Genomic DNA, 72,089 nt, shown 5'->3' with positions numbered 1-72,089 from the left:
TCGTACTCACTGTTGTGGGTCGGTCGGAAGTTTATACACACTACACAACGGAAATGAGATTGGAACGAAAATTTTAAACGGTACGACGAACAAAATGAGGCGACAATGGTTCATTTGGGCAGACTTTCGACCATCGTGTCACTGCACACACTGACCCGACTTTTGAACGAGTGGTCGTATGTCAGCTGATTGAGCCGATTATTGGACGAAAACTGTGTAGTGTGTACCCAGCTTTAGTGCTCTTAGTATTAATGCTGTTATATTAGTACTGCTTATATGGCATCTATTGGTGTTGCTTATATTTTTTCCATCGTTCCTGCGCTAGTAATACTGCAAGTTAAGGTCATTACTAATGTCAGGTGTAGTCCTGACAGTTAACACGATCGTTCTCTTGTTTGTGTGAAATTGACTCTAATCACGCTGCAAACCCCATAATATACTGGTTTATTTTAAAAAACATTGAGGACCCAGTACGTTCAGTACGACACAACCTCCGACGTACGTTTTGCTATGCTTTTTCAAGAAGTACTGAGCACCATAACTGGACCATGGACCTGGCCGTCCACATGATGTAATAGAAACCATAATTCATCAACCCAGGCCAACTTCTTACATTGCTCCATGGTTCAGTTCTGCCAGCCATGTGCCTATTTTTAGGTGCTTTAGGCAGTGGACAGAGGACAGCATGGGCACTCTAACCGGTCCGTGGATACACAGCCCCATATACCGTAAGCTGTGATGCACTGTGTGTTCTAACACCTTTCTATCACAGCCAGCATTATCTTTTTCAGCAATTTGTGCTACAGTAGCACTTCTGTGGGACTGGACAAGACGGACTAGCCTTCGCTCCCCACGCACATCAATGAGCCTTGGGCGCCCAAGACCCTGTCGCCGGTTCACCAGTTGTCCTTTCTTCATCATCATCATCAGCTATTTATATAGACCACTTTTGGTAGGTACTAACCACTGCTTACCAGGAACACCCCATGAGACTAGCCTTTTTGGATATGCTCTAACCCTTCACTATTTCGCCCTTGTCAAAGTCGCTAAGATCCTTACACTTGCCCATTTTTCCTGCTTACAACTCATCAACTTCTAGGACTAAGTGTTCACTTACTGCCTACTATATCCCACCCCTTGACAGGTGCCAATAAAATTAGATAATTGATGCTATGCACGTGTCAGAGGTTTTTGTTATGGCTGATCGGTGAATATAGTTACTCTGTCTTTAGAATGGTCAGGTTTCTAATATGTTATTATGTCTTAACAGTCAGATTAGATACTCCTGAACCAATGGATTTATTGCTAGTTGATTAAAGTAAGGCTGTGCTTGCTATAAAGCAACATCTATCCCTTGCCTCAGGCGGTATGTTTAACAAAAACTGGAGAATGAGTGCCCTTTTCAGAGTACATTGCAATCTCCCAGTGTCCCCCAGTGACATGAGGTGGGCTGTATCACTTGGATAGATTGCTTCTAAGCTCAGATATTTACCCCCACCTTCAAAAACTACAGCAACAACCCAGTCCCAGCACTTGCTCCAGTAATAGCATGAACATCTGGGAGGCGGCCTGAAACTGGTGAATTAACAGCCCACCTTCTGGAGTTTCATTGACAATGTGTCAGGGAGGAGGGCTGGCAAGGCTTAGGCTGTGGGTGCCAGGTTCAGTGATGAACGCTTATAGCCTGGTTTGTATAAATTGCCCTGGGATATTAGGCTGCTAACATGTGCCGGGCAGCTGAGAGATAGGGAAGAAGGCTGGAGTGGCAGTACTCAGAACGCCTCTGGACACAATATATACTTTCTGTCACTTGACTCAAAGAAATAATTCCTGGCACCAAATGACAATATCATAAAACTTTGGATCACACATAACAATAAAGTAATTCAGCATATATAAATATAAATAAATAATAAGCTCCTTTATTGTAAATACAAAGGGAGTGCATGAGCATACTGCCTTGGGGATGAAAAGATCTGCAGACATTCTTTGTACAATTCTTAAGAATCAGAAATGTTAAAATATCTCATACGTCAATGCGATACTAAAAGAAAACTATAACTGATAAGATTAGATATTTATGTTCATTACCCTTTAACTATTACTCTTAAACCTCTAGTTCTGTGGTTTTGGAGATGGGAAGTGACACTATGGAGTCTTGGATCTTATGAAGGCAAATGTTGGCCTCTAGACCTATATGGTTTTCCTTAGGCAATGTAGAGAGAGACACATAATATAAACAAATAAATGACGGATCATGAAGATAATGTGCTTGGGAAATGTATAATGCACTGTTGTTATCATGGAATATGACAATAGTAGCAACAGGAAAATTTACAAAATATCCCCATTAGTTTCAATTTAAGGAGTATATGACCCAATAGCGTAAAGCGCTGTGGAATCTGTTGGCGCTATATAAATAAATGTTGATGATGATGATGATATTAATCATTTGTCCATTTTACACCAAGATTGTAAAAAGATGTTACTACTGGTATTACAGAGTTTTTTTTTAATTATTATTATTATTATTATATAATTTATTTGTTAGGCGCCACAAGGTATCCGCAGCGCCGCACACATTACTAACAGTAGACTATACAGGGTGAAACCATACAGAACAATGAACAAAAAGTACCAATACTTCAGAAACTACGGCTAGTCATATGCAATAAAGAAGGAGCGGAAGAACAGGTATGGAGACAGGAGGGGAGGGGGCCCTGCTCATACAAGCTTACATCCTAAGGGAGGGTAAACAGACCAGGCACAAGAGGAGCCAGTTGAGGCAAAAGGAGAGAAGGGAGGACGAGCAAAGGGAGAAGATGGGGGTTAAGTAGATGGTTGGTAGGCTTTGAGGAAGAGGTGAGTTTTGAGTGCACGTTTGAAGGAGCACAGAGTAGGAGAGAGACGGATGGAATGAGGGAGGTCGTTCCAGAGAAGGGGGGCTGCATGGGAAAAGTCTTGGATTCTGGAGTGGGAAGAGGTGATAAGGGTGGAGGAGAGGCGGCGGTCGTTGACCGAGTGCAGGGAGCGGGCAGAAGTGTGAATGGAGAGGAGGTTAGAGATATAAGGGGCAGTAGAGTTGGAGAGAGCCTTGTAAGTGGTGGTGAGGAGTTTGAAAAGGATTCTGTAGGGGAAGGGGAGCCAGTGTAAGGCAAGGCAGAGAGGGAAGGCAGAGGAGGAGCGGCGTGAGAGGAAGATGAGTCTTGCGGCCGCATTGAGTATAGAGCGGAGGGGGGAGAGACAGGAATGGGGGAGGCCAGTGAGGAGGAGGTTACAATAATCAAGGTGGGAGATGATGAGTGCATGGATGATAGTTTTGGTGACATCCTGAGAGAGAAAAGGACGGATGCGGGCGATGTTACGTAGTTGGAAGCGACAGGCTTGGGCAAGGGAATGAATGTGGGGGACAAAAGAGAGAGAGGAGTCGAGGGTGACACCCAGGCAGCGAAGTTGGGTGACAAAGGAGATGGTGGTGTTGTTGACGACAATAGAGAGGTCATCGCGGGATGGGAGTCTGGGCGGAGGAAAGACAATGAGTTCAGTTTTAGAGATATTGATTTTGAGAAAGCGCTCGGACATCCAGGAAGAGATGGCAGAGAGGCAGTCGGACACCCGAACGAGGAGGGTGGAGGAAAGATCAGGAGAGGAGATATATAGTTGAATGTTGTCAGGATAAAGGTGATACTGAAGACCGAAGGAGGAGATGAGAGCACCAAGGGAGGAAGTGTAGAGCGAAAAGAGTAGAGGGCCAAGAACAGAGCCCTGCGGGACTCCTACGGGGAGAGGGTAGGGGGAGGAGGAAGAACCAGATGTGGATACAGAGAAGGAGCAATTAGCGAGGTATGAGGCAAACCAGGCATGGACCGAACCAGAGAGGCCGAGAGAGAGAAGAGTTTGCAGCATGAGGGGGTGGTCCACAGTGTCAAAGGCTGCAGAGAGTTCAAGGAGGATGATTACGGAGAAGTGACCCTTGGATTTGGCTGATAGGAGATCATTAGTAACCTTGGCCAGGGCAGTTTTGGTAGAATGGAGGGGGCGGTAGCCAGATTGGAGAGGGTCAAGGAGGGAATTATCCGCGAGGTGCCTGGTTAGGCGGCTGCAGACAATCCGCTCAAGTAATTTGGAGGCATAGGGGAGAAGAGAGATAGGGCGATAATTAGCAAGAGAGGTGGGGTCAAGATTGGGTTTTTTGAGGATAGGAGAGATAAGAGCGTGTTTAAAAGAGGAGGGTACTACACCAGAGGAGAGTGATAGGTTGAAAAGGTGTGCTAGTTAAGAGCAGGCCGTTGGAGAGAGAAAGCGAAGGAAGTGGGAGGGGATGGGATCGAGAGGGCAGGTAGAGGGTGGAGAGGAAAGAATAAGGGAGCGAACTTCTTCACCAGTTGTAGGGCTGAAGGAGCACCAGATTTTGTTGATGGGGGGAGGTGAAGCGATGAGGGTGGCGGGAGAAGGGGAGGAGGAGATGTTTAGTCTGATGGCTTCAATTTTGGAAGAGAAGAAAGTGGCGAAGTCAGAAGCGGAGAGGGAAGGCGGGACAGAGGGGGAGAGGAGGGAGCTGAAGGTGGCAAAGAGGCGGCGGGGATTGGAGGACTGAGAAGAAATGAGGGACTAAAAGAAGGATTGTTTAGCGAGGGAGAGGGTAGAGGAGAAAGAAGAGAGTATGAATTTAAAGTGGAGGAAGTCAGCCAGGGAGCGAGATTTCCTCCAGAGGCGTTCAGCAGTGCGAGAGCATCTTTGGAGGAAGCGGGTGAGTTTTGAGTGCCAGGGTTGGGGAATAATGCGGCGTCGGCGGATAGAAGAGGCCGGGGCAACAGCGTCCAGGGCAGTGGTGAGGGAGTGATTGTAGAGAGAGGAGGCCTGGTGGGGACAGGCCAGGGAGGGAAGGGGTGAAAGGAGAGTTTCGAGAGAGGAGGAGAAGGAGGTGGGGTCAATAGCATCCAGGTTACGTCTAGTGAGGGTGGCTTTGGGAAAGGCAGGAGCAGGGGAGGAGGACAGAGTGAAGGAGAGGAGGTGGTGGTCAGATAGTGGGAAGGGAGAGTTGGAGAAGTCACAGAAGAGATCACAGAGATGAGAGAAGACAAGGTCAAGGGAGTGACCAAGACAGTGGGTGGGGCAAGAGGTCCACTGAGTAAGGTCTAGGGAGGAGGAAAAGGCGAGAAGTTTAATGGTGGCGGGGTCAGAACAGTTGTCAATAGGGATATTAAAGTCGCCAAGTATGATGGAGGGAAGGTCAGAGGAAATGTAGTGGGGGAGCCAGGCAGTGAAGTTGTCAAGGAAAAGGGAAGAGGAGCCTGGGGGACGGTAGATGACGGAGACACGGAGGTGGATGGGGGAGAAGAGACGGATGGAGTGTACTTCAAAGGAGAAGGAGAGGGAAGGTAAAGTAGGAATGACATGAAAAGTGCAGTTAGGGGGTAGGAGGAGGCCCACTCCGCCTCCTGGACGCTCGTCTGGTCTGGTGGAGTGGGTGAAGGAGAGGCCCCCGTAGGAGAGAGCGGCGGGTGAAACGGTATCAGAAGAAGTAAGCCAGGTTTCAGTGATGGCAAGAAGATTTAGAGAGTTGGAGATGAAGAGGTCATGGATGGAGGAAAGTTTGTTGCAGATTTAATACAAACTTATATTGACAGCTCCATCTGTTGTAATTATCCTCTGAAGGATCATTTAAATATGCTACTTCTCTCTCAAGTATACTTTCTTCAAGATCTACAATTTGAGTCTGCAGGAACTTATGATATTTAGATATGACAGATATGCGGACACCTTTAGGATATGCCTTAAAACAATCCTACATATTCCAGGGTTGTGGGGGCAATATGCACATTATAGCATTTAGTAGTTTCCTGTAGAAGTATCTCATTAATTCTGAGGAGTGATAGACATATGGTATTAAGTCTCCAGGTGACTAAACCTCTGGACAGGCAGGTGAAAAGTAAAATAAAAGTAGCATAGCAACAATTCAAAAATATTTATTTGCATGTATTCAACAGAATGAACCATGGACTAGTAGGCATTATTGGTTTCTGTACAAATTTGTTACACCTGAATTAGGTGAGCGGCACATTTATTAATTTTATATCACAAAAGACAATACACACTATTTTGTTTCTTTTTCTCTTTTTTTGGTCCATTCTCATGCTGTTTCCATTTATATGAAAGGATAAAATAAACCTTCTAAATCCCTGAATGCTGTGAATTTGGACTGTATCACTTGCAATCAGTATTCCTTAATGGCGTGGCACTGGTGTTCTTTATGTATATTTTGGCAAAACACAGTCTGAAAAGTAGTGATGATTTAGTCTTGTTATTATTATTTTAAAATCATGCACAATATGAGTCTATGACATAATTTTTTTTTAATATTGCTTTGTGTGTTACATCCAAATCCAACTTAACCATGTTAGTTACTTAACATGTTACTTAACCTCAGTAAGCATCATCTGCACATTGTACACAAACACGTTCAGTAACATTCAGTTCACTTAACAATGCACCTAGTATTCATACAATTCAAGTCTTTTGTTCCATTTAGTTCTGTGGACACGTAAAATAAGGTCACTAATTTAAGATCATGTGAATAGAAGAGCGGACAACCTGCTCTCAATGTGGACCATAGTGCATACTTCAAAATGTTGTAAGTATGGAAACAACAACATGAAATTACAGAAATTCTTTCTAAGATTTTGGACACCATATTGGAATTATCAGTTACGGAAATGGCTACATCCGAAAAATTAAATAGTATTGGCAAAATTGGGAGAACGAAAAGCCCCTTGAAATTGCCAACACCAGTACTAAGCTATGACAGGCTGGTGCTAATACAGCAGTGAAATTCTCAGCATTTTTAAGGGTGGGGGATCCCTTTTTTTACATTTATTTAGAACTGAACATGCAAGGTCCATGCTGTTGATGATCATCAGCAGCACACATCTTGTAACAGGGGGGAAGCAAGCAAAACAGATATGCATCCTATCTGCACCTGCTTCTACTCATCATTGTACTAAGCTGCGTAAACATGGCCTAACTGCACATGGGATCCGCCAGTCAGTCCCTTCCCTCCCCCGTTACACCTCTCTAGATGAAGAGAGGCACAACAGGGAGAGTTCATATTTGTCAAGCCATTAAACACTCTTTAAGTGTTAAAAACACTTTTAGCAGACTGAAACTTAATTGTATTTATGGTGTATGCGCAGTAAGGAAAAGTGCATTTTGTTCTTCTGTATCAGACCTACATAAAACTCTACATGAGCCCCCTAGCATGGTACAGTAACTTCTCTATACATTAGAATACCACAGCTGAATATTCAAGGGAAATATTTTAATATAGAGTTATATAGTTCTAGAGATGCTAGGTACACTCGAAGACTGTTTAAAGGCTTGGCAACTATCAAATCATGACGTAACTAAGATATAGAAAATAAAAAATATTCATGTAGAAACACATACTATCCATTGAAAGGGCTTGTATATGGTAAAAAAAAAAAAACTTAATGAGCAGGCTTTCAATAATTGCACAAGTCGTGTTGTTTACCAGCAAAGTTGGCAAAAATGTACAATATCACTTATTTGGATTTCTTTAACATTTGTCAACTTCATGCACATATGGCTGTGTTGAAAAATATAGTCATGTAGCGCTGTGTAGGTTATTGTGTATATATGGAGTTTAACATATATATGGGGTTTCAATAGAAATGTCAAAAACTAAAATGGCCAGTATCAATCTTTATTCATACAATTATATGAAGATCCTACACAAATGCACTTTCTTTTTCCAGTTGAGCAATCAAGTTTATGAGGCCACACTGATTACACCATTATTGTAACGGACAGTTAGCATACAAGTCACATGACTACAAGCAAAACATAGTAACAAAACAACAACTTATTAGCACAAATCAGACAAGCACAAATACAAGTACAAATTCATAAGTAAAAGTAAGCATGGTAAAATAATCATCAAACAAGTCAAAGTTAAGCACAAAACCAAGTACATTTCAGGTAGACCTGAGCATTACGGTGGAGAGGGGTAGAGAAGAGAGAGAGAGAGGGAGAGAGAGAGGGAGAGCGTGAGCTACTGGTTGTGCGGGAAAAAAAAGGTAAAGATAACATTTACACGGGCATATAAAAATAGAGTTATAATGAGGCTTTACACACAAGAGTTAGTAGAGGAAATTTTGCTTCTTTAATGTGGGAGTATTGTACCATTTTTCTGTATATCACATTAGGTTTAAATTTGACACATGAACAGACTTAAAAGGTTTCAGAAAATAAAACATATGTGAAGGCCTATGCTTTTAAGAATGCAACATTGCAATCAGGTAATAACACTGGTCCACAAAAATAAACTTTTTTCTTTCACAAGAACTAAAAAAACTGAATCTAAATGTATTTTTCGTGCTGAAGTTGAGTATGCATTCAGTTTATCCAACAGGCAGGGTTTTTTGTGACATACGTTTAAAGTGATATAAAATTAGTACTTGCGTAATTGCGTCTAAACAATAAATATACAGCTCATTCCGGCTGACCTAAAAAGTTGTAGATGATGATTTTTGGGCATATTTTGCCTTTGGGATGTCTCTCTTCATGGTCCAGCGATAGTCAGCCAGCATACTGGAACTACATTTGCCTTGGCACCGCTTTTCCATCATTGAAATCTGCTGATGGAAACGCTCACTATGTTCATCACTGACAGCCCCAAGATTTTCTGGGAAGAAGTCTAGGAGGGAGTCCAAGAAGTGAAGTTTTAAAAACATGCCATAGCTTTGTATGAATTCGCTAGATTAATCACTATATCACGATAGCTTTCTGCTTTATGATTTCAAAAGAAAACATAAACAGATAGGCTGTTTTTTCCAGTGGCTTTAACAGTTCCTGAAAATTTTCATCATCCTTTACTGATCTTATTTGTGGCCCTATAAAATTCCTTCTTTCAGTTTTCCGTCACTTACATTTGGAAATTGTGATTTCAAATGCATAAATGGAGCAGAATTAAAGGTAGATATGCTTTTTCAGGATCCAGAAAAAGGGTACATAACACAGTTTTGTGCCCAGGAATAAGAGATTCAATTTTAGGTCATTGCTTTCTTATGTAGTGACACCTCCTATCCCTGCTGTCCTATTCACAAAGGAAACAGCAGAATTTAGTGTACCCAAGTTGCAAACCAAGCAATAAAGTAATGACATTCAAATCTCCACATATATTCCAGTTTTTTTCATACTGGAATTTTCCTAACAGCAAATTCATATTTTCATACGTTTCTTTCATATCAGCGGCATGCGCTACAAGTATTGCTAGAAATGTATTGCCGCTATGCAGAAGCACAGCCTTCAAACTAACTTTTGATGAGTCTATGAACAATCGCCACTCATCTGTCCAGTGTTAATGTCCATGAGCCTCCACATATTATTTGTATGCCCCTGTCTGTCTGTTTGTGTGTCTATGACAGGCCATAAAGAACACTAGAATATGAAGAAAGAAAAGTAACTGCCACAAACGCACTGTGCCTGATGGAAAAATTCTAATTACATATTTGAATTCAGAATTTAAAACTGCACTAGTCACTATTCAGTTTTCTTGTGAAAAAAAAACTTGTAGACCAGTGTAATCAACCAAGTCTTTACTGATTGATAAAAATAAAAAAAAATCATAAAAGTCATTGTTGTCTTGTTCCTAATGCTTATCTACCGGCCAGCCCAAAAAAAATAAAAAAAATTACCAGTACAGCAACCGGCACCCTCCTCCATTTGCACCGAGTGTCGGGTGTGACGTCACGTGTGGAGTGGTGTAGAGAGAAGCCAGAAGAAAAGAAGACAGAAGGGGAAAAAGAAAACAGAAGAAAGAAGTGCAAATAAAAGGAAAGAAAAGGAACAGAGGATGAAAAGGGCACAGTGTTATTATGCAGCGCATCGGTGTTGTTATACAGGGGCACATGTGATTGTGAAGGGGCATAGTGTGATTGTGACAGGGAACAGTGTTTTTTTTCAGGGACACAGTGTGATTATGCAGGGGCACAGTGTGATTGTGCTGGGGCACAGTGTGATTGTGATGGGGCACAGTGTGATTGTGATGGGCCACATGTGATTGTGATGGGGCACAGTGTGATTGTGAAAGGGCACAGTGTTATTATACAGGGGCACAGTGTTATTATGCAGGGCGACAGTGTGATTGTGAAGGCGCACAGATGTTATGATGAAGGGGCACATGTGATTATGAAGGGGGACGTATTATTTTGCAGGGGCACAGTGTTATTTTGCAGGGGCACATGTGATTGTGAAGGGGCACAGTGTTATGATAAAGGGGCACATGTGATTAAGCAGGGGCACAGTGTGATTATGCAGGGGCATATGCAATTGTGAAGGGACATAAATCTCCAGGTCCAGATGGCATACACCCAAGGGTCCTTATGGAGTTAAACTCTGAAATAGCTAGACCGCTATTCTTAATTTTCAGAGACTCAATCCCATCAGGCTCAGTACCAGGGGATTAGCGAATAGCAGATGTGGTGCCGTTGTTTAAAAAGGGGACGAGATCACAACCAGAGAATTATAGACCTGTAAACCTGACATCAATAGGGGGGAAACTACTGGAAAGTATTTTAAGGGATAGTTTTCAGGATTACTTGGTACGCCATAAAATTATTAGTGGAAATCAACATGGATTTGTGAGGGATAGGTCATGTCAAACTAATCTAATTAGTTTCTACGAGGAAGTTAGTGGGAACTTAGACAAGGGCAGGACAGTAGATGTGGTCTACTTAGATTTTGCAAAGGCCTTTGATACAGTACCACACAAGAGGTTGGTTTACAAAATAAGGGAACTGGGTCTTGGAATCAACATTTGTACTTGGATCGAAAACTGGATAGAGAATAGGGAACAGAGAGTTGTGATAAATGGAACATTTTCTAATTGGTTAAAAGTCTTAATTGGAGTACCTCAAGGTTCCGTGCTGGGGCCACTCCTTTTTAATATATTTATTAATGACCTTGGTGATGGTTTAGAGAGTAAAGTTTCTATTTTTGCAGATGACACTAAACTCTGTAAGGTAATAAAATCAGAGCAAGATGTAGCTTGAGGGACTTAAATAAACTAGAGGATTGGGCGGCCAAATGGAATATGAGGTTTAACACAGATAAATGTAAGGTTATGCATTTAGGGATCAAAAGCAAGAAGGCAATCTATAAATTAAATGGAATTAATTTAGGAGAATCTATAATGGAAAAGGATTTGGGAGTGCTCATAGACAGTAGACTTAGCAATAGTGCTCAATGTCAAGCAGCAGCTGCAAGGGCAAACAAAGTATTAGCATGCATAAAAAGGGGCATAGATGCAAGGGAAGACAGTGTAATTTTGCCACTGTATAAATCATTGGTAAGACCTCATCGTGAATATGCAGGACAGTTCTGGGCACCACTCTATAAAAAAGATAATTTGGAACTAGAAAGGGTTCAGAGAAGGGCGACGAAATTGATAAAGGGTATGGAGTCATTAAGTTATGAGGAAAGGTTAGCCAGTTTAGGCATGTTTACTTTAGAAAAGAGGCGTCTAAGGGGAGATATGATTACTATGTACAAATACATTAGGGGTCAATACAGAGAGCTTTCATGGGAAATTTTTACCCCAAGGACCATACACAGGACACGTGGTCATCCCCTAAGGTTAGAGGAGAGGAAATTTCACAACCAGCAAAGGAAGGGGTTCTTTACAGTTAGGGCAGTCAAGATATGGAATTGATTGCCAGGGAAGGTTGTGATGGCAGATTCAATAGATATGTTTAAGAAAGGGTTTGACAAATTTTTAGCGGAAAGGTGTATCCAGGGATACGACCGTTAATTAAAATGTAGGATAGTAGTGGATATAGGGTAAAAATAGGACTGCAAGATTGAGTCTTGGGGGATTTTCACAATTGAAACAGATTGGCGGTTGCTTACTCTGGATCAATTTCAAATATAAGTGCAGGATCGCAGGAGATCCAAAATAGGTTGAACTTGATGGACTTGTGTCTTTTTTCAACCTCATCAACTATGTTACTATGTTACTATGAATGGGCACAATGTTATGAAGGGGCACAGTGTTATTTGCTGAACAATGTTATTTTGCAGGGGCACATGTGATTATGCAGGGGCACAGGGTTATTATGCAGGGGCACAGTGTGATTGTGAAGGGGCACAATGTTATGATGAAGGGGCACATGTGATTATGAAGGAGCACATATTATTTTGCAGGGCACAGTGTTATTTTTCAGGGGCACATGTGATTATGAAGGGGCACATATTATTTTGCAGGGGCACAGTGTTATTTTGCAGGGGCAGAATGTGATTGTGAAGGGACACAGTGTGATTGTGAAGGGGCACAGTGTGATAATGAAGGGGCGCAGTGTGATGATAGAGGGGCGCAGTGTGATATTTTTGTACATATTGTTGTTTTATTTTGTATGATCTTATTCCTAGTACTGTAAATTGTTCTTTGACAGAAATATATTTGAAAAATTAAATCCTTGGATTTATGTCTATTATTTTTGCAAACAACGCAATAAGTATTTCTGTCCTGACCTAATTACTTATTACATTATTTTGACCTAACTACTTATAAAATGGGACTGCTCGGTAATTATTTTGGATTATGGGTGCCTTGAAAAAATTATGCAAACCCTATGGGTGCCTCCAAGTCATAAAGTTTGGGAAGCACTGGTGTAATCCAAACAACTGTTTTTTCCCTTTTTAAAACTGAAACGTGTTATTAAAATGACCAATAGATGGCAGCATTGAGTTTGCTTTCCTCACAGTCTAGGAAATGTATTTCATAAAGATTTATCAATGAACATATGCGTTCCGTGTATGGTACATTTCTAATATTATAGTCTAATGAGATAAGTTATTTTAGCGAGAAGTAAGCATTCAATAATATTGTAATATACACTTGGATTAGTGGGGGCATAGTGAAAACCCTGATTTACATTTGAGGCTGCTACATTATGTTCTTAAAGAAGCGATCCTGGCTGCAATTTTTCCTGTGCTAATTAGGCAACGTGTATTTAACAAAGAGTTGTTGGCGAAAAAACAATCATGAAATCCTATCCCAACAACGAAGCTATCAAATATCAGGCAAAAAGCAGGAAACAGAAAAATCAATCAACTGAACATGAACACACTTCTTAAACATATTAAACTGTAACCTACGAAAGATTGAAGAATTGTATGTCATGCTGTCTAGCTCAGAAGTAGTGCTACTGTACAGTAGATACACGAAGGGACATGCAAAAACATAAAAAATAATGGGAAAAGCACAGACACAATAGTACACTGACTATTGAGGATCACAAATGGATGCAAAGTGGAAAACTAAATAGCTGACTAATAAATCAAGCAAAAATGTACATGGTGTAAAAAGTAAACAGTGTAGCAAAGTGTAATTCTATTAACTACATGAGAAAGTGATTACTCCATAATGAACTAACAAAAAAATCTGTTTATTTCTATAGAACCCCCATAAATATGGAGAACTATAACTGTATGAATTATTCATTTTAGCCTTGGCATAGTTAGGGTCTGTGTTTAGTAGCAGCACAATGAAAACACAAATACGATCAAAAGGAATTAAAATATGTGTAACAATTGTGTTATGTAAGTTATGTAATATGGATGGGTTAGCATAGTCTGATGGAAAACATAGAGCCAGTTTTATTAAAGGGTGGATCTGAAGCTCTGTCTATGCTTGACAAGCCTTTGCAATTACTTGACTATTAGTAAGAAAATGCCACATGTGATCTTAAATATAGATATTTAGGAGGATGAGTTGTTGATTCCTCAATCATTTAGTAAGATCTTAGAGTGTATATGTTTCCCCACCATTTGTCCTTCGCAATGTTTTTGCAAATTTGCTTACAAACTGGTTTGCAAAGCAGTAAAAGCAGGAAGTGAAGGGTGTTCCGAGACCATAACATTTATCTTTGAGTCAACACAATAGGAGATAAACATTTTTAGGTTACAAAATATTTTCAGTAGCACAAATAAGAACTGTGCGTACACTCCTAATTCCTGCTCAGAGAGGATAACCAGAAAATGAGATCAGATTGTCAACTATCAGTCAGAATAAAGTCAAGTTTGGTAAAATAAAAAAAGTGAACTCATAACTAACAATCTGTGACCCTTTCGTGTGCATGATACCACACCTGCGCAAAATTGGCAGTACAAATAAATTGACAAGCATAGCACATAAACAATGTAATATAATGTAATGTAATGTAATATATATATATATATATATACACACATGTTTATCCCACTCTATTTATATTGCACATTGCAATACAATTAGAAAAACATAGCTATTTAAGAATCAATGAACTATGACTATTTCCCTGGACGTGTTTTTCATCTTTCCTCGGGTGACCCTGTCAGCTATTAGCAGTCACAGAGGCAGGGCTACTACCCGTCCCCTGGGTGCACAGACAAGAAGACCTCTGACTAACAACGGCACACGCCGCAGCACATTACACCGGGCACTGTACAATCTCTTTGCTTTTCATAAATAACATTAAAGTGAATGGATTCCACGCCTTCTTACTACGCCGTCTCTCAACCAAACCTACCCAGGCAGGGTGGAGAGGATCAGCGAAGACTGACAGGAAGCAACGGCCAATGAAAGGGCGGAATGTGCCTCCAACGCCTTCTCGCAGCTCCATAGTAGTAAATGGGAGGGGGCGTGGCGTTGGTGCATTGGGAGCGAGCAGGCTAGGTTGAGCCTGGCGGCAGCCTCTGTCTCCACGCAGTGTGTGTGTGGTGCTGCCGATGCGGTCACGTGTTGCTGTGAGGGAGACAGAGGCGGCGGGAGCTGGGAGAGGGGCGGGCGGTGCTCCCGGGAACTCAGACACAGACACAGCTTGTTTTGGTTTATTTCGCAAGGAGAGGTGGGGGAAGAGGGAGAGCTTGGCAGTAACTCCAGCAACTCCTGTCTCTGTCCGTGCAGAGGACCAGCTATCTATCATTGTACCTCCCGCCCTCTCCTCACTGCAGCCTCGCCGGGCAGGGTCCGGTCGTGCACCCCTGAGTGAGTGAGGGAGAGAGGGAGGGGGGACAAGTCTCCAGTTGCCAGCCGGGGGTTGGAGGAACAGGAGGGGGTGGGAGTGCAGCTACCTGCCCTCCTCTTCCCATCAGATGCCACTTCTGCAACGCGATGGGACTGAATGGGGACACACACAGGCAGTGATTCCCTCCCAGCAGTGACATTGTGCTGTTTTTGGAGGGGTGTCTGCAGCCCGGTGGGAGGATTAAGCAGAGCTCAGGCAGCAGAGTGATCAGTGATTCCCCAGACACCATTCACCGCAGTACTTGCATACATACATACATACAAACTTGAACACTGGCTCTGCAGACACACATGCAAACCAAGATGAATCTCACCGGGTGTGTACTACTCCTTGCACCGGATTACATTGGGTTTATTGCTGAGAAGCTCTGTTATTCTGTGGATTTGCTAATATAAGGAACGATTTAAGGAAAATACAACTCTGCAAAGTGGTTATTTCTCCCTGCACGGTTTTTTTTTTCTTATTGCAGTTTTTTCCCACTCAGAAGTGGTGCTGAATGATCTGTGAATTTGCATAGTGTACTTGTACTTTATTTACAAGAACTGCATCGTTTTTGTACTATTTATACATTGGTACCATGGCCAGCCCCACAGACCCTCCACCTCAAGAGAACTTCTCTGATGTCAAGAAGGTGGGCTACCTTAGGAAACCTAAGAGCATGCACAAAAGATTTTTCGTTCTCAGAGCTGCCAGCGAGTCAGGTTTAGCCCGACTGGAGTATTATGAGAATGAGAAAAAGTGGAGGCATAAGTCTGGGGCCCCAAAGAGGTCCATTCCACTTGAAAACTGCTTTAATATCAACAAGAGGGCGGATTCAAAGAACAAACATTTGGTATCTCTATACACTAAAGAAGAGTGTTTTGCTATTGCTGCTGAGTGTGAACAAGAACAAGAAGGATGGTATCAGGCATTGGTGGACCTGCATAACCGTGGTAAAACTCATCCCCATCATTATAGTGAAGGTGCTGCCAATGGGGTCCATGATGGAATAAATGGAGAAGATATTTATGGGGAAGTAACACCCCCTGGTCTTGCCTTTAAGGAAGTGTGGCAAGTGATCATGAAGCCTAAGGGTTTAGGTCAGCTTAAGAACCTTGTTGGAATCTACCGATTGTGCCTGACACACCGAACAATAAGTTTGGTTAAGCTTAACTCTGATGCAGCAGCTGTAGTATTGCAGCTCATGAACATCCGGCGATGTGGTCATTCGGAGAACTTCTTCTTCATTGAGGTTGGTCGTTCTGCAGTCACGGGTGCTGGTGAATTCTGGATGCAGGTGGATGACTCTGTGGTGGCTCAAAATATGCATGAGACCATTTTAGAAGCAATGAAGGCATTGAGTGATGAGTTTCGACCCCGCAGTAAGAGTCAATCTTCTTCTAATTGCTCCAACCCTATTTCTGTACCTCTTCGAAGGCATCACCTCAATCATCCTCCACCCAGCCAAGTGGGGCTAAACCGGAGAGCCCGCACAGAGAGTGTTACAGCCACTTCACCTGCTGGAAGCACTGCTAAACATGGATCTTCATCCTCTTTCAGGGTCCGGGCGTCAAGTGATGGAGAGGGTACGATGTCAAGGCCAGCCTCTATGGATGGTAGCCCAGTAAGCCCCAGTGCAGGCAGAGCTCAGTCACATCGGCACAAGGGCAGTTCTCGACTTCACCCACCTCTTAACCACAGTCGCTCCATTCCAATGCCTGCAACTCGCTGCTCACCCTCAGCCACCAGTCCTGTCAGTTTATCCTCTAGCAGCACCAGTGGACATGGCTCCACTTCTGACTGCTTGTGTCCTCGTAGATCCAGTGCCTCAGTTTCTGGTTCTCCTAGTGATGGTGGCTTTATTTCCTCTGATGAGTATGGATCCAGTCCTTGTGATTTCAGAAGCTCTTTCCGGAGCGTGACGCCAGATTCTCTTGGGCACACACCTCCAGCTCGAGAAGAAGACCTGAATAATTACATCAGTATGGGCAAATCCAATAGTCTCATTCAGAGAGGCACACAATCGAGATACCAGTCAAGTAGGATTGAGGAGCATACTGACCTTGACAAGGTTTTCAGGAAGAGGACTCATTCATCAGGAACTTCTCCTCCCACTGTTTCTCATCAGAAAACCCCATCGCAGTCATCAATAGAGGAATACACCGAGATGATGCCTTCTTATCCTCTGCGCCTCCCATCCTTTAGGCACTCTGCTTTTGTGCCCACTTACTCATATCCAGAAGAGTGCCTGGACCTCCACCTGGAAAATAACAGACCAAACCAAAGTGATGATGGCTACATGCCAATGTCGCCTGGGGTCGCTCCTGTGCCTACAAAAAATGGTGACTACATGCCTATGAGTCCCAAGAGTGTATCAGCCCCACAACAGATAATTAACCCAAGACGACATTCACAGGTGGACTCCAATGGCTATATGATGATGTCTCCTAGTGGTAGCTGCTCCCCAGACAACTGTAACTACAGCAAAATTTGGACTAATGGTACCAACCCAAAGCTGTCCATAGAGAGCAATGATGGCAAATTAGCTTGCAGTGACTACATTAATATGTCTCCAGCTAGTGGTTCTACTACTAGCACACCACCTGATTGCTATCTGAATTCTGTTGAAGAGCCAACCAAACCTATCTGTTCGTACTTTTCTTTGCCAAGGTCCTTTAAACATTTACACAGAAAAAATGAAGATGGCCATTTACGAATCTCTGTAAGTTCTGGCCATCCTTTGTACACTGAGGAATCCTCTTCTTCCTCTACAAGCAGTGATAGCTTGGGGGGACAGGAACCCCAGCAAAGCAGAAAAGGTGATGCTTGTCTACAAGGAAAGAGCAGTAGATTGACCAGGCCATCACGACTCTCTTTAGAAAGTAGTAGTAAGGCCAGTACATTGCCTAGGGCTCGAGAGCCTGCCTTACCTCCAGAACCAAAGAGCCCTGGAGAATATGTCAACATAGAGTTTAACGAAAAGGTCTTCCCTGGGGGCTTGGTATCTTCCATACATTCACCATCTTATGTGCAAAGTAGAGTGGTGCCGCAGAGAGAGAACTTATCTGAATACATGAATATGGATCTTAAGCACTGGAGGGCAAAACACTCTTATGCCTCATGCACAGCATCATATAAACAGTCACGTAAACCTGCCAGTAATGTGTGCTCTGCTGACGTATGTAGTAGTCGTCCACCTGTTCGAGGTAAGCAAGTTCCACGGGACTATATGAGCATGCAACTTGGTTCTCTTTGTTCAACATACAGTCAAGTACCAACAGCCAGGACCACCCCGAAGCCAATCTCTCCTTGTAAAAGTAATTATGCAGAAATGTCAATTGGTGGGGTTCCTGATAGCGTGCCTGCTGCACCCCCATCTGGTAATAAGAGCCTAACGGACACAGCCTGCTCTTCTCTTCTGGGCCAGGGCTCTGGCCCCAGCGCCTTTACCCGTGTCAGCCTAAGCCCAAATCGCAACCAGAGTGCCAAAGTTGTTAGGGCTGGTGACCCACAAGGCAGGAGGCGACACAGCTCAGAGACATTTTCCTCCACTCCTACCACAGCCCGGGTAAATGCTGGCCCTGTTTCTGGGGATGATGTAAAGAGACACAGTTCAGCATCGTTTGAGAATGTCTGGTTTAGGTCTGGAGACACAGCTAGGAGAGAGTCTCTGCAAAGTTCAGATCACCATCATAATGGCCTCAATTACATTGATCTGGATCTAGTCAAGGATTTGAGTGGCCTTGAACATTGTAACCCCCATCAACCTGGGATAACCCACCCCTCAGATGATCTGAGCTCCTATGCTAGTATCACTTTCCACAAGTTGGAAGAACGCAGGAGCCAAGCAGAAACGGAAGGTAATTACACTTCATAAATTTCATGAGATCTTTTTTTACTACTTTCATATTAAATAGTATTGACTATATAGGGAAATACATATTCCAGGTCATTGAATCTGTCATCTGTAAATACCCCTAACTTAAACGTTCAAACAAGCAATCCTACATCGTCTTTATTATTGATTCCCTCAAGTTAAACCTCGCTCATTTGTAATTTATATACAATTTGCACACTCTGCAAAGTTTAATTTTAGAAGTAGTTTGTAAACCAATGTGAGTGCTTTAATGTATAATGTATTTCACCCTTTAAAGGGTGTGGCTAAATTGTAATGATCAGTCACTGTGCTTTTTGTCTTTTAAAAACAAACCCCAAAAAATCTATTTTATATTTATTGAAGCAAATTTCAATTTGTTACCTACATGTGTGTTTTGATAGATGTAGATATAAAAATAATGTTCCAAATTGAACAATATGGTGTATGACGTTGTTTACAATATGCAAATATATATGTAGGTATGTAGTGTGCTTTTCTCAAAAATTTCTTAGTGTTACCAAAAGGGCTAGCTTGTGTAGATCTTGAAAACTAAATTCCTAAATATTTCTTGTTGACTGATATAAAAATGTTATCATGCATTCAACACACTTTTATGTAATCATTTTTGTGGCAGAAGTATGGAAAAATAAAATATTACATTTTTATTTTTGTGATGAGATGAAAAAACATTAATGTAGGGGGAATGCCTAATTTCATTATTCTATGACGGCTGTACTTGTAAAGGTCTGTGCAATTCCGTAAATCTTTTAGAAATGAAATATTTGACTTTTCTGTATTAAACATTCTAATGTAAACCAAAATACAGAAAAGTTATGTATTCAATGTTGTGGTCTCCTAATCATAAAATTAACTAAGTAAAAAGTGTGCATTCCAAAATAAGTATTCAGGTACTTGGGGAAAGCCTCAAATGGTCCAGGTCTTTATCATCATAACATGTGATATTGTAATACAAAGCCTTGTGTTTGTTTTCCCTGGGTAAAGCATGTATTACATTTTGTGTAGTCTGCCCCGTGTGTTCTGAGAGAGAACATGTTTTAAAGTCATTGGAAACTTTAGAGGGTTATCTAAATGTAATCGGTTTAGATTGGTCTCAAATCACTTCCTTTATGTCCATGATTTGTGTGAGTTTGTAAATATCCTAAAATATATATATATATATATATATATATATATATATATATATATAACCACATTGGTCATTATTGCCTTGTTAAATGGCAATATCAAACTTTGTAGTTTGTCAAATTGGTGTAATGTTTGAATGATGCAGTGGACTAATGATTAGCATTTTCACCACTCCCATTTGAGTATTACTTTGTGTGTGTGTGTGTGTGTGTGTGTGTGTGTGTATAGAGTATTTTGTTGTGCCTAAAGTATTTAGAAAGGGAATTGCATACCTTATTGAACAGTGCTGATGCCCCTTATAGTAAACCATTCAGAATGCAAACCTTTTTGAATTGTTCATCATTTATCGATTCATAGGTACTTGATTTGCATGTGACAATTAATTTTTACCCTATTTAAAAATAGATCTAAATTCGTATTGTACATTTTTGTGCATTCAGAACAGCTCTTAAGATTCTGTTATTATTGGAATTTCAGGAATATAAATATAAAATTAAATCCTAATGAGCTTCATGTCAATGCTCTTAAGTTTATTTGGATGGAGAAAACCCATGCAAATGCTCATCCATTCCTGCTCAAAGTTTGTCATTCTATTCTATGCAATATCCAATTATTCTCTGTAATAAATTTAAGCCTTTGCAATATTAGACACAACGTCTTCTTGCTGCGATTTGTGCAATTACTACAAAACTAGTGTTTGTTATATGATCACTTGCACATTAGAGACTATTTTAACAATGCTTCTTGTTTTCTTAAGTTGGGCTTTGGTTTGTTTTGGGCTGCTCTAAGCCTTGTGTCTGTTCATAAATGTATGTGTTTCCAAAATGCTTTGAGAATGTTCCTGTGAGTTTTAAAATAGCCCAATACTTGTGCATGTGTAATATTTAGTGTGGGTGACTGAACAGACATAAGCACGTTCAGGGTGAGATAATGATGTTTAAATGCTTGATTTTTGTATGAGGTTTGTTAGACTAACGTGTCTAGATCAGAGCTTCATGAATGAAAAAATTAGAGCGTGGGAATCTATCATTTCATGGGCTCTTTGCTTCTATCCCGCCCTCTCTTCCTTCTTATTAGCACACATCCGCTTAACCCCCAAGTCTCTCCATAACCATTTGGCAGTAGAATGCCTTTCTGCATCTGTTTGTTTACTTTCTTCCTGAATTAACAGTGTGCTCCTTGCTCCTATGTTTTAAAAGCAATTACATTGTCCTAAGCAGCTACCATCCGCATGACTTACTCTATATCATTACCCTTGCTGCACTGCATTTACTTTTTGTAAGTATCAACCACCAAAAGATCCCCAGTCAAGTTACTCTTTGTTTCCACACATCTTATTATTGTCTTGCAAAATGCAACACTATGGCTGCAGTGGCCTTTAAGTCATTATCTGTCTTGTTAAATGGTAACATCAAACACTTTCTGTTCCTGTAAAAGCTTCCTTCCCTGACCCCCAGCATTGGCAGATAGGAGCTAAGCACGTCACTTTCCACATGGCAAGGTATAGAAGACCCTGGCTGTCTGTACGTCTGCCGGCAGGTGTGAGCTTTCTTCTTACGGTCAGGAGACAGCCTGTCTGCGTTTTGTGTCTGATATGGAGGCAATTGATGTTTACTTGTATATAGATTTGGAGCTGAAGTTCTGTGTCAGCAAAGCTTTGCAGACAACTTTCAATAGACAAAACAATATCTTTAAGCAGTTATTACATGTTTATATTTGATTTGAAACCACTTTCTCTTCAGCTTAGCCCCAAATTTATATACATATTTTGCATACAGCTTTAAAGGTAAAAGTGTGTTGCTTTGAACCCTTGTCCATCCTTGATTGAACAACAAATGAGCACAATTTGATGTCCAAGCATTGTTAAAAAATAAAATGTAAATATCTTAGATTTAGAAGATGGTTGAGACTGATGAGTAACATAAACCTGTACTTGCAATTATGGCATGTATTACTAGTCTCTTAAGTAGGAAACTACAATTCAGTCGTTCAGAATTACAAAGTAATAGGCTTCTGTACACTTGTCCAAAGACCTCAATTCCACAGTCATGTGCAGCAGCAGAACTATGTACTCATGCACAGCAGTAAACGTGTCAGCTATGAGCAAGTGCTTGAGGCACGTTGGACAGATATGTGTCACTATTTTGCTTATTTCAGGTGTGACACAGGTTTGTTGTGAATTATTTCCTAAATGTTGGTTTTCTTGCAGTTTAAGAAGATTTCATTCTGTTTGACTTGAGTGGATTATTTACAGAGCAATAAGGGTCTGTTTGTGTACACTTCTATGTAATGCATGTAGAACTATTATTCTGACTCTGCCTTATAAACTGTTGTTGCACAATGTTTTATTTGGGTGGCACGGTGGCTAGTATTGCCGCCTCACAATGCTGATGCTGTAGGTTTGATTCTGATCAGGGCAGGTTTTCTCAGTGTTCCAGTTTCCTGCAGGTCCAAAAACATACTAAGGCTGGGCTAATTGGTTGGCTTCTGATGGAGTGGACCCTAGTGTGCGTGTGGGGAAAAGAATGAGCAGAGAATTTAGACTGCAAACTCCACTGGGGCTGGGACTGACATGAATATTAAACATTCTCTGTAACTGCTGCATAATATATTGGCGTTATATAAAAGGTAACATTGTTTTTTTTTTTTTCTTACATAATGTATTCATGTGTGTATATATAATATTAATAGTGTTTTGTTTTTTTATTGTAAAATTTAACATCCTATCAAAAGATGTTGTAATGAATTGACGCCAAACAGTTTCAGCCCGAGTTACTCCTAATATACATTTTTGAAGTTTCAATTGCTAACATGTCAGTATTTCTCCTAAGTGACATTATTGGTAACCTCATAGATCATTGAAAAACATCAGTGATTTCCCCCAATGTAAATGATCCTTTTCATCTTTGTAATATGGATTTTTTTCCATCACTGTATTATGGGTAAACCAATACAATGTAATTTAAAATAATTTTGTGTAGTTAAATGGCGTGACCCTTTTCTGCCTATCACTAGAAAATAATTCTTATTTGACTGTACTTAATAAGCTAAAGACACTGTAACATGATCCCGGGCTCCTGTAAGAAGTACAATACAGTGGGAATAAGGACTGCACTGTGTTCCAAATAAGGTCATCTTGCCTAACACTCTTATTTGTACTGTATTTCTGTACATCCCTTTTTCTCCTGATTTTTCTCACTGCATTTTCAGTGCAAATATCTTCAGCTCCTGTCATTGAAAAGCAATTTGCTGACATCGTAAAACAATCATGTTTTTTAAAGGAACTTGGTAGCCAAGTTCATTCAGAAAGAAGGTCCTTTAATTGCCCAATCAAAGCAAAAGTTAACAGGTCCCTATGAATGCTGTGCCTCCATAGAACATAAGCTAATGGGTGTAGTAGTGCTTTGAGTGGTATGAATGATGAGAAGCATATATAGCTTTCTGCTCATTCACAGCTTGTCCTTAGTGCTGCAATGCCCTGGCAGTGTTGACTTGTGTGCCCATTGCAAATGGGACATGCAAAGGTTTCGCCTCCTTAAAATGATGGTACTGGGGAAGATTTCTGGGAGTGACGGTCACTTCCCCAGCATACAGCTATTATGCTCTTGGGCAGGTAGAGAGCAAACCCATTTCCATCAGGTTATGTTTGAATGTAGTTGAACAATGACATCATCTGTCATCGTCCGGCTGTTTAGTGGTTCCTAATTGGATCCAGTTGTTCAGTCTGGCCACTATTGCTCTGATTCGAAGGCTGGAAAGTTTATGGAATCCCCCTTCCCCCCCCTCCTTTGTGGCTTCTGATAAAGTGTAATTTGGGTACTAGAGGTGTCCATGACACTTTATTTTATCACTCATTTTGTTGATGCTTCATGTTTTATACAATTTACATAACAATGTACAATGCTTGTGACTCCGCAGCCACAAAAAAAGTTGCAAACTCTCCTTTCTACTCAGTTGTATGCTGGCATGAAACTAGACTTGATCTTACCTAAATATTGAGATCTGAAAATGCAGGATCAATGTTTGTTTTGTTTATGAGCCAATATATGGCATTTTAGAAAAAACTTAAAGATAATTCAGTTGCTAAAGTATCCTTTAATCTAAATACACCAGGTCATTGATGCTGGCCCTTTATGTTTGTGTGGACAGCGCATGTTGAAGATTAAATTTGGAAACAATATTCATGTAGAATCCTAATTGAAGAAAACAATTTATCATATCATGTTTTGCCTTAATTAGCTTATTTATAAATCTTCCAGGAGACCATTGGCTCTGGGTCACAGCACCTGACTGTGTTAGAGGAATTTTTCTAACAATGGGATTTGAATTGAATACTTCCTATTAAAAGCAATATTAACATGATTTCCCACAGTTATTTGTTATGCTCTTTCACAGCAACTCTCTAGTATAACCCACTGACTTGTGGACTCTCATCTTTCCAGTCCCCTTACAGTCTCCTCACCTCTGCTATTGTCAGGCAGCTTGAGCCAGTTGCCTGTGACTCAGTGGTGCAGTGGCAGCAGCGGAAGGTCTGCTCTAACCTGCTGGTCTTCAGGAATCTGTCCTCAGCGAACTGCGCTTTGTGAAATACTTGAATTAGCTCTCTGCGCAGTCACTGCTTGCTCTGCACACATGGAGAATTGACCCCTCTAATACTGTTCTACAGCACAGCTATGTTCAACCATAATATTTTATACTTTGCTTTTTAAAAAAAAAAAAAAAAAAAAAGTACACCTTCAGGGATTAAAGGCAATCATAGTATATCTTTCGATTTACAGACTGTCACATATGTAGTGTGTGTACTATTTGATTAATGCATGTGTGCTTATGACTCATGGCAAAAACAATAAAAAAAGGAAAGTATGAATTGAGTTTACTCCAGTGCTCTCCAATGTTTTATGAGTTGTTACATGATGCATTAATATCAGAATACACAATAACATCACCATGAGTCTTCAGAGACAGGCAATTAATAATAATAATAATAATAATAATAATTATATAGGGCCTGCATACTTTGCAGCAGTGTACAGTTGGGCATAGAGAGAAGTGTGCTCTGCTCACAGTCTTACAGTCTAGAAGGTCACCTTTTTAGTAGCAAGCAAAGACTCTGCAGGTTGTCTGATCAAAGCTTTTTATGACCAGCACAGTGTAAAAAGTCTACAGATATGTTTGCATGACAAAGTGGTGCCTGGCAGTCTCTCTTCATAGTATATACTGTACTGTGTATACTATGTCATGAGTTGTAGCACTGTATACTATACAATGCTACAACTCATGACTAGTTTCTAATCTGAAAGTCATCTTGTAAATGGTCATAATCAAGAGGCACATTTGATAAGACCTTTCTAGAGTCTTAAAGGTCAGTTGACTTTAGCTCTCCAATTTGTAATAAAGATTTATATATATTACAAAATTGGATGTTGTCCTAGGGCATCGCTATGTCTGTTTTGTAGATTATGTTGTTGTGTTTCTGTATGCATATCTCAAGTCTTCTTGCAGATCTAATTCTAAGATTTGTCAGACAAATTTTGCAACAGTCCCCTCATCATGGTTATCTGGGAAATATCTTTTTGGTTTTTGATAACAAACAACCCTATGAAAGGATTGTATGAAAAGGATATACAGTGTGTCATGTATATAACCAGCTGTAGAGTGCTATATTGTTGTGGAATAATGTTTTGTTTAATATAGAAACCTCTGCTGGCTGTACAAATGATTTCCTTTAGAATTGCTTATGGCTTTTTATTTGAAAGGGGCTACAAAGATGCTGATCTATCTTATTTTCTCCTCTGCTGGCAAATGTTGGATTGATCTAAACCTGTCACATGCTGTTTTTCTCCTTGTCTTGTGTTTGTGTGTGTTTCGCAATCCTCATTTATAGTCTCTGTTCACAGGCCAGGCTCTTTTCTCTTTCCAAACCAGCAAAAGGCTAAAGAAGTGATTGACTGCTGAGAATGGTATATCAGTTTCCCATGTTCAGGCCAATCTACTAGAGTATTTTTTACTTAATTAAACCAGAGGAATGCAATTCCATTCCCAGACTTCTATTTGGTATTGTTACAGCATCAGTGCTATGAATTTGTTATATCTTCAGCAGACAAAGAGCTTTTGCGTTTTTAAGATACAGTTAAAGTTCATGTGCAATTTATTTTACATTTTAATATAATTTTACAAACCATTAGTCTTAACGCTATTAGTCTTTTCAACACCAAGTCACCTCTATAACAAGTTTGGTGTAGGGGCTTAAAACGTGTCCCCACACTGTGGCTTGCACACCTTTTAAGGTAACGCCTATCCTCAAATGATGGCAAACAAAGGAATTGCAGACTGTTGTACATGAATAGTGCAAGCCAGGGCTAAGCTTCTAGATTAAACGGCCATCAAACCAATTGCCGATTGTCCAATCATCGCCTAACAAAGGTGGCTTTTTGCTTTCTGACGATTCTCACTGTTGTCGTCCTTTTTTTTTTTTTTTTTTTTTTTTTAGTCACTGTATTTTGTGAATCGTGTGGTCCATGTGGCAAACCTGTAACAGGTGTGAAGTTCATCTGCTGTACTGGGGGGGGTCTTCAGTAATGTTATCATTGTAGAAACTCCAGAATGACTGCTAAGGACAAGGAAGCATCACTGAACACCCGGATTTGTACTGTTTATCTAGTAAAGCTTCATGGTTAGCCATTTGTATGTGGTGTCCTACTGTGTGTATCATCTGAATTATTTATGCTTTTCTGCACTTCAGTGCTGTGCATTTGTTTCCATGAAGAGGGCAGTATCCTTGTTATCACTATGTGTGGGTCAGTTAACGGAAAAATAAAAATAATTTTGTTTATAAACCTGGAGGTTCAGAAGGATTTGGGCTAAATGCTTTGCATAGCGGTTAAATATCGAATGTTATGTTATTGGTCTTACAACAAATGTAATGTTCATGTCTTATACATGTAGTTGTGTTGGGTTAGTTGTGGAGCTGCACAATGCTCTATCTGGTACACTTGGTACTCTGTTTCTAATAATTTTCTTCTTGGTTGATTCCTGCTTTAGCTTCACACATATAGTGTATTCAAAATGGATAAGCTGTAAATTGCATCATTTAACATGTCTGTAGAAAGCGCCCAGTGCTACATAAATATCTAATTTATTGTGAGATGGGTTTGAGCAGTTAATTTGTTTATATTTTGCTGGGGAGCTTGGAGATGTATTGATGCACAATTTTCTGATGAAATTTGACATATCTAGGTCACCTCCTCAGAAGATGTCTTCAGAGATTTATCCTGAAAGTAACTGGGAGTTGTTCTCTTTTTGTGCTGTTTTCACCAACAATGAGTCATTTATAAACCGCAGCCCTGTATTCTGAGGGGCGCATCCCCTTCAGTCTTGGGGACATGGACGTAATCTGCGCTTAGTTTTGCTTTTGGAGGGTGACTTATGAAGGGCAAAATTTCATTTTGTGGCACTCTGCTGTTCAGTTACAGCAGGTGCATCTATGCATCTGCCAAAGCTCATGGGATTGTACAGCGAAATGTCAGCATATGTGGGGGAGAACGTTCGGTGGAGCCAGTGTGCACAGTTTTACATAGCTATGCAAGCACAATTTAATTTTCCTGCGTGAGGTATAGAAATTCCACAAAGGGGTGGAGAGAACAAATTTTTGGGAGGTTTTTTTTCTTGCTGTGTGGAGGGATATATAGCCTTTTTCACTCTGCACAAGACCAGAGTTGGCGGAGGTCGTTCTATACTTGGACACGTGCTTCCAGTTCAGCGGAGAAACACATTTCTTGGTGCACTTTGCCCAATCTACATAAAAAAAAAAAAAAAAATTCCCACAGAAATTCGCCACATGGTATAGTCTCATTTATAGGCTAAACCAATCATGAGAACGAACAAGCCATTTTTTTTTAGGAGGAAAACTGTATTTTTTAATTTAATAAAAACAATGGATCTAATAGGACATGGACTTTGATGTGCCCTTTGCACTTTTTGCACAGTGCATCTCTAAAGCTGCACTGCCATCTTGGAAACAGTCTTTCCTAAGTTGGTTCCTAGCCGGAGAACTAGAGGCTCCGCCGTGCAGCACTTTCTTCCCTGGGCTCCAGCTAGGGGAGGAGCCACTATAGGAAAAAATGTTTCCTAGGTGGTAATGCAGCTTTAAGGTTTCGCCTCCCTGGAGACCTAGACATAGTTGTAGTCTTCAGAGGCATGTCCTAAAAGCAGAAACTAGCTGAGCTCTGGGTAGACACTATAGACATCCCAGATTTAATGTGCATTGAGGGTTCCTATGGAGAGTGTTTAGAAACTAATAGTTACAGAAAGCACTGTCAGTGACAATATGTTTGGCAGCATAGTGAAATGTTGCAGTCTATTGAAGCTGAAGGAGAAAATGATTTTTCTGCAAATGTATGTATAACTGAGAGCATAACACCCTTATTCAGATCAGCATAGGCTTGCTATCCGATCTTTACAGGTATGTAGAGCAGATTTGAAAATGCTTACGAGAATAGTTTAGAGTGAATCTTCTAGAAATTGACAAGTCAGACGTCTGTGGCTGTTGTGCCAGCCTGTGTTTGCCACACATGTGCCAGGAATCGCCGGCTTTATCCATTCTTCACAACGCTGACAGCCAGCTGCAGATTTGCATCCCACCTGCAGTTGCCTAATTAGCATGATGTCTGAGGCGTATGCGAAAATCCCTCATTGCTGCAAAGGGTTTGTCAGGCAGACACCAGCGGTACCTACGGCCACAGATATGAAGAAAAGATCTAATCTCTTAATAATTAATCTGCTGGGAGGATTTCTTAAGGTCAGCACTGGGGGTTTGTAGTCATGCACCTTGAAAGAGAACATTGCTGGATTTTTTTTCTCTGTTTTAGACAAAGAAAATTTAGGATGGTCTCCAGGCACTTATAACCAAGACATTTTACTTCTGGAATCTCTAATAGCTTCTTATTTCATTAACTCCCAAGAAGCCAGTTTAAATTGCCCTATGACCCGGCTCCTCTTATCCTGTAAGAACTCTTTTGTAGGAAACGCTGTTGTCTTGGCAGAATCTGAAAAATCGATTGTGAACAAACATTTTATGCAGACAGTGCATTTACTTTGAGTATTTAATTTGTCATTGGTGTAAAATGAAGCCCCGAGAGTGGCACTCGGTCTAATACAGAGGTGCTGTAGGAGGAACTGTAGAGATTGATCTCTCTAAAAAGTAGGTGGGATTATCAGAGATTGTTTACAGTTAATGCTGTATTTTTGCTACTTGGTCTGTTTTTACACAAACTTGTATAGGCAGGTCCTTTACTTCCTATATAAATAAACTATCCAGATTATCTTTTACCACCTCTAAGATATGTTCTCCATGGACCAGAGCATGTAATGTACAATTGGCTCTTACACATGTGTCCCTGAGCCCTTGCTTCAAAAATTTGTGCTGTGTGACACAACCAGTTAATTAGAATCCTCTTATTACTTGGAGTTGGGCTCACTAGCGATATCATGTCTTATTTGTAAATACAAATTGAGAAGGGTTGGGATAGTATCTGTTTGGAACGTGTGCATTTATGCTGTTGTATAATACGTTCACTGTAAAACGTCTTTCTTTTTTTATTTTTGCCAAAGTGCTGGTTTATATGGAAAGTGCATTGACCTGTATCGGGTGCAAGTTTTGAATCTTAATGGAAGGTACTAGTCAGTCCCTATTATCACATACTGAGTAAAATGTAGGACTGTTCTCCTTCATCTACCTGGAGACTTCTCAGTGCAGCCATTTTTCCGGACCTCGCTAAAATGACAGCGGGAGGTTTGTGAGCAGGGGGACCGATCGCGAGCATGAGACAGCTCCCGGAGCTCTGGCCAGGGAAGAGAATTTTTTTTCTCAATTTTATTCAGTAGGTGGTAGTGCAGCTTGATGTCCCCTTAATCATACTTATTACAAGACCAAAATGATGCTCGAACAAGAATATTTTAGGTGAGAAAAGAAAAAGTTTACATTAATAAAGGTCATACAGTAGAAGTAGGCAGAACCATAGTGTTGTTGGTTTTGTTACACTGACCAGGCTCTCAGTTAACATGAGCCCATTGTATCCGAGTACTCCGCTTTGTAGTTGAGACAGTTCCCTAAGGCACAGTGTGGATATGCACCTGGTTATACGCTTAAAGAGTACAAAGTTGTACATTTGTGAACACTTGATTGTCGATAAATAATAACGACAAACTACACCACATTGTTGATTTTACAGAAGACATTGTCTGTAATTTGAACGAACACCTCTTCTCTGCACCCATAATGGTTCTGTTGTATCTAAAATGAAGGTTATGTCCTGAGTAAAATGTTAGTGTTTAACAACTCTGAAATGCAATATAAGGAGACAAAAGCTAGAGTATTATTTTTGCATTGAGCATTACTTAAGCACTTCAGGCAGCCAAAGGGCAACTAACATGCAGCCTGTAGTGCTCACTTCTCTGAAGGCAAAATGATTGTGGTCAAGCCAGATATATTTGTCTCATGATGACAGGATGACTATAGCTGACTCTGCAGTGATGTCACTGAAGTAAAACTAGCTGTGCTTGGAAAGATGCAATACTGAAGTATTGGATGATATATATTTTGCTGTTCTCCTAATAAGAATGTAATCTCCATATACTATGGTTCTCATATTTGCTTATTTTTTTTAATCAGGAAGAGGGATGCCTACATTGTTGTTATGTGAAGATGCTGTATTGCTGCACTAACAGGTTAACAGCCACATGGTAGGAAGGTGCAGCTCTGGCATGTTATCTTGCAGGCCTTTGAACTTCTGGTTTGGAATGTGCTTCAGTACGGAAGAGTTTTTGGCGCTGCTGAGCCCGCGGGGCCTGAAACTCAGCAGAGGAATGTTATTGTGTCTTCAAAGCTTGTTTCACACAGGCCTTTGTTCGGCCGGATCTGTGGGGCAGTGACTGGCTATTATCAGGCACACATAAAGCCCCTCCAGCCCTCCTATTCTGATCTAATTGGGTGGTGATGTCTATTCATCTTCAGGGCTTCAGTGTTTTATTCAGCAGGACGTAGCGTTGGAATCTGATGTTAGTGAGTCATCTCTGAATAGTGGTGGTGATTATTGTGTGGCGTGATTTTTAAGGAATATTCCCCATTGTTTTTCTATTTTCCCTATACAAAAAAAAACAAAACAAGTTGGTTAGAACCCCAAATGAACAATCATTTTTCCTCACATAGCCATGAAATGCCTTTGTACATCTACAGCAGGTGCTTGTTGTGTATTTACCAACACACGTTTACTTGGCTGTTTGCCTTTACAGCCCTTTCTCTGGTACTTGGAGAGTTGGTACTAATAGTTATAAAGAAGAAAACATTGCGTAGCCCGAATCCATGAGAATAACACCAGTGCAGCAACATAATATTTTCCTGCTGTACTAGTTTACACGTACATCACTGCAGATGTCAACATAAACTATACAAACAGCAGTGAGTCACTGCCGAGCTGCAGGAATGGCGTCCAGCCAATCCACCTTAGAAGCGCTCCAGCCTCCATTGTCCTGTGTACAGCATTCAGGGAAGGTAGTAGCTGTGCGTGTGCCTCACCAGCAGTTCTTCTACATATCTGTTGTTCAAGGATACAACGATCATCTTCTCATAATTAAATTAAAGATGCCTTTGGGAGTAAATTCTAGACTCCGGAAGATTTTATCACCAATTGTTGTCACTCAGACACACATGCATTGCTGGCCCTGTACTTAGTGTCTGTAGCTAACGTTCAAAGCATTTATTTAAACATGACTTTGTCTACTTCTGGCTTTCCATCCTGCCTGTTTTGCTATTGAGAACGAAGTAACATATGGACTTAATGTGTTGGTGGTATTTTTGTGCGAGAGGGGTTAAATTTGGAAGTTTTTGCATTACTAACTTTCTGGCATGACTTCTGTATCTTGTTTGAACAATCTTGCTTTCTTTTTTCAAATTTCATTCAGTATGAAAACGTCAAGTATTTTACAACCCTCCACCCTTTCTAAACAGTCCGACCTTGAATTCCTAGACTGTATCACACATTTTCTGTGATTCGTGTCCTCGATTCCTCTTTTCTTCAAACCTTTGGCAGAAAGCAGGCTGGTCCCAGGCCAGTTTAGACACACAAGTCTGCGTTTAGGTTAGGGATATTGTAATGAAATCAATGTTATATCAACCTGACTCCTTGCCACTGCAAGGCCAGAGTACAGGCTGGGAACTGGCAGACACTTAACCCTTCGCCACTGAATAAATTATATTTAATGTAAATGTGTAAACAGGTTTGTTGGCTGCTAACTTTTCACTATCCGTACTTGAGCTGCAAAAAGGTTGACGGGTGAGAAGGTTTTTGTTTTACTCCCAGGTAATGTTGTGTTTTCTCTTGGCATAAACAGTAAGAGAATCTGCTGTGTTGTGAAAATAGCATGCAGATACTGCCCAGCCTAGCTGTGTATGAAGAGCTGTGTGCAATAAAGGTCCAACTAAAGTTGTATGAGCAGGATGTGCCTTTTTATATATAAAGTAGCTGTTTAAAAAAACAAAAACACAACAAAAAACTATTTAGGAGTGTCTGCAATGCCTATCATTTTCTCACCTAGAAAGTATTAAAACAGCTGTTAGCGTTACTGATGACTTTAAAGAGATCTAGGCAAAGATTGCTTATCCCATTGCTCCTGAAGGCAATGTTGTTTGTGGGATGTTGATTGAGCGTCAGAAGTGCCACATTCTCATGTCTTTAGACTTGGTGAGCATTATAATGATCACGTCATTTCATGCTTTGAGAAAGAGCCAACAAATGGTGGGGTGTTGAGGAACACCCAGTGTGCGGATACTAAAAATTGGGTGATGTAAGCTTTACATTAATGATGATGTATGTTAGAGAACCAACCTACACGTCCAACAACAGCGGGACAGCCATCGTTTGTATACAGCTCTCTGGTCTATACAGGGGTGTAAGCGTAATCTTCAAGAAGCAGGTCGAGCTCTTCAGATGTGTTTTTTAAACTAATATAGCCATGATAATAACCTAAACCTGCTTTGTGACCAGTGCATTTTGGAAGACCTTTTCTATGGAGTTATGATCAGAATGGAGCATAATGTAATACAGTTGAACTGTACTGGAATTTAGACTGTAAACATCTTTCTGCAGAGCACATGTTTGGCTCTGTGCGTAGCCACGATGGCTGTGAGCTGGAAACCCCAAGAGAGCTTTACTTTCAAAATGTGTCCTCAAACGTGAGGTCACGCAGCTGATGAAAGCTCTGTGCGATCGGAAAATGATACGCGGGGAAAGCAGGGAGCAGCAAAGAATTTAATGGCTTCAGGCCACAGCTTACAGCTATCCGATAGCTCTCTCCGCCCCCACAAAGCCCCAGCTTTTAGCATAAACTCTACCTTCTGGAGAAAGATCTTGTGAATGCCTGCAGAGGCAAAATAGCTTTGTGAAGAGGGTTTCCCATTGAGTCTATTTAAGAGCAAAAAAGTTGCTCTTTATAGTCGATCTCTGGCTTTAAGACTGTGTGACTATTATTATCTTCAGTAATTGCAGCTTTAACCCTTTTGCGGAAAAGGCTTTTTAACACATTGCCAAAAATGTGCTAAAGGTGTTGTCAGTTGAGTGGATTAGACTACTAACCCTGTTATATTAGGAATACACAACCCTGTTATATTAGGAATACACCTTGTCACATGTTGATCGGTTTAAAGGACCACTAAATCTAAAATAAAAGTTGGATTATATAAAAAAAGCTGTGAATAACATTAACAAATGTATATGTAAAAGTTTCTGGAGCTTATTAAAAGATAAGATATTTGAGAGAAAGTTGTGCTTATGGAGGGAGATATTTTCCCACACCTCCCCAGTAATACAGCCGACAGACAATGCAACAGCCAAATAGCTGATAATATAGGACAACAATTTGCACACATTAATATGAACTATCTCTAAATCTGTCAAAGTGTTGGAACTTTTACATCTATATCTGCTTGTGTCATGCTCAATGCCAAGGTGTGTGCGTGTTTTTTTTTTTTTTTGATATGTGGAGTTTTTTGTCTAATAGGTCATGTTTAGTTGATTCTGACCATTAATAATCCTGTGTAGGAACCCTGTTGGGGACAGCTGTTGTTTCACTACACTTATTGTTCATGACTGTTCATGTATTTTCTATGTAAATTGAAAATAAAGTTGAAAAAAACGCTTTGGAAGGATTTAGTTTTCTACATTAGGGGTTCTTGCTTTTAAGTATTGTTTTTACTTTTAGAAGAAATGTATGTGTTGATGGATATTTGTTCTACAGTTTCGCAGCCTTTTAGTGCAGTGTTATTTGTCCCCTCAAAATAAGCACCATGTAAAGAGAACTTTTCCAACTTTTATATTAATTCATGGTTTTATTGCATGAAAGTTTTTTGACTCATTTAGTGGGTGTTTACCTTGAATATGTTTTACTTTAATTATGTTTCTAGTTTGGGGTTCTTCTGAAATGTACACAGGATTGCTGATTAAAGATTTATTGGTCTTTGCAATAGATCTTTTCTGTAAAACACTTGTAGTGAAGACCTCAAAAACTATAGTGATTGCTGTAGAAGTACAGATCTTATTAGGGCAGGATTTCACATGTTATCGGAGATAAAATGTAATCCAGATTTCAGTTTTAAATGAAAAAGTTTTAGAATAACTATATGTGCTGTGGAAAATAGGAGATATAGACTTGTTTCAACATAGCATATAAGCTTGATGTTTATATTTTAAGTATTGAAATTAAAAATTGATGAGAGAAACCCAATTTAGCATTTTCCAGTTGACTTTACCTCTGGCATTGCTGTAAGGATGTTATGGTGTACATTTGAGGGGATGCCTTTACTTACCTATATGGATCATGTATGATATGTGGTCTGCAGGATTGTTTAAACACATTCGTTTTTGTTTTTACGCTGCACCTATATTGTGTAGTTTATCTGAAAACAAAGCAGTTTAATAGTTTCCCCAGATATTTCTGAACACGGGCACATGATGTTCCTGGACTTGTTTAAAAAAATAAAAGAGAGAGAGGGCATCTGCTCTCATTTTATGTGTTCTGCATATCTCTTTCCAAACAAACTCTTGCTAATCATTAGTAATTAAGTACACACATCTGTTCTAGGACTGTATCCTAAATGTTTCCTGCCATTTCAATGTTTGTGTCTTGAGTGCTGACCGTCACGATTTCTATCAGTTATTTCATCTGAGAACTTGTCAAGCCTACACATCCAGCATTACTTATCCCTTGAAGTGTATAGCCATGGGTTACTGTCGGCATAGACAGGATGTATAGATGGAAACCTAAAGTTGATATTTTAAACTTAACTGTCATAGTGGGTTTTTTTTTGTTTTGGGGATTAGTCAAGGTACATGTAGGCATTTCTCAATCTGCACCTGAATGATATAAAACTCTGGTCTTTTATATAAATACTGTTTTTGCATCAGGAACAGGGTTCACAGATACGTACGTACTTGAATTTAAGTTGCTCTAAGTACACAGTTGCAGTATACAATTTATAACGTGTATTTAGAAAGTGAGTGCAAAATCTTTTCTTCCCCTGTTTTTTTTTGTTTTTGTTTTTTTGTTTTTTAAAACCAAAAAAACAGAACGTGTATATATCCTTTTCAGATTGTGAGTAGCGAGATTGCAGTTCAGTTGATTGTGTCTCTGTGGTGACAGAGATCTTTAACCATGGGTATCTGACGCGTGGCACAAATGGTGCTGATGTGCGGTTTTGCTTATAATGGTTTTGGCATGCGTTTATACTCTATTCTTCCCAGGGAAAAAAAAAAGCTCTCCGAGCTCTGCATACTTCTGAAGACTGTAAAACCACAAGATGATATAAAAGAAAGGCGCTGAGAAAATTCAGCAATTGCAATGAAAAGATACTAAAAATAGTCCTAACTAGAGCAAAACAAACGGCTTGGGAATGTCGTGTGACTGAACCTTTGTTGAGCTATAATTAGTCACATCCATGTAATAAATATATACTTTGTTTGGAAGGTTTTTACTCCCTCCTCCTCAAATATTCTATAAACAGAGGCATATTTACACTCTGCTGGATTACATTTTGCTTATTAAAAACAACTTATTGTCCCTGAAATATGTGATGCATCCTAGTCTATGTCTGGCTCCAAGCCACTTCTCCACAGACTGCAATAACACTCTTTCCTGGTGTAAATATTCATTGTCCGCTCGGAATTATACATGCTTCAGATGTCAGCCTTTGTAATGGCTGGATTATTTATATTGACTTGTCTCTTGCCCAATACCTACATGTATAAATGTAATGGCTCTGTTTAAGAATACCTTTATGATAGGTCTAGACATACACATCACAGTGGGTTCTGACTAGCAGTGAAGCTCTCATCAGCTTTAAAGCTACCAGGTACAGTGTTACTGTTATCGTCCCAAATACTGCCAGATTTACGGTCCCTTCTCGGGGTATAGGTAAGAATGATGCACAGAGGAGGAGGGAGTCTGGAATGATCTGTAAGGTACTTGCTCTGTAGGAAATAAATGCTAGACTGAGCTTCTTGTGGAAAACCTCTCTGCCTTCATAAAGTGAGAAAACAGGAATGTGATCCTCTGTTCATAAAGCTTTACTGTTGAAATACAATAAATGCTGTTCTTTTTTTTTTTTAACTTTTTTTTTGTTTAGTTTATTTTTTTAAAGTTGAGGATTTAAAGATGGTCACAAACTGATTTCACAGAATCGAATGTGTTTTGAGAGTGATACCCATACAAATTGTCCAGGAATATACATTTAAACACAAATGCTATGATATGTGCAGCTCTTAATATAGCATCCAGTTGCATCCCGAGCACAGATGTGATCGTCCGCAACATCAACAAGGCCACTTGATCAGGGCCATGGGATCTCTTGCATGCCTCCTGAAAAACATATCTTGGGCAATTTAGTAAAAAAATTGTACGCATACAAAGTGTTAATTCAGGAATGAACATTTTATTTGTCATGATTGGTGTGCAAACCACACTGTTTCCATCTTCTAAAACCACAGCAACCATTTCATATGCAACACGCACACTGATGTGCTTATTATTTTTCTTCTCATCTCCGTTTCCAGTTTCATACCTTTTCTTCACAGCATATCTATATCGTACCTACGCACAATTTTGATTTATTTTCCACGGTGCCTGTTTCAGCTGCTAACTTTAGCTGCACATAAACAACACACAGTGCAGCTTGGAGGTATTGGTTTTCATAGAGGCAGCAGGGAAAGCGCAGGCAGCCGGGAATATTCTACTCTAATGAAAGCTGGGAGCTGCTCTGCAGTGTTGCTTCAGTGTAAGACTCCAGCTTTTGTGTTTTTGTCTTCATATATCAAGTATGGCTGGAGTCATGCACAGGCTCATCAGGGGCTCTCTAAAGGTTACTACACTTAAATTGCCAGGATTTGACCTTTAAGTTCACAATCTCAAAAACAAGCTGGAATGAAGTATTCATACTCACAAGCCACATGCAGTACAAATAGCCACTGTCACAAAAGCAATTCTCTGCAGTACTAGCGTTACAGTATCAGACATCATTTAGTGCTATTTCTGCAATAACTGCCTATTTCATTACAGGGGAGTTAAAGGGTTGACTGACTTTAGGGTCAGTTGAGGGATGATGCTTCAATAAAATGCTTTATCTTCCTTTCTTAAGTTACATGAGCTGCTTTTGAAATCACAATGGTATTCATTTTTTATTTTTTTTTTCATTTCACATTCATCTTATTATATTGTGTAGTTGGAAGGAACTAGTACATCTTTATAAAGTGTAGAAATATAAATGATCAGTTCATTATTTTCAGTTTACCGTAAATTATGTCCTCAATTACTTTTATGTCCATGCTCTTACTCTCTGTTACATAGTTACTTACAGGGGTTTCCTTTGACATGAATCGTCTCTTTAATGGACAAAAACAAGTTCTGTATTATTTACTGTTCCTGAACAGCGAAACAGTAATACTTTCAAATATAATCGGAGTTAATTTAATTTATAGTATTGACTAGTACTTAGTGACAAGCCTGCAATTGTCCCCTGTTTTAATTTGTTTTATTATGACTCCACATGATGCACAGAAAAGCAAAAAAATAATGTGAAACAAAGGAGAACGTATAATATGCACGGAGTAAAATAGTCACTAGGTTAAGCTTTACAGTTAACTTGTGCTGAAGTGAAAGGACTACTGTTGTTGTATATATTCCAGTGTTTATCTCTCCTTTTGTGGTTGCTTAAGAGGACAGCACTCAGTGCTGTCTGTGGCTGCCCTTGTGATGTCCCATTCATGATGGCTTCAGGTATAAATGATCATACATTCCACAACACCGTGGGCCGGGAAGGTGCTGCGTGGTTTCTGGGCACTACGGGCTTGTCAGTGTTTAATGTTTCAGAACATATAGCAGCTGTTGCTATAGCAGAAGAAAGAATTGTGGTATGCTTCATCGTTGCTTATGCTTGCATCCAACATGCTTTAATGCTATACTATATATTAATGCTTTAAAACAGTCTTATGTGGCACACATTCAGTATATTGTACCAGTGTATGTGCTTTGTCACACAGTTATTACTTTGGTTGTTTTTTTTTGCTGTATGAGATTACAACACTTCCCTTATCTGGAGCTTTCATATATCAGATATCAGACCAGCAATACATTTCTAGCTTTGGGATGACGTCTGTAGAACATTTGTTCTCTCCTGTCATAATAGGGTTCAGTGCTACCTATTCTGGTCGCTATGATAGAGGCTAATCCCTTGAACATGTTATGCAATAAATTGATTTTTACTACTGCTGCTCCATATGTTGCAAATGGTTCTCTTTTTGTCCCCAGCCCTTAAGGATAATTAATGAATAGTTATACCGCGTTTCCTTTTCCCTTCCTTTGAGTCCTTATGCGTAGTTTAAAAATAATTCATCTGTCATACATGCTGGCCCACATGCGTTTAGATGTTAGTGAGTGCGTCACGCTCCCCCAGCTGGCAGCATTCCAGGATTAGAGTGCTTTGTAACAGTCCAGTTAGAATCCAGGGACGTATCGGCCAGTACACTCCCTCTTTACCTCCTGCTTGCCTTTGTGCGTAACCTTATCCCAAGAGCACTTCAGCGCCATTCAAAGTCAAACATGGGAAGGGATTCTCTTGCGATGTGCAAATACTACACCGAGTTCTGAATGTTCAGTGTTTTAATGGCTTTCTCAATGGTTGTTCATAGATGTGTGTATTCCCTCTGGTGTTATTAATCCTTCAATGAACAACTTGTTTGGCTTCATAATTCTGCTGTAAGACGCCCAGCATCACAGAGCTGCCATTGCTTTTCTTTTCTTTTTATTAGATTATTTAAAGACAGGGTTTGTAAAAGTAAACAGAATCTGAAGAGATTATATATAATTATTTTTTTAAAATTAAAATGTATATTCACAGGTTAATTTTTCATACATTTATTTAACTTGTTGCTTGAAGATGATGCTAGTTATGTTTACTGTATGTGTGTGATGTCTTGGGCAATCTTAGCACTGTGTTTGTTTACCACTAGCGCACACACCTTATAAACTGCCTACCGCAATGGATATGCTGCAGTGTTGGCCTCAGAGTGGCTGCCATAGGTGATTCATTTGACTAATGTGCTGAGGGTAAACATGTATGAACAAGCCCTAAAAGGTAAACACTGAAGTTTACAGGGGGCTCCGCCTGGAGCCTATACTGAGGCATGTATAACCCTGCTGGAGTTCAGATTACAGCTGTGTACTGCTTTACATTTCTAAAACATTTGTCTAGCTGTCCCTGGCTTGCTATTGCTCCCAAACCTCTAAGTATACTTATTTAGCAGAGCATATGCAGAATAAGCAAGTGTTCTGGAAAAGCATCTAACTACATTCAGAGGTCCATAAAAATATTACGAATGAAGCCCACCAACAATGGACACTAACCTACAAAAAGTTATTTAGGTTGGCATGTACTAGTTTCAATTTATTAATCTTATGTAGTGATCACTCCACCCCATTCCATATAGTAGTTTTTAATATTTATTTTTGGTTATTCCCAGTGCTCCAATGTAACTGGAAATTTGACATGTGCCAATAATAGGCTTTAGTGGTGTAGAATATTTCTGCAGGCTGAGTCCTAGATCCAGTCATATATTTACATTCTTATAGTTACATTGCTAAAGACTCAGAGGTAGGAAGTATCCTTTTATAATTATCTATTGACCATTTTACTTTGCTGAAGAGGTAATTTATAAGTTTTTTTTTTTTTTTTTAACAAGGTTTTAACCATCACAAAAAGACCTGATTTTAAAAGTCATTATGATTCTTGTGAACATTATAGTTGTATTTGTTAAACTATGTTCAGAAAGTTAATACCTGCTCCTAGATGGGAATAATGGCTTTTACTGGTATTTTAGTAGCACCATCTCGGGTAATGAGGATGGATGTTTTGACCAACAAAATCCAGTTTTTCCCAGTTTTGGAAGCAAAATGTGTTGTATTTGCATGTACACTGCTGTGTCCTTGCCCTGGGGAGTGTTGTCATTGAACATTTGATTCAAGAAATACTTGAGTTGCTTTTGAATATAGATTTATTGTCTTGCCACATTAAGTTTTGCTTATAAAGCAGCACAGACTTCTTTGTGTTTTGAGGCCCCTTTCAGTGGCTACCTTAGATGTTGCATTTTTTTTATGTGGACATTTGATAAATTTAGATATATGAACCATTAAAAGTCTCACTGTTGAATTCCTCTCAATGTGTAGTGTCCCTGCAGGGCTTTGCGTGCTGTGCATGTTGACATACCATGTGATGTCATAATACGTTAGTGGTTCGCTCATAGAGTCATAATGGTTGCCTTTGTTTTCTAGTAATTTATCTTTATTTTCATTCAAGACTTTGGTTTACTACATGCATTGTATTTCCTTGGCACGAGAACAACTGTTTATGTAACAATGGGGGTAGTGAATGGGATTCATTATATGACATGATTGTGACACAGCTCCAGCAGATACTTATTCCGGTTTCTTCACCATTCTCCCTAATATATAAAATCGTGACTGGACTACAGACTGGTTACTCAACACGCCACAGTGCCTGCTTTTCTATTAACAAACAAATATCCTGGGCCATTAACAGCTAAATTATTAGAGATCTGTCACAAGATCATACTGAATCTCCACTTAATTCTTCGTATCGGGCAGGACATATCTCAGGGACTGGGTAGACCTGAAAGCCTAAGTTTTGGTGGGATCGTTCTATCAAGGTCAATGAATGCACATCTTGCCTGGTCCTTAAAATTCATGTTCGCTCACTCCAGATTATTTTGTTCACCTCTGACCTTGGTGCACCATTCAGTGCAATAAAAACTACTCCATATATACATTCATTAGAATGATCGATCTACAGGCAGAAAAGGGATCTGGAGGTGGGTTAATAGTAACACTAGGTTTGTTTAATGCAAGACTGGCTCTTCCAGACTGAGCATCATGGAAGAGGTGCCATATCCTTGGACAAGCGGTATCTGGAAGCCCAACACAATATAGATATATTCATCTATTATGTTTAGTATGCTTGAATGCTCATTGACCCCCTATAATTATTTTCCTTGCTATATTGAAACATGTAGATGCTTGAGGGGAAAAAATATTCCATCATTTAAAGGCATGACCTAGCCATAATGAACAAAGCTGCAAAACATATCTGTCCTGCCATCTGGATCTGCGTATTATTTTACAATGGTGCTGTTGTATGCAGCATTAATCAATTGCTGTTCATTTTACAGAAAGCTGCAATGACATTAGCTCACTTTCTCTAACAAACTGGCATTTTATGTACAGTGTGTAATAGATTTCTAATACGTATGTACTAATCTTTAGCTGGGCACATGGTTCTGCTAAGTGATTAGTGAAAGTGAGAAAGCAGAATGCTGTATTGTACAGTACTGAAGTGAACGTTGGACACTGTAGCATTCTTGTTTTGTGTTGTTTATGCTGAATCTCTTGCCTGAACATTTCTCGGAGGGTTTATCCTGGCATTTCCTGGCGCTGAAGATGCTACAAAGCTTTGGTGCTGAGGCATCGCTTCTATATATAGACTGTGTATGCCTCTAGTTTAAACTGGCAGGACAGCTTTCATTTGAACAGAGCTGTGTACGCTCCTAGCTTTGTAGTAGCATAATATTTTGTGATGGCTGCATGAAGCATTGAATGCATTGTAGTTAATCATTTACAGTAGCAGTGGCACGTGTTCACATGCACCATGTGAACCTGTATCATTGGATGTTTTTTTTTTGTCCATATCGTATGATATCGCCTTTTAAAAAGATATAGGTAAAATTGAAAAGATCCAAATAAGGGCTCTGAAAATGGTCTAGGGCACTTACATTTATAATTATATTATGCTAATATTCACTAGATTTGTTTATATGAAGTACAATCATCGCATTGTGATGTGATTTATGGATAAGCTGGGCTATAAGCCTGTAAAATGTATCATGAAAGCAGGATTACCCATGGTTGTAGCAAGGAGTCATGGCAACTGGGGACAGCAAGCTATAGGCTCCCCTGCTCCGTCAGTACTAAAGTGTGCCAGTGCAACACATTGGAGGGGCGTGGCCAGCATGCAGAGTAGGTGTGTCCAGCCTGTTGGGGGCTAGTTGAACTAGAGCAAGCCTGGCCAACCTGTGGCTCTCCAGGTGCTGGGAAACTACAATTCCCAGCAATCTCTGCAAGCTGTTGACTGGCTTTCTTCTGACAGAGGGCTTGTAGTTTCACAACACCTGGACAGCCACAGGTTGACCAGGCCTGGATGAATGGCCTTTATAGACAGCCTATAGCAAACTTTCGTGACACATAGCTTTCCATGGAAAATATTCTCTGCCACACATGACCGCTTCAGAGTGCATCACTTAGCCTGTTCATGCCTGACAGATCAATAAGGTTGTGAGAGCTTCTGGACACAACCCTTTTCTGAAAGACAAAATGCTATTGAGACACCTAACAGTTTAGGCAGATGTTTTTATTTATTGATCTTTATTTCTATGGTGCCTACATAATACACAGCACTTTATTTTAGAATATTTAATCATTCATGTATGTCACCGCCCCAGTGGAGGAAACCCACACAAGCACTGAGAGAACCTACGCACCCCGCACCATAAGGCAGCAATGGTCGCCTTCCACCCATGTTGCGTATTATAGAAGGATACAGTAGAACTCGCACAGAACTGTCATCTTATTTTTTGTGCTCCTATCTTGTTTTGCGGTCTTCTATATCCTGAATGTATGGCTTCCTCCTAGATGTATGTAGTCTTGGCTGGCTCTCAATTACCTTGATTTTTCTTCTCCTGCTTCATTTTATTTGTTCCAAATAATCTCCAGTTAAACATACACAGATTTGTGCCATGAAAATATCCATATTGGGTATCCATAGAATTCCCAGATCTGCAATATATAGAGAACATTTGCAGCTGATTCATAAAAACATGTTTGTATGGGTAGTCTATTTTGAAGCCATCCAACACATGGTCACCTTATTTTAAGGGTGAAGCTCCAATAAGCCACATGTGACGTACATGCACACACACACCACAACAAGAATCAGTGATAAAATATAAATGTCTGCCATACCTGACTGAAGACACTGAGCCGGGTCCTACAGATTAGGACAGAGGCTGGTATCTGTAGCAGCAGACCAGGACACAATGCCAGTGTTTGTGATTTCCTCCAGCAGTAATCGCACACACGCTCAGCCAGGTTGGTAACAAAGAACAGCCCATCATCCTGTATTTACTAGAAGTGGTCTTAGGAGAGACCATCTAGCAGCACCACACCAGATTCATATGATTTGGGCCACTCACTGTGCAGGGGAGGGGCTTCTTGACTTGCAGAAACAGCAGCCCCCTCATCCCCGATCAGCCGTCCTATCATCTCAGCAAGTCAGGAGGTCCCTGCACAATGTCACTTCAGACTCCACTTAGCCCTTTAATGCTCTCTCCACTTCAATCAATGAATTCCATTGGGTGTATTTTTCCCACCCTGGCTCAATAAAATCCCCCCCCCCCTTCCTTAAATTAATTTTACCCTACTACCCTTTGCCTTAATTCATTTCTCCTCCTCCATCTCAATTTTTCCACCACCATATTCCTATCAATGAATTTCTCTCCCTCTTCCCTCACTATAACTCACACACAATGCAACAGTGTCACACACAGCCACGTACAAACAGCAACAGGGTCAAGCACTGAGTCATACGCACAGAGCCACAGGGTCAGAGTGCTGATTACTCAGAATAGAAAGGTGTTACAGCTACATACATTTCTGCCCTTTCTGAGAGGATATGATGACAATAGGAATCACACTCTGTGAGGCTCCCCATAGCGCATTTGCTCCAAAATGGACACAGTTATATGTTGTAAAAACATCTAACTACATTAACAGCGTGATTCAGTTTGCTGTTCTGGAAAGTCTTCTCTAGACTTGCATTGTCTGGAAGACTATATAACCAAAATTCTAATTGTACACATTTGACAGTCTGCTGCTCTGTAAGCCTTTGAGTGCTGTAATGGCTAAATTATTAGGCAATGCCCAGAATAAGGCTTCCACATATGGAAACGTAACTTTAATGATCACTTTTGCAAGACTTCTAAAGATGGCTAGATGAAACCAGACATGACGTCTTTTCTCTGCCTCATTAGATGTTCCTCTGAATTATGGGGCAGAGCAGAAACACAGATTTAATATGCAAGTACGCTGAATGCGTTTCTCATAGAAACAACCAACTAAGAACCTAAATATTTATTTATCAGGTTTCTATGTATGGGTCCCACTGCAAGGTCACCCTCTCGACCTGCAGAACCTTGAAATAAAGGTATACATTTTAGTTTCCACGTGTTCTCAATTTTTGTTAATGTGAGAATCTCAGATAGGCTTATCTTTGGTGGCAGCACTGGATTGGCAGGAACCAAATAAAACTGTTCTTAGCTGTCAGTGTCGGGATAGACACCCAGTAAGGAAGCCAAGTCTCGGTGATGGCGAGTTAGGGAACAGTACATCTGTCATTCTAAAACACTGACATTTAAACATGTCTGCTTTTTGTATGGCACCTGAAAAGGGATGACCCCTTTATAAGTGTTATAATAGGGATAACATTGTGGGGCATATTCAATTGTCAGCGGAAATGCCGAAAATCTCGCGCTCCGCCCACTATTTCAGCTTGCAGCTCCCTAAACCGCGAGCCGAAATCCAGCTAATGGTTACCGTTATGACGGTAGTAGTTTTAACGTCGCGGAATCCTGCTACAATTGAATATGCCCCTGTGAATGTATGAACAAAGTGGAAAGGTCACAATGTCTTGTCTTACCCCAAGCAGGGCAGCCGTGTTTAAACATTAGATGTTTGCCTATATTGTTTCAAACATTAAGATATTCTTTTAATTCTTGCTTTTCACAATATATGGTAAATCCATTCAAGTTTGGCAAGTTTTCTTTTGTACTTTTTCTCAAAAACTCATACCAATAGCATTACATAGGAGATTTAAAATAGACTGGGATTAGCTTTGTTAAAAGGAAATGTATGAAATGCTTGCATTGCACTAAGCAAAAGTTGTTGAGAATGAACCTGGCACTGCTCATGTTTGGGCCATTTGTGTCTGTGACGGGGCTATTTGTGTGACTGGCCAACTTCTGATAAAGTGCTCGTAAGCTGAAGTTTTTCTTCTTTCAAAGCCAAGGTTTGAGTGTGTTCACCTATCGGGCTTACTCTAGCACTTGAACTGCAAGCTAAGCATTGGCAACCTTGTTCAGTGTGTGAGAGGCTTAAAGGATTTAGCAGATTCTATCTTTGATGCAATATGTTTGTCAGCAGCACAACATTGAGGCCACCTAGGATGCATCTAGCTGCAGGAGGCTGCTGTTGGCAATAGGCTCTAGCACTGATCCATGCCTTAATAATGACAGCCAAAGCTGCCTTCATCCAGTGACAGTAGCAAGGGTTAAATAGTCTCAGGTTTAATGATAAAGATATTCCCAGTATACTAGCCTGGTGCTTTTGTTTCTCATGCATGTTACCTGTGTTCCTCAAAATAATATGTATATTCTAAGGAATGGGTATTTCTGATACAGTAATTCCTGCTTTTGTGATTAAAAGGTTTAGTCTCCTTGAAAACACCTTAGAGCAGATGTGAAACATAAACCACTACAAAAATGTGCCCCATCGTAGCTTTCAGTTACATGTTCTACTTGCCAGGAAGGATTGTGTAATCCAGCAAAAATGTCCAGCCCCAACCACAAAGCTGCATTATCGGGGACTCCAGCTCTTGCTGGCGGTAAGTGGGAAATAGATTAAACACAGGTTTTCCCTGTTGTGGAGCTGCCAGCAGTGATGTCAGTGACATTAAATGATCCTTCACTGAGCTCACTGTAGCCCGAGATCCCCTGCACTAAGCCAGTTGTGTTGAATGCTGTTTTATAGGTTGTTAAGGAAATACTGACGACTGTTGATGAGAAACAATGGTGAGCCGAGACTGTGATCTAAGCACAGTACTTAGCACTCCCCGTCCCTTCAGCTATTGTTAGTGAACACCGATAAGTCTGTAATGGACAATGCAGGCATAACGTAGGGCTGACTCACTGTGCAGTAAGGTGATGTGTAAAGTGGACATTTATACAATTGGTGAAGCACAAATGCTGCTTAGCAAGGCAGCTTATGTGTTGTATTTTATGGTCTGTCTATTTCAGTTTAAGATGTTTTAGATGTAAAAAATGACAATTGTCAGCACATTTGTACTGCCTGATATCTTATTACTATTTACGTTGTTTGCTTGTTACTCTTATTCCGCACTATGCAGTGATGTACACTCTTGAATACACATTAACTAGGGTTATTTAAAAAAAGGAATTAGCAGATGTATTTCATTTCAGAAACCTGTAACATTTCAGGGGCTCAACCTCTCTCTTTCTTGCCTGCAGTCAGGAATATCTTTTTCTGCATTGTGCCTACTTTGTAGAAACATGGACGTTAGTCCTGATCTAGCAACTACCATATTGACTGCATAAGTTGAGCCCAAGCACCATTTTTACTCATGTTCTCATACAGTATTGTTTTCTAAAATAACAAAATTCTATTGTTAGTTTCTTTCCGATATGTCGTACGTTTCCTGTCACTATACTTATATGCATTTTTGTTTTTTAGAATAACAACCTCTGCCACCTCAGCAAATCACCCTTTAAATCTCAAGGGATTACGGACTCTCGGTAGCCTCCACACATCACAACTAGGACCTCACCTCCTTTTTCGTCAATAGATGGTACGCTGCATCCACTTCACTTTGTTTACTATACACGCAAACCTCAGGAGTCAGCTGACTGAACCGCACCTTCTCTGTTGTGCCAAGCAAAAAGCACTGTGACATCTGGACAGATACAGTCTGCTCCGCTACATCCTTGGAGTCAACCTCAACCATCCGATCCTCCTAGCGCCAGGCCACGGTGCACATGGACTCGCTTCCTCGCACATTGTTCTCAACTCATTCAATTTAAGTTGCTGCTGAAGATTTCAAGAAAAAAACAAAAAAACAAAAACTTTACAAATCATTGGTGTAAATTATTAAGTACGAAAAACTGTAATAATGATTGGTGAGACTTAAATATTTAACATAGGTTTTGATTTATACATGTACTTTTATTTACTTTTTCTCAAGCCCGCCCTTTTATGTGGGACTCTGAGGTATTCAGACTTTGGGTAATTGCTAAAATAAGGCTAATAATATTATAAGTAGGGTACTATTCTCCTTTGTAAGAAACAAAAAGGGGTCCTAGATTACTAGGACTTTTTTATTTTCGGTCCTATTTAGTGACATTGTAATATAAGCGTAAATAAGAATACATTGGTTTTGCACTCCTGACAGTGAAGTGCTATAACTCAATCTGTGCCAGATAGGGCTGCAGTTTCGCTAAACGGATTGTGGTAACTGAAGGCCCTACACATGCTACTCGCGGGTTTGAAAGACAAAACAAAACACAAACCATTGCGCAGGTACAAAAAAATAAAAATATGAAATCAACAGTCTTCCATTGTACATAATGTAAAACATAAAAGGAAAAAAATGTTTAGGGAAAAAAAAAAGTGAAACTTGGCTGAACTCTTTAAATGAAAACTCCCTGGAATGAGCAATGTGGTTGTTTGTAAATTCTGGAAAATCTTTCTATATGTAATAAACTAGATACTGTTTAATTTTTTCTGGTAAAAGTGTTGTATTTTGTGGTCAATCTATTTTAGTTTTAAGATGTTTTTAGATGTAAAAAATGACAATTGTCTGCACATTTGTATGCCTTGATTTCTTATTACTATTTAATGCAATACACAACAGCTGCAAAGCCTGAACATGTTTAGGGTCATTGGTGAAAACTTGCAAAACTCTTTTTTGTTTTTGTTTTTTTAAGATTCAATTAGGCCAGCTACCTTCTTTAATAAGCATTTCCCAAAAGTCAGTGATGTTTGAGATGGTGTGAAATACCGGTCTACGTATCACTGTGGGAGGCTCCATCTCTAAAAGCTAGTCTAAGGACAATGCAAATCGTTCAGTAATGTAGGAATAGTAACATCATGGCAGGGCCAGTTGTCCTTGTCCTGACCATCTGTACAGATTAGATGTCACTGTATCTGATCAGATCATGTATAATCTTGTTTGTGTTTATTGGCAAGTCCACCTCAGTGAATCGATGTTCAGGCTGCTCACTTCAAAGACTGGTGGGTTTGAAGCAGCATTGGTGACTGGCTAGCGATGGAGGATTGTATACGCACAGTGTCCCCCCAACCATTCTGTGCTACAGGTAAGCCAAATCATTGAAAGCAACACGCCACAGGACTGCAAATACATGCAATAATCACATCTGAGACTGTGCGTCCCAACCGCAAGTAAGGTTACATGCTCTTTTCAGATGTAAGATGTACAAAATAATATGTGACATTATCAATTAAACATGTCACTCTATTTGCATGCTGAGGGGACACCCACTAGGTAGATTGCCAGCCAAGTACGGTATAAATATATATCATAGTTAACACTGCCGGGTTAAATAAATAAATAAATAAACAATTAAATAAGTTGATGCAATAAATCCCCACCGCAATCCACCTTTTATGCTGCCTTAGAAAAGATGTTGGGCCTCAATCATTATGGAGAGCAAAGCAAAAATATAAGAGTAACTTTACACCTTGGCAAAACCAGGTTGCATTGGAGGGGGAGATTTTGAAATGTGGGGACAGATTTATAGTTGGGGTAGGGCATGTCCTAGATCAACTTCAAATTTCAGTATAAAAATAAAACTATCAAGTGTTTGTGTGTAGATGAAAAAGCAGCCAGTCTTGAACTTGTATACACAATAATAAACTAACTTGCACCCCTTGCATCGTAACATGGTTTGTCCAGGATCAAATTTACTCTTTTTTTTTTTTTTGCCTTGCTCTCCTTAATGACTCAAGCCCACTGTCCCTTAAACTTCACGTCTTATAGGATGAACATGCTTTCCATTAATAAACCTTAAGTAATCTTAAATAACTGCATTTTAAACATTGTTAAGGATTTATACTGAATGCAGACAAGATATAGGTAATAATACCTAAGGCCAATCAGTATTGTGGTATAACAAATTTGAAAGAGGATAAGAATTTCTACTAGTACATATACTATAAAAGAAAAAAAAGTCCCTCAATTGCAAAATCAATTATTTATATCGACAATAGACTTCCTGATAAACTACAGTTGCTGCATAGGTAGCCCCCTAATTTTAAAAATTGGCATTACCCTTAATTTCAGTATTAGTTTAAACTACATTTAATTACAGAAACACCTATCAGTAATAAAACTGCAGCAGGCATTTAAATGAAACAAGTGCTACACGCTAAAACAAACAAATCTTCCTGTAAAGCAGTGAGGAGCTGCATTCTGCCATCACTGATTTATGTACATAATTCACTAGACATGAGCCATATATCAGTGGTAATGCAGATTCTAAAGGATACAATAATAACCTCACATCTAGAACATTTCCTAGAGGATCTATGTAGTATATTCTTTTATTGGCTTCATTATTTATAGTGGTTCTTGGTCAGTCACATGTAATATAGCGTACAATACATCCTCGCTCTGTACGTATTTATTTGTTTTACATTTAGAGCGATAATAAGGGGGATTAGTGGGGGCTTTCTTAAATACTCTATTTTCTTGGTGACAGTATACAGCAAAAATAGGCAAAAATTAGAGGAAAACAAATATTCTTCATGATTGTGCCCATAGTTACTTTCATGTAGTGAGTGTAACACTGGAAACCTGTAAATGTTCAGTGATCACCAGAAGAGATACTAAAACGTGGGTACTGTTATTGGTTTACTGAAGGCATAGGACTCCGAAGCAGGTATACAAAAATGTCTTATAATATAAATATATATTGTATTCTGCCAAAGCAAGCGGGTGTCATAAAGTCATACACACAATTCTTAAGCTGATGTTAAGGGGGATAGGGCAAGGCATAGGCACACAACTGAGTGGCTGACACATTTATAAGGGTTTTGCTTGGCCATTACATGTTTTTCTACTTCATTATACATCTTATTAAGCTACAGTGCAGGGTGATCTAGGTTGTGTTGTCATTCTTAAAATATCAGAACAAACCTTGTTAATCAGAGAATGATAATGTTTCTCAGTGTGCACTGCCATATTTCTCTGAGGTCCATCCCACAACTCTAACTACTGACTAAGCAGCAAATAAACTGCATATAAATAGACACACAATACAACTTAGTATAGATAGATCACTTTTACAACTAGGTTTCATATGTATGAACGTGTCATATACATATAATACAAAAATCATTGTTCTCATTTTTTTATGCTTAGACCAATGTTCTTGATGGAACTATTCATTTTTTTACTTCCTATAGAAAAAGTGTTTGTTTTTTTGTTTACTTTTTTTTGTCCTGTCACTACTTTGTAAACCTCATACACTATTTATATATCATGAATTCAAAATACTAACATTTCACAAGTGAAAGCATTTGCTATAAGGCCAAGTTTCCCTTGATGGATTTGCACAGGGAAAGCACCTAATGCCAGCCCTGCTTGGCCCTTAGCCCAAAAAAAAAACATTTAATGAAAATGTAATGTCTGAGCTTTGGATAGGGATGGTAAACAATGTGTTTTGTCAATAAACACCTGTTTGTTCCGGTTTTACTAATGGAAATTAATCAGAATATTTTTTGCATGCATATAGAAATAAAACCTGTATTGTGAAGATTGTTATCCTAAGTGTATAACCACAATTGTTATTGGACATTTGAATCCCAGAGGTGCCAATTGCTGCAGTATTAACCTCATATCGCAGCGTGTTTGGGTTATAATGACCAAAATTCCTGATAATGGTCCTCTTAAAATCGACAGGACCTTTATCAAACATGGCATAAGATGAGGTTGGATGATAACCACTGAAAGTCCCTATCAGCCTGTGTGTACAATAATACAACCAGGATGCAATGGGCTAATCCAGTGATGGGCAAACTACGGCCCGCGGGCCAGATCCGGTCCACTTAGAGGTTTTTTCCGGCCCGTGTGTCAGAACCTTCATTTTTATGCCTTCCCAGCTATTTCCTCCATTACACTTCATCCTCCTTCCTAAATTGACACTTCATATGTCAATCACTCAAACACCTGCCCACCCCCTAATGGCTGAAAGTCATGTGAGAAGAGATGGGCTGGGCTATATACTATGGCGGATTTCGATTGGCTGCTGTGTTGTCAGTTAGTGGCTCACCAAAAAGACGGATCTGCAACAACCTGCTGAAATAAGGTCTGTATCTGTACGATCGCTGCACTTATAGAGGTAACACTGCTATATAACCCTCCCGTCCCATTCAAAAAATTTGTATTATATATTTCGATATTTAAGTTTTTTAATATATTGGCCCGCCTAAAGTTTTTCTTTTTTATTTGTCCCGCTCCTGAAAAAGTTTGCCCATCACTGGGCTAAGCAGTCATCTCTCGGGACTTCATCTGACCTGGTCACTCACGTGTGTCCTGTTTGTAGCCCACCTAAGGCAGTGTCCACATGCACTCCTTTTTAGAAGAAGTGAAATACACCAAATAGTGTGCAAAATTATTTATGCATCATTATTCACATCACAAAAAAACACTCACATTATAGGAGAAAAAAAAACTATATTGTTCAGTTGTTTTTCAAGAAAGATCAGATTTATTTCCCAATTAGTTCTGGGACTTCCATTGGTCATAAGAATAAGTCCTTTACGCAAAATAATTGAGCACTGGAAAAATATAACCATAAAATGTGTGATTGTGCCCAGTCTTATTTTTCCCCATCTTTAGCCTTCATCGCAGTTTGCAGAGAGGAAATCATGTTGTACGTGATCAGCCACGAGACTAGATATTCAGGAGAGGCCCATGTGTGGGGAGCCACATCCTTCAGCCCAAGCTGAAAACATGACTGCAGTAACTAGTGGAATTGTTCCATGTTGTTTTTCCTGCTCCTCAAACCTCGTACTGATGAATACTGACCATATTATAGTAACAAAGTACTCATTCATTAAAATCTTCATGTCTTTTTTTTTTTCTTTCCTTTACACAGACCGTATGATAAAGTATTTCTATTCCCATAAACGTACTTTAATACTTTATGTATATATCGTTATTGTAAATTCTTCAGTTTATCAACGTCATCGTTTATTTGTAAGACGTCACCAATTCCTCAGCGCACAATTAATAAATGTTATAAACTATGTCCAAAAAAGCTTCACTTGGGATGCAAATGAAGGTGGAATAAATACAAGGCGAAGGGATTTTATATACTCATTGCATCTTTAAACTTTAAATTAAAAATCATATATTTTAAACAAGTGGCCACCACAGAGTGCGTCTGCAGCATTGCTGCCGGCGAAACCATTATGCTCACAAAACCACTGCTTCCAAGTAGTAAAAATGTGATTTATATTAAATAAATGATTCATTTATTGTAAAGCTATGACTATGACATAAATATTTTTGAAAGGGAAGAACAACTATCTAGTTAGTAACCCCATTCGAAGAAGCTAAGGAAAGTCTTGTAAAAAATAATTTTGATAATGCCTTCATTTCTTAATATTTCTGTTAGACAAATATAAAATAAGAATAAAAAAATACGAGTAGTATACTTCAATAATACATCAGACTTGACTCTGTCCCCTTTCCGTATGTGCAAGGACAATTAAATAAATAGTTCATTTGTAGTTCTAAATGCTGAATTCACTTACTGAGAGACATTGATGTGTCTGTCTAAACACCATCATTATTCTCAAAGCCAGCATGTTAAATGTCTTTATTTGTCATATACATTAACAATTAGAGCTTCCTGAAATAGATATTAAGTTACTATGAACAATTAACTCTTACTTGATTTTGCTGTTGGTTTAAAGGACAGTATGGAATTTGATGAGTATATATTTCAAATCAAGTATGTCAATATATAGTAAACACACATTTACAAATGTTTATATCTAAGTTAAGACTATAATTTCCCCCCTGTCTACCAACAGGAATTAAAGCTGTGTCCATATGAATCCGCAGTCTAAGTACAGATAGGTAAATGCCATGGAATGGCAGAGAAGAACTGAAATATTGTAGCACTGAATTTTTGCAGTTTGGCAAAACAGCCATTTTCACCGTGCGATTCTCTAGTCCTACAACTTTAAGCTAAATCTCGGGTTTAATAACTATGGCTATGTGTCCTTAACATTATATTTTATTGCTAACTGTGTCCCTCCCCAGTTTCTGCAGCCTGTAAATGCTGGTGCTGTATTTGAGCTTCTAAGGCTCCCTTAGATTGGGGTAGAGCCTTTTTGTTTACCAGTAGCTACTGCATTATGGATGTCTGACAAAGAGTCACTGATGTAATACACATATTATGTTCAGTGCAGAGAGACAAGCTGCCATCTGTGAGTATTCACAAAGCAATACATAAGGTACTACAAGGGTTGTCTACACGCTACACATAAAAACACGTCAGTAAATATATTGCTCCATCGGACCTAGACACAAGAAGCATCTCAGAGAAGTCAGCAAGATGGAAGGAACTCCTGCAGCTGGTATTTGCTGAGACAAATAGATAGCATACAGACTTATATACATCGGGGTTGATATACAAGCTGTGCTAGTGGACAGCTGTCAGCAGCAGAAAAATGAAAACGACATATTAATAAGCAAATTTGAAACTTGCAATTATTATTAATAACTTTTATTTACTAGAACACCAGCATACTGTGCTGTGCTTTACACTTGGGAATAAACAATAATAAGACTGTGCAGTAGCAGACAAAGATGTGTAGTCTGTGGAAAGCTACAACAGGCGCAGAGATCTTACTTGATCATGATGCAACCACAGTGACATCCACAAAAGGGCCGCAGGTCGGGGTGTATCGAATGTCCTTGCACAAATTTTATTTTTTCTCCGCCTCCGCAATTGTCTCTTCAGACATCCACAGTGGGGCTTAGTGGTGCAGCAAGCTGCGATTGGCTCACCGTGGCGCCTAATTCAAATGGGCAATTGGCTGGCTAAACTGGCTATTGATTGTCTGTCATGTAGCAGTACAGTATGTAAGAAGGCCCCGCACACAAGCTTACATCTATAGAAAAATATAGTTTCATACATGAGCTGAAGTGCCACACATTGCATGTTGGGCCAACCATATTGCATTGAGAAACAAATTGCATTGCATCTCATAGTAATGTTGGTTTGGGGATCAATAGGTTGTTTGAGTATAGAGAGAATGAATGTAAGTTTTGCATGAACTGTATAGAGGGGTGGTAATCAGGCAGAATAGCCTAGAGAGATTTAGACAGTGTCTTGGGTATTTTATAATCTTGCACAAAGAGGTTTCATGGGCGTAGCCTGAAGAACAGTCCTGAAACCGAGAATGGGAGTAAGTAATGACTGTGGATGATATCATCATCATCATCATTTATTTATATAGCGCCACTAATTCCGCAGCGCTGTACAAAGAACTCATTCACATGATAGGGACAGACCTTGGGTAGAGTGGAGTGTTCTAGTAGGGATGATGTTTAAAGACAAGTGAAGACATCTATGTTTGTGCTGTTCTATCAATAGGATTTTGTAATTGTATGTTAGTATAAATAGATTTTTGCAATACTGTCAAAAACTTTCCGAAATGGGGTAAGTTGTTTTATGAAAGATATCAAAAGGCCAATAAGTCAATAGATGAGTGGTTAGTGCTGCATGTTCAAAAATACAGACAATATGATTAAAGATTGTACATTAATGTAGACTAAGCAAAAGGAGCTGCAGCATAAACTACTTCTAGGACTACTCAATCTAAAGTATATTTTGAAGTGTCAAAAGTTTATGAAAGTGCTAGAGAGTGCAGACACAAGAAGTACTCGATGTTGCAGAACGAACATAAACAAATGCACAGTAAGCAGAAGGAAGACAATGTAACGCTCCGGTCCCACAGATAGTACCTGTTTCATTACCTGCAGTCCATTCATCTGGAAACTGCCATGTCCCAGCATCAGACATTCATTCAGCTATATTCAGATCTGTGCAGGTGCAAGCCTATGGCACTTCAGGACCTCCTCCCTCTTTTTCATTGGCTAAGCACTTCTGGGGCACTATTTAAACCTCCTGGATTCACCTGTCTGATGCCTGTTCTTCAAGCTCACTTCCTGCAGCCTGTGGTTCTGGTTCCTGATCTCCTTGTGGTTTGCACGCCAACCACCTACAATCAATGCTCCATGGCTATGGAAAGATAAGTATAGCTTTACTTCTAGCTCACTAGGTGGAGGAAATCGTATTAGCAGCGTACACACACTCAATAGCCAAGCACAATAGTGTACCTCTAGCTGTATTTAAATGTTTAAGACTATCAGTGCTGAGGATGGTATCATGAAAATCATATCCTCAGGACGAATAATACAATAAAGAATGAAAGTTACATTATATAGATACATTTTGTCTTGTGTCAAATTACACTTTTTAACATTTTCTATTATAATGGAGGCACATGTATTGCTTGGAATGTCTGGAGTAAAAATGCATTCAGTCATTTATTATTTCTTCACTTCTCTGACTTAAGCTGGGTGCACACTACACAGTTTTCATCCAAAAATCGGCTAAATCAGCCGACATACGACCTCTCGTTCAAAAGTCGGGTCAGTGTGTGCAGTGACACAATGGTCGAAAGTCTGCCCAAATGGACGATTGTCGCCTCATTTGGTTGGTCGTACAGTTTAATATTTTCGTTCCAATCTCGTTTCCGATGTGTAGTGTGTATAAACTTCCGACAGATCCACAACAGTGAGTATGAAATTACAGTCATTACTCACGACAACATGGCTGTAAAAAGTCGCTAAAGGGACGTCCGCTCTTCCCTTTATCATCCTAAACAAGGCTAGTGTGTATGCAGTCCATGGACCGAGCGGTCGGAACATCGATCGCATGTAAAATCGCTCGGCATAAAAAGTTGGTCGAAATTTCTGTAGTGTGTACCCAGCTTTACTGACTAATGTTTCATTCATTCATCCATTCATTCATTCAATCAATCATCCATCAATTCATTCACTCAGTGACTCATGATTTATTTATCTGCCCATCCATCTACATTGGTTCATTCATCCAGCCTTTCATTCCTACCATGTTGAGGATGGGATAACTTTGAATACCTGAAAATGAAAGCATTTGCAGCAAAGGAAATGTTCCCAAGTCACCCAAGTAAGGCATGGAAGTACAGAAAGAAGCACTGCTATTTATCCAGTGCTGGTTTAAAAAATACAGGAATGAAAAAAACCTTCCTGATGTTGATGTGATATGAGATATAGAATATGTATACATGTCTAGTTATATGATGAGTTTGTATACATGAGGATAAAGATGTCTGCAAATGATTACTAGTACATGGTTTTCACATATGAAGGACAATGTATAATACACATGCACATTGCTTTATGATATTGATATTTAATAATAAATGTATTGTTTTTCAGCTAATTGACGTAAATAATTTATCATTGATTTAATAATTTCCAGGTCAGGAGCTGCATTGAAGAAATGGAAAAATAAGTGAAGAACAAATGAAATTGCTATCCTGGAAATAAAATGATGGAGTGCAAATGGCATAATGAACTTTGAATAGCTTAAGTAATATCACAAAATGTAATTTCATAGAAAAACACATTGGGGTTACTGTAGCACAGTACACATGTCACATTTGCACATATCTTTAAGCACTGTTCTACCTGCTTCTATGTGCAACTTACACTTTAGGTCTCATAGACAGGTACAAACCTGTTTACTGTTATTCCTATGACACTGTCGGCACCTTTTTATTCCCTGTACATAAGGTGCAAAGTATCAAATTCAGATTTTTGGACAGCCCCTCCATTAAATTAAAAAAAGAAGTAAGAAGAAGAAGTAAGGCTATAACAAAGTTGTTTTTACTTTAAGTGTCCCATTTGTGGAGTGTGAAATAATAAACACTTTGGATGAGAGGCACATCTTGTGCACTAAACAAGACTCCTGGCATTAAAAACATAGACTCATATGCAGTAGAAATGCTTTCTACCAATGCCTGACCTCTCTGCGCTCCTTGCAGCTGGTTTAAATATTTCACACACAGAAATGATATGTCATTTTTGCCATGAGCCAGGTGCATAATAGTAACATAATCAATATTATTTGCCACTTATTAGGACCAATGATTTGCACTTGCATAAAATCTACCATCATCATTCAAAATTCAGTGCAAAAGCATAAACGCATCCCAAATAATGGCTATGGAGACCTTTGGAAGACTGCATTGGTCATCAATGACTCATACTCCCGGATCTGATGGAAATTTTAAAGCATTTGACATTGAATAGCTGGAAACAGGGGAGCAGTTAGGGCTGTGATTGGTAAGAATGCTGATTGCCTCTCCATGATTTACACTAGCTATCAGCGGATGTCATTTGGCTGGGGATCAAGAGGCGGCATTTCTACCACTCAGAGTGCTGGCTGGTAAACCCTGGTAGGATTGTTGGGAGTAATGTTGGCTGATTGTTTTTTATTCTCTTTCCCGCACACAGACTGAAAATGTTTGTTTGGCATATACCTAGCAAATTATGGAGTTTTAGACACATTGCCCTAGGGTGTCAGTACTACTACTACTACTACTAATAATAATAATCAGGTTGATGATACCCATGTGTATCCATGAAAATATAAAATATTTCCATCATTAAGTGGTTGAATTTCACTAGGAGAATTAATGTTGTGATCTGTTAAGTCTTCAAATATGCAATTCATACAGATGAACCAAATCCTTTTATAAAATATTTTGACAACTGAAATGTATCCTGCACTCCATTTCCATGTCAAATCTTATCAGAAATTTTAGCTAATGGAAGTCATAGCATTGTGTTATGCACACTAAATGCAAAAGGAAAGCAACAATTGGAATTGGTTAGCCAAATTCAATGTATTTGGCTAAAACCTAATCTTACAAAAAAACATTTAGGGGTGTATTTACTAAACTGCGGTTTTGAAAATAGATGTTGCCTATAGCAACCAATTAGATTCTAGCTGTCATTTTGTAGAATGTACTAAATAAATGATAACTGAATCTGATTGGTTGCTATAGGCAACATCTGAAACACAGGGAATCCCAGATGTGGTGACTTCCCAGTAATGTACCTGATCAAGCCAAATGATACACTTTGCAAAGCACAGTAAGGTTACTTTCATTTCCATGCTTAACAACTATTTGGCTCCAGTATTCACCCTCCTCAATACCATGTGTGGCAGTGCTCCTGGCACTGACCAACGCTCAACGATCATGATTATAAAAAAGTTTGATCTAAATGTTGAAGGTCTTCAATTTTTTTTTTCTTTGCCCCTTGTGAACTCCAATTGTATATCTGGGTGGGTCAAACGTTATAACACATGTTTGGTGTGAATACATAATAAAATGGTGAAAGTATCTCTATGTTTAGGGACATTAGGAAAGATAACAATATTTTTGGTAAGGTGGTCATTGTAGGAGTTATCTCATCCAGATAACAGTACAGCCACACTTCTTTACATTAAATAACAGCTCTTCTGTTTTAGTCTCCACACTTCCACAGGGCTGTTCCTACCATGAAGCCAAGAGAGTATCATGTTTCAGGTGACAGAACTGTAGGAACTGGAGATTTGAGGTTCTCACCTCCAGTCTTTATAGTGCACATGCTCAGTGATACACACTAATTATTAGAAACAACCAATACTGTAATTGGTGACTACTTTTAATTAGTTACCATGATCAGAATCCTAGTGATAGTGAATCGCTTGGTAATCCACGTAGGGTACAAAATGTAAAAATTAGCTTGTTCAACTGGTGCCATAGTCTGGTGATACCACTATTATGAAGTAGGTTGGGTGGTGGTACAAAAGCACATCAAGCCTGGAGCTTGGAGAATTGTTTGTGTATTATTTTCACAGCCCAGCCGTGGTTACTGCTGCCAGTGCAGCCCACTAAAATCTTAAGTAAGTGAGCCCATAAAACCATTGGTTTTACACCACTAGTTCAGCAATCTCAGTTAAATGGCAGCTAAGTATGACACACTGGGTGCATTATCAACAGTAATGCATGTGCACTGCCAGTCCCCACTACCACCCTAAGCCACTCTGCCCAGGCCCTGTTTATAGGACACAATTATACTTTGCAGAATAGACTGGTATAAGACCCATTGGTCACTTTCTGACCCTCTGCAGGTAATATTAACCATTTAAACAATAACTTTTATTGACATTAATACAATTCAGCTATAACAGAAGTCACATAGCCAAATTCCTGCACTTGGTATATATATCACCATTTCCTTTCAGAACTATTGACTGTTAAAATAAGACCTTCCGTTAAAAAAATAATTTACTGTTTCAGGAAACAATGCTTTGGAACTAGCAAATGTAGCCAAGGGCTCAGAAATTTTTACTGTATCCGTCTTAGCAGCTGTTGCCTTCACAGGCTAGAAACAGTTGCAAAATGTTGTAAAGACGTGTGCGTTTTTGACATGGGAAATGTTTTGGGATTAGTAATCTTCTCTAGCTTGCTTTTTATTACTATCATGACCAAAAGGCACTAATATTCTGCAGTAATAATAATTTGCTTCAGCGGGTTACCACAAAGTGCACCAATTATTGCACTATTCAAATAGGTACAGTACTTAAGCTGGATACACACCTATGCAGTTATCGTGCAGATCACACAATAAACAACCTTTTGGTAAGATATCGTATTAGTGTGTATGCTCCCACAATCATGTTTTGTCATTCTAAAGCTCATCGCATCTGTTGATTTGGTTTTATAAACGTTCTAACAATCACGATCAATGATGGAACGATGTTGGGCACATGTGGAAGTGTGTATGCACTCATGACCGGCAGTGTAGGCAGATCTCTATAGAGTATGCAGAGTCACAATATTTTCAGCAGATGGTTTTGACAGATGAAAAGCAGAGATCTGAAGGTAACTTGTGTAGGTGAGTTCACATGAGTCAGCATGCTTATCGGGACTTTCAGTCGTTGGTAGAATTGTTGCAGAAATCGCATCTGAAGTAATTTTCTATAGTGTGTACCCAGCAATACAGCAAACACACCCAGAGTGGCTGCTCACAGAATCGGCAGAGGTGCTGATCCTGCAGCTCTCACTCCTGTTATCACTAGCTCAAATGGTGAGGATTGTGGACTCTTCATTCAACGTCACTATGACTGTCTCACAGCTAAACACCTCTCTCAGACATGTTAACAAAAGTAGGCGAATGAAGCAGAAAAAATAAATAAAAACAAGACACCTATTTTCTCCGTCCAGTCCCCACCCCTCTGTAACCTGCCCCAACCACATTGTTTCCATTACTTATAGCAAGTGTCATTGATTGACAAAATTGAAGTCAGAAGGAATCCTATTGTTTAGGATCAAGTTTTTTAATTAACATACTGTATATAGTTATTAATTCACAGTACCCATGAATTTCACATTGCACTTAATTAACTATATTTGGGAAACACTGTTCCAAGGTAATGTTATGTGAATATGTGCTTTATATTGTTACAGTTAAAAAAAAAAAAGCTTTCTAAGTAACATACACTATATGAAGGTAGATATTTCTGAAATGGCCAATCCCATTGATGTTCACGTTGGTACTTATCTGCTGAAAGCACAGTGCTGTAGCTATTTCTCAGTAGAGGTCAGAACATATATGTAGCAGCGGCATAACCACAATACTTATACCATGAAAAGTACCACCCATAATTTTCCCAAACAAAGACTGATGCTTCAGGGTAAAAAGATCTATATATGCAATCTGTATTTTTCTACTTATGGCTACATTATTGAAGAAGCATGGTACATAGAGGCACAATTAGGCATACATCTACATTTTTGGACATTACCCCTTTTGTTCAATGATTACCTAGAACATTACGCAGAACATTGAGTGAGTCATTTCTTAGAAAAGTTACATGGTTTGAAACCTAGACAGTTTTATGAGGCTAATCTGGTAGGTAGTATATTTTTTTCAAAGCACTTATGAAACATTGCTTCCTGGAAGAATTCCAGTCTTGTCATTACTTGTATCAATGATGAAAACGTTACTCACTTTAGAGCTGTCTAATGTTTATGGAGTCGAAGGGCAAAATCATTGACGCATCTAAATGACAACCTTGCACTTTCTAGTACAACCCAATAGGAGAAAACCAAAATGCACCCCTGGTACTGATATAAGTAAAATATTCATACATTGTTATTTAATGTATCTGGGGGAAATGTATTTATTTTCATAGTACAAAAAGGCATATATGGTACAGGAAATATCAACATTATCCGGGTAACCATATCTGGGTTTACTTGTATAAAGCCAAATACAAGACTGAAGGTGTTTTTTTTATCTTACTCTCAGACTCAGAATGGAAAAGGCTGAGTCTCTGGTGTAAAAGAACATAGAAAAAAGTATAATTTTATTCTTCTCTGATCATTCCCTATTTCAGAATTATAGTCTCTAAAATAAAGTGAAGAATTTAAGTGATTTCCAAGCTGCAGTATTGGGGAATGTATGCAAGCAGCCCCCTCAGGGAGTGGATAGATTTGGGTTCTGGCTAATGCCTTTGATATTGCAATACAATTTCTTGTCTATTTGGTTTTTATCGCATGACGAACAACTTCTGCGGGACATCCACCTACAGAGAGCCTGTTTCCACCTTATTTGGACTTCTCATTGCAAGATAGGTTATTGTGTTAACATTAAATGAGCTGTAGAGATGTTAAAACAATGAAAGTATATAGTGATGGGCAACTCTGTCTTCCGGGATGTCCACATCTCCGGCCCGTCAATCTTCCAGACGACTGAACTGATGAAGGAGGGAGCATCTACATTACGCAGTGTGACCTCCTTGCAATACGTGGAAGTCATCTGCTCCCGGGCTGCCTTATTCTCTGCAAAAGCAGAGTAGTCAGTTGAGGGGCCACAAGTGAATGGTCGGTGGGCCGTTGACAGCCCGTGGCCCACCTGTAGCCCACCACTGATTTAGGATAATGCCCAAGCTACACTGCTTTGGAACAATGACTAAAAGCAAGTTTAAAAGGTGCATAGTATGCTGGGTAATGCCACTGAAGACTTTTTTCCCCCTTTGAAGGGGGGTATTCAATTGTCAGCGGAAACGCAGAAAATCCCGCGGTTAGTACGGTAATAGTGCATGGAAAAACCGTTACTACGGTAATTTTCTCTCTGGATTTCAGGAAGGAATCAGCAAGAGTTACACTTACATTTGTTGGGAATGCAGAGAATTACTGTTATTTGCTATGATTTCTGGCTGACTTTGAACAGGGAAAAAAAAAACCCTAACCACTCCCCAGTGACCAGTGAGGGACTTTTGCCCAGGGAACTTGTACTAAGAGGCAAGTGGCAAAGGTTATTTTTGTTTATCAGCATTCTTCAATTGATGTGTGGGAAAGAACTGCAGTGCATTGTATAAACAGAGAAATAAATAAGCTGTTTAGTTAACACTGTTACTGAGGGTGATTTCAGACACAGTTCCTAGCATTCATTTCCAGGGACACTTTGCTGCTTGACAGGTTCATCTAAGTGCTTGGTACAGTGTGGAAATATGCTTCACAAGATATAATGTGCTCAGTGATACTGATATCAAGATATAATATACCAGTTGTAATGGCCAGCAAGAGGCAACATGCCAGAAATAATGCTTAGTGGGATATAATATGCCAGGGATAATGCTCAGTGGAATGCAATATGCAGCTACAGATACCCAGTAGAATGTAATATACCTATACCAATGTCCAGTTGGATGTAATATACCAATGTCAATGCCCAGTAGGACACAATGGGGCATATTCAATTAGCTTTCGGATTCGCGGTAACACGCGTTACCGCGAAAAGTGCGCGTTCTTGCGGGTATTACGGTACCGCATTAACACGGATTTTCGTTCGCAGCCCTATAACGAAAATCCACGTTATTGCGGTAACGTGTATTACGTTTCGCGGCTGTTCCGGCGCGTTACCGCGAATCCGAAAGCTAATTGAATATGCCCCAATAAGTCAATAATAATGGCCAGCATAATGTAATATCCCAGTGATAATGCCTGGTAGGATGTAATATGCCTGTAACGCCCATAAGCTTGTCCAAGTATTCAAATTATATTGTCCAGTGGAGTATATGACAGTGAAAATACTCAGTAGTGAGTAACATGGCAGTAATAATATCCATTAGGGTATGTACATATTACATGCTTCATGAGTCTATATCTCTGTACTAGCTTTTTCTTTTCTTTATTTTTTTATTGCATAACTTTATTGTTTGTGTAATAGTCTGTTTTACACTTATTTATATTGTTGTATATTATGTATGTACATCTATATTGTTTTATGATATATTGTGATTTGAAAACTCTTAACAATATAAGGCATCCATACAACTAGTTCACCCATCTAAGTCACCTACAGTGTTTGCTTCACTTTTGCCCTGTTCACCTTCTTGGAATCCATTCTTTGGTTAGAAGTCCTTCTGGTTTGGTTGGATTTAATATTTTGTCACACCATAGAATATAATTGAACAACTGCTGCTCTGGTTCTTATTAGATGGTTTTAAATTGGCATTACCAAATCAGAAGCCATCACAGTCCTGCAGCTGAAGGGGAAATTAATCATGTACTTAACCTTCTTGCTGACTTGTACTCAAGCTTCTTTTTATATCATCATTGATTTTTATTACAACATTTGGAGTAATTGGAAGATAGAGAACAAAATAGGGATGGAGAAGGGGATAACAATTGAAGTGTTAAAGGGTATGGGCGAAGGGGGATGGAGTTTCACCTCAAGATTCTTATACGCACCTCCAATATGACTGATTTAACCTGGCACCCAATAGTCATCTACCATTGTCTGCTCATTCAAATCTCTATAACCTGATTTGAATAAATTAAGAGATGTAAAAATGTCTGTTCCCCCCCCCCAACAATTAACTTCAGACCGTGCAGGAATATAAGAAGCCTAACAAAGTCAGATAGTTATATCCAAAGTAAAATAGGGCCATGTTGGAAGGTAGTTATGATGCATTGTAGTTATAAAGCATATGTATTTGATTTTTATAAGGTTTTTACTAACTAATACAGTTATTTTATCACTTACCTCTCTTTGTTCATTTATCTACTAAGCTACAAATGTATACAGCAGATAGATACAACAGAAATGTAGATGCAATACTAAAAAAACTAATTCCATAGGTTGTGTAAATCACTTGTTGTATTTATATTGACCGGTCCACTAACTCATAACATAAAAAAAAAAGAAAATTTGAGATTATTGAAAACAAAATCGAGGGGTGGGGGATAATAGAACATCAAGGGAGGATCAGTGGGATAACTATGGGGGTAAAGGACACAGTAATGCATTGATACAAGTATATTACAGGACATAATACACAATCAGGCGTTTCTAATTCTCTAACTGACCTTTGACTTACTGTGGAGATCTTGCTGTATATTCTAGGATTACTAACATGAGTGACCGTGCGTTATGTGTGTCATTGACATCACCAGTCACTAAAGTCTGTCGTGTGATGCCAACATTCACTATATGTCTCTGTCTGTAAATCCAAAATATACTCAAGCCTTGTTACCACAGTATCATTGATTTCTTATGCAGCTGCCATTTTTTGATGAGTTCACTTTTCTACTTGTTTTACCCCAGAATATAACTCAGGACTCATTTGTCGATATATTTTGTAGAGTAGAGTTTACATCCACTTAATATGTCTAATTCTATAGTTATAGTACGACACACATGTATCATTTATTTATTTGGCAGAGAAATTGTTATGTTGACTTCATTGGAACAGTCAACATATTATTGGGAAAGAAGAAATGATTAGTAATCCTTTTAACATAAATTATCAATTTGGATGTATGGATGCAATATTGTCATAGTGATATCCTATATATAAAATTCATTGGTCTGTTTGTTCATTGTTGTCTGGTTATGCATTCAGACACCCCTGCACCAATTGGGATGACACCAACGTGCGATGGACCAGTTGGATCCTAGCCTGGTTTTAGGGGTGGTTAGGGTCCCGGTCGGACCTCCCGTTGCTGTTCGTTGGGTAGAACTTTGACCCGGGGAGTCTGTTCTGGCCCTTCCACTGGATGGTTTTGGAAGACATTTAATATAAAAAAAGAAAAAAGATTTGGATTGATTTGAAATATTTATTTAAAAAAGATTTGGTAAGTACACATTATTTATTATAAGATATAAAACAAAACAAAAACGACATTGGGCAGCCACCTCATGGGTGTGTTGGAAGAGCTGCTAAGCTGCTAATTATTTTTAAAATGACTCATTGATAACTTAATAATTTGAAGATTTAAACCCATGCAAGTTTAAATATCATTTAATCCACTAGACGTTATATTTTTGTGCTTTTTGTAAGATATTGAGAGATAGTACTATTAAGTAAACAGACAAACTTTTTTGTACTTTTTTTAATCACCTATGACAAACTAGTAATAGCCTGGAAAGGCAGTCACAAAAGGTGACCTCTCATTTTAGCCCAGGCTTTCTTCTTCCAACCTTTGCCTTAACCTTGTATTCCTGCTCCTCACTTTTCTCAAACCTTTCAACTTGCAGGAACTTACTGGAATTCAGTTTTGTAGCTGCGTTGTCTTTGTTGTAAAAGTTTACCAACTGCCACTTAGCTGTAAAAAATCCTCTGTCACATTGAGTGAGCTATAAGCTGATTTCTAGGAGCATAAAGTGTGCTTAGCAAATATGGCCCAAGCCTTCTGTCACAAGCCTTTTCCCTACAGTATTTAAAGAGTACTCAGAACTAGTAAGAGACTAACATTTGTTTGGTTTCCTTGTTTGTACTAAATAAGTGATTGCTATGACGTGAGCCCTGCAGATTATATGGATATAGAGTTTTAATGCAGACATACATTTCTGTTCAACCAGTGTAACACTGGGAAGAGTTTAATAAGACGGTGCATATTGTTATTATTGTTTTATAGCATCATATTTACAGAGCACCCCTTGCCATGTAAATTACTACAGTTCTTGACAGTAGTCCTTGCTATATCCACACTAATTATAGTCCTATAGATCTAAAACAAACAGTTCATCGGGGTCTGCCTTTTAACTGATTTCTTTAACCCAGGGATTTTTCTTTGCATCCACAGGCTAGGCTCCAGTAGGAAAATAAATGAATGGGTTCAGGAGTACTACAGTTTGTACTTTCACAGACGTCTTAAACAGCTGACATATCTGATTTCACAGCATACTAAAGAGGCTGGAGCTGCTTCAAAAGACTTTCAAAGCATCTATGCCTTTATTGCACAATGCTAATGATCCAAGGAGTGCCACATCTGATTTCATTTCTATTTCATAGCATATCACTCATGTTTCCGTGCCCTCAACCTGTACAGTAAAGATGGGTAAGATTCGGCAAAATTTTATGCAAATCGAGTTCTATGGCAGATCAGGCTGCTTCGCAGAGGTGGGAGTTTCCCCAAGATTGAGTCTTTGAGTTCTGCTTTTGCTTCCCTATTCTGCACTGTACAAGTGAATTCTCATTTTGGGGAGTTTATTGTCTATGTATAGTGCTGTGATGATGCCGGCCAATGCATTCTGCTGTGTGGAGTTGGTGTGTTTGGGGGTAGGACTGAGAACACTTAAGACCAAATTCCACTGGTGGAATGTGCAAAATTTCACAGCCAAATGTTAATGTGACGAATATTCAATGGAATAGTAATGCTCATTTGTACTGTACAGGTTAGACATCCATCTCTGTTTATCAATTTCCTAGTATACATATATTGTTGTATTGCTGTGGTTTTTGAAGGCCAAGCCTTCCACATGCAATATACAGACACAATTCACAGTATACTGGAAATGATTACATCTTTAACTATACCTGTATCTGCTATGTTCCCTGATGTGTTTGTTTCATAGTCCTCACTATTTTTCAAGAGGACATGGCTGAAATAAACGGGATTTATAATAACCATGCCTTAAACATTTCTTTTCTACCACCATATCTTCCAGTCATGTTTGACAAAGGGCAGCGCCAATTTTTGAAGGTGGGATGGTAAGGAATGGATGTGACATGAGTAGACTAGCAGCATGGCCTAATTTGTCCTGACCTTGAGGTTAGACACATTATTTTGTATGTTATAATTGCATTCTTGTTACAGTTATTTTTTTTTGTATTTTCATATGAGAAGCAAGACTGGATCCATTGCTCTCACAGCCCAGGAAGATTATTATAAAAAATGTTGTATTGGTATCCTGGGGTCCAAAAAATAGTTGTTAAACAAACCTTAGGGTTAAGGATAACATGTTTATACTCACAAACAACACCGTTAACCACAGTTCAGGAAGCCCAGGAATTGAATACATGACAAGGATCTTAGAGGTCTGGGTAGCAGGAGGAGGGTCGAGGAGCAGGAACATTGGACTAGACAGGATCTGACACATTTGGCTGTGGTACAGGGATAGCGCTGCAGAGAGTTCCTAGTGGTTGGAAGAGCAATGAACCAGTGCAACAATCTGATTTAAACAGCTAATAGATTGTGATCAGTGTGGCAATGGGTGATATCAGGAGCTGCCCATGTCAGCCAGGCAGCATAGTAGGTCTCTTGCTGTTTTTCCAAGGAAAGTTCCCTATTTTTCCACCCAAAATCTTTATTTCTTTGCTTTACTTGTGTTACAAAAACATTAATTCATGATGAACCCAAATTAAGAGGACAAGTTGGACTAGGCTCATATAACCTTAACTTCAGGTCACTTAGGTGTCCCAGTTTTACTTTTTAAAATGACATAAGTCCATCCACGAAGCTCAGGAGTGCTATAATCCAACTGATTGGGCATTGGAAAATCTCTGTCACATTACCACTGGATGATGATGATGATGATGTCATCAGTGACCAATCAGTAAGTCAGTCCATGTGACTCAGGCATGCTGATATGGTCAGCATGCACCCACATAAATAAGTGCTAGACAGAGGCTTGACATCAAGAAAGCTGATAGCAGGAATCTGCAAACAACACAGGACCACTCAGGTGTGTTACTAATGGTTTTACAGGAGTTGTAATATGTGGAGAGACGGGAGCAGTGTAATCCTAAAACACGTCAATAAATCGGTCTGTTGTTTACATTAGGTTTCCTTAATGTGTACAGTTGTTCCAGGAACAGTCTTGGGTTTTACAGATTTGTCTTGGGATCAGCACAGTAAATTTCCTTTTTTCCTGTATATTAGCTGCAATTCTTACGATCATTCCTTATTTCTTTAAGCAATCATGGAAGCACTTAAAATGCAATAGGTATGTTATAATCACATTCATAAACCTTGTCATTGTGGAGATTGTTGTGATCCAAGGTCAACTTAGACAGTATGACGTGTGACATGCCCAGATGTACTGGCTCAGAGTCAGCAATATGTGTCCCTGGAAACTATTTAAAAAGTTGGTAGCGATGAATTTTTAATTTAGATAAAACTAGGTATCCATGGAAGTGCTGTTGTGATGTCAGAACATAGTATTTGCAGATGGTGCCCTTATGTTTTTAGAACTGAGCATGGATTTGTGTGGACTTGTATGTTCTCCCTGTGTTTGCGTGGGTTCCCTCTGGGTGCTCCGTTTTCCTCCCACACTCCGAAAACATACTGATAGGTTAATTTGCTGCTATTAAATTGCCCTTAGTCTCTCTCAGTCTGTGTGTGTGTTTGTTAGGGAATTTAGATTGTAAGCTCCAAAGGGCAGGGACTGGTGTGAGTGAGTTCTCTGTATAGCGCTGCGGAATCAGTGGCGCTATATAAATACATAGATGATGATGATTTGTTCTGCAAATTCAATGAATTTTGTGCGTAATGTTGGATGGACATAGGTGTATCAGACTATGTACCAAATCCACAAAAATTACATTTTCACCACGTAGTACTTTTGGCACATACATGCACTTTGAAATTACAGCTTGGAAGCTGGCGCAACACAGTACTTTTACAGTAATTTAGCTAATTTGAACCATATAAGCATAAATCAGCAATTAATAAAGAACATTGCCTTAAATATGTGCATGTAAACCAATTTACTTTGAAAAGCGAAATTAAAAGCATTTTCTCTTGAAATAAAGGTTGTCCCAATGCCCCCTTAATTTCTTGAGTTATATGACTCATAAATGAGGGTCACATTATCAATATATTGAGGAGTCAACTGAACTTTTAAATTGATAAGGGCAAGAGTCAGTTCAAGTATGAAAGTGACCGTGCTTAATGGTGACATTTATATCTGTGCAAGAAATGTGCTTTTGAGATCCACCAAACTGATCACTCACATCTTGTGCACAGATAGACAATGAACTTGCTCAATGGTGGGTGCATCACTACATAGAAATATTGCAGTTGTGCATATGAAGTGTGCTGTGGCATGTAAGTCATGCTCTTCATAAATGACCCCCAATATTAATAAAACCTGATGGAATATGGGAATGGCAGTTGATATCCAGGCAGAGAACACAATCACTAGTAGGTGACCATGGTGGAAACAGGTCTTTCAGACCACTGAAGTATAGGGCTGACTTGGCCCTCAGAAGTAAACATGTGCCTTTACGTTACCCACTTATGTTGCTCTGTACTGACTGTGGAGATGTTCCCTGAGAAAGTGCCCTTGAAGAAGGCGAAGAGAGAAGTGATTAAGAACTACTCACCAGTCCTGCGTTCCAGCGGTGAGTACTCCTCTTCTTCTCCTACAGATCCCAGCAGCAGAGGGCCCTTATAGTTAGGGAAGGGGCAATAGGCCCCTGTAGCAAGTTAGGGCACAAGGCCTTTAGGACAGTTTAGACTTGGGTGCAAAGCCCATTAGGTAGGTTTGGGCGCAAGGCCCATTAGGTAAGTTTGGGGACAAGGGCCATTAGGTTGGTTTGGGTACAAGGCCTATTAGGTAAGTTTGGCCGCAAGGCCCATATTTTTGGTGGGCTAGAGGCCCTTAATAGGTGGACGCAAGGCCCAATAGTTTAGGCAAGGCGCAATGCCCTGATTTAGTAGAAGGGCATTAGGCCCTGCTGTTAGGAGAGACAGTAGGTCCCTGTTGGTTAGGGCAGTAGGCCTTTATAGTTTATAGTAGGGTGATAAGCCTTGTGGTAAGAAAGGCGTTAGGCCTTTGGAAGTGAAGAGGACATTAGTTCCTGGTAGTCTTTAGGAGGGCACTATGTCCTTGATGTAGAGGGACACTTGGTTCTTTGGGTAGTGTAGTGCAAGGCTGAGAGTGGCATATAAGGCCCCTCTATCCGGTCCAGAAGGGCACCTAAAGTCCTGAGCCACAAGACAGCTGGGGTTCAGGCCACAGACGGAGGCGTGCGGAACGGCTGAGTACCAGCAGACACGGGTGGCCCAGGATGGGTAAGCAGCAGCAGGATCGGGCCACTCAGAGAGGATAAGAAGTGACTATTGGTGAGGTGGTCACTGGCAGGTAACTTACCAAACTGCTTGTTGTTCGTGTGTAAACCTGTCTCTCTCCTTAGTATCCACCCCTGCAGGAACTAAAGGTCAGGCTACAGCAACGGAGGACACACTAGGGTGATCAGTCGAGAAGTGTGATTTCTGGATTGACACATAGAAGAGCCCGGTGTGTCTCATAGTGGTCACTCGGGATCTGGCAAGTACATGGGGTGTCGGGAAGGATATTGTGTTTGTGTGACTTTGTCTCCCCTAGCACCCGTTACACTGGCTCAGCAGCTAATAAAGATAATAGAGGAAAACAAATACATAAAATAATCCAAAGGTGCTGAATATGGCAAAGGCTATAGGTGCAGTGCACGGGGTCTGCAATCCCCCAAAAATTAAGAGATAAGGAAAAATATGCACTGGTGATCTAATAACCACAAAAGCAACTGTGAGCTGCGGATATCATATACAATTTATTAAAACATATATAGAAAACATCACAAGTAGAACAATCACATATGGGAAATTACCAGATTAAGAAATATCATATAGGGGAAAAACCACTCTATACCGCATGCATACATGTGCATCAAATTCAATAATCTCCAATAACTCTCTTTGTTGGCTGGAATATGATATTATTATTATTATTATTATTATCCTTTATTTGTTAGGCGCCACAAGAGTTCCGCAGCGCTGTACAATGCACAAACAATAGACAGTACAGGGTAAAACATTACTGATTACTATGATAAACAAACAACCCCCCCTCTCCCCCCCCCCCCCCAAAAAAAAACAACAACAAAAACACCTATAGACAAATGGCCATTGGGAGACCAATAAATTGAATCTAGAAAAACGGAGGTCTTCTGAATAAGCAATATAAATAATCGGAGCGATGTAGGAGAGTCAGAAAGTGCCTATTTGGATGACACAGAGAATCTATTCCAGGTCCGAGGTAACACCCAGCTACATGGGGGCAGTCTAAC

The 72,089-nt window shown here is 39.5% G+C and overlaps 1 protein-coding gene across 1 annotated transcript; it reads left to right on the top strand.

Moving 5' to 3' along the window:
- Positions 1–14,825: 14,825 nt before the first annotated feature.
- IRS1 (insulin receptor substrate 1) lies at positions 14,826–48,333 on the top strand. Its single transcript, XM_075201950.1, has 2 exons — positions 14,826–18,925; positions 47,278–48,333. The coding sequence occupies exons 1-2, from the start codon at positions 15,664–15,666 to the stop codon at positions 47,280–47,282; spliced, it is 3,267 nt and encodes a 1,088-aa protein (XP_075058051.1). The 5' UTR covers positions 14,826–15,663; the 3' UTR covers positions 47,283–48,333.
- Positions 48,334–72,089: the final 23,756 nt, after the last annotated feature.

The sequence above is a fragment of the Mixophyes fleayi genome, chromosome 3, assembly GCF_038048845.1.
Source record: "Mixophyes fleayi isolate aMixFle1 chromosome 3, aMixFle1.hap1, whole genome shotgun sequence".
In the NCBI taxonomy this organism is placed as follows: domain Eukaryota; kingdom Metazoa; phylum Chordata; class Amphibia; order Anura; family Limnodynastidae; genus Mixophyes; species Mixophyes fleayi.
This window is presented reverse-complemented; position numbering and strand designations above follow the sequence as displayed.

What these genes read in the sequence shown, in the direction of transcription:
- IRS1 (XM_075201950.1), top strand. Translation starts at nt 15,664, where the DNA reads ATGGCCAGCCCCACAGACCCTCCACCTCAAGAGAACTTCTCTGATGTC.